The following is a 72,089-nucleotide window of genomic DNA, read 5'->3' as shown; positions in this document are numbered from 1 at the left end:
CTTTTATGTGTCTCCTTATATTGACAGGAACAAAAACACTGCACAGATTTTTTGTGGCAGTAAATTGTGGGGTAATGTCACTGCTGATTTGCAGTTCTGTGTAACCACCTCACTTTCGAACTTCATCCAGCTTCAGTCTTTTCACTCTGTTACAATTTCATTTTTTTCCCCAGTGCAATACTTGCACAAATGTTCATATATTAGGAGTGTGTGGCGGACCCTCGAATAACAAACAAGTCGGTGAATTTAAAAATTCATGGACAGATGACTAAGCAGACCAGTGCGGATGCAGCCTCTCAGAGACTGTGGCTCAGTCCTGCAGCTGGCAGAAGTTTCCGTTCTTGTTCAGACATCAAGTTTCTTTACAAACACAAATGTGGAATTGGTTTGTATCCCTTCCAGCATTTTGTGTGCTGCATAAATAGAGCACATGCCTTGCATTCCATTTCACTAATATATTCATGAAGAAATAAATATTGGGGCACTGGCTCAATGCAGATACTTTAAATGTAATATGCCGTAAATGCCAGAGCCCTCTATCGAACAGAGAAAAGCTACAGAAGATAAATATACATTAATTTTACATTCATGTCCTCTTATTATACTCTTTGAAAGGTCCAGAACAAACCATTGCAATGTCAGAGCAGTTCTGGCCAATTGAATTATCCTTATAAATATTAAACTGCTCCACTGTAAACAACATTCGTAGCATCCAATATGTAAATATTTATATTGTAGTTCAATAATTTTATAAAGAAACGATTATTTTTCAAATTATATTTCGACATAGCAGTGTTTTACTCGATAGCTAATGAAACCATCCATCAAGTGGAAACATACTGGTTTGTGTTCTGTACTAGACAGGAATCTGGACCTGACCCTCAGCATCGGGGTCGTGGTGGCTTGTCGATATCACTCTTGAAAATGCACTTAATTACTGTTCTTGGCCAGTAATGAACTTTGCATGAATCTTCAACCATTGTGGACAAACACTGCCACAGTCCAGCCCAGTCACCACGACGAAGACATAAGAAGCAAGTCATGCACCCAGACGATTCGCTGAAAATAAAGACAGTGAAGAGCGAACAGAGCATCATCTGGAAACTTATATTGCATTTGGGTGTGGAGAAGAGGGGAGATGACGGAGCAATGCTCATATCATTATCTAAACATACATGTGAAGCACACCAGTGATGTGGGAAACACAGCAGTGTCATACAGTGTCATACATGTAAAGCACCCCAGTGATGTGTGAAACACGCCAGTGTCATACAGTTCCATACTGTACATGTAAAGCACCCCAGTGATATGTGAAACAAAGCAGTGTCATACATGTAGAGCACCCCAGTGATGTGTGAAATACACTAGTGTCATGCAGTGTCATACATGTAGAGCACCCCAGTGATGTGTGAAATACACTAGTTTCATGCAGTGTCATACATGTAACGCACACCAGTGTCATACATGTAAAGCACCCCAGTGATGTGTGAAACACACCAGGTTTAATCTGTCGAAGGCACTTTACATAAATGATTAATTAAAAAAATACTGTTATACTGTATATGTAATTTTGGGGGAAAGTCGTAGAGGAACAAAGAAAAAGTTTCATGGGGGGGGGGGGGGGGGGGGCTTATGCAGGACAGTCCTTAGTGTCCTATTAACATACATACCATTAGCAGCCAGTGACCTATGACCCGACCAGAGCAGGACCAATATGGTGAACCACGGACATATTAATCAGTCAATAATGCTTTGGGAAGAAAGCCACTCGTCATCTAGGTCAGGAAGACAAAATAAATCTGGGACACATTTTTTGGAAGGATAATTTGAGAGATACAGCAGAGGAAGACGTGTGTGGAGCCCCACTCAGAGGCAGCCAGCAGACAGGCTTCCCGTCGCCTTCACTGAGTTCTGTCTTCCTCTGTGATCCCTCTCTGCATTCAGAGCAGCTCGTCTTATATCGCGGTGTCTCTGCTCCTGGTGAATGCTGGGATACCTCGGGGGCACGCTAATTCTGTCACACTCTTCACTTTGTGTAAATGTGTCCTCGGTGCATTTACCATTCTGCTTCATTTGGTCGAAACCGTTTCATCCCACCTATATAACTGACTGCACAAAGACTCATTGGTATAGCGCCCTCCCCTGGTACCCCAACACAATGCATTCCCTCCATTGTTAATGTTCACTTAACATGCTTTAATGTCTAATTTTGTATCTTTTCCCCATCATCCTTTTCTTTATCACTTTTAAAAATTGTTGCTAAAACTTCGCCTTAAGTAATGCCTCTGGTTGCGGTAACCAGATTATTAAAAATGACCCAGAAATCTCCTTATATAGTGGCAGCCTCTGGTTTGGTATCCAGTGTATATGCCCCAAAATGGTGGCTCATGGACAATCCCTTTGCATTATGATTCTCTATTTTGACAAAGAGTTTTTGGTTGTTGACCTAAATCAAAGCACTATTGCTGCATGTGTCTTATGACATTTGGGGGCGTGAGACAGATCTCCGCTGAACACAAAGCAGACATAGGTGCTGCTGCAGGGTGTGTTTCGATCCTGCTTTGTTTCACTTTCCAGAATTTCATCTGGAAAATCTCCACTCCTGCTAGGAGGATCCTCTCGACGTCCGATGTGCAGTTCAGGTAGACGGCTAAAACCCTTCCAGTTATGGAAGATGGACACCAGCCAGGGGGCTCTGGCATAAGCTGCGTTCGGCAGATGGTCCTGCCACACTGACAGTAGCGTGCGCTGGGCTTTACCTTAATACCTGAGGCTCCCTGCAGATGCGTCCGCATTCCTGTCCATATTTATATAAACTGTACTGTGCAAAAGTTGTAAGCAGTAAGAATAAAAAACAAACAGGAGTTTCTTCTCTTCTCCAAAAGGTCACTCATACTTTGTCAGATGTCTGGATAAACACTGCTTGGGTTCCTAAACCTCCCCTCAGGGGCACTTCAGCCATTCCATGGATTCGCTAAATTTCACACCAGTTCTTTTATTTAATTAAATTAATCCATTTAAGAAGTCAATGAGGTATTGATTAGTTCTAGAGGTGTGGGCGGTGAGTGGCTCAGTGGGTTGAGTCTCTGCCCCTTTGATCAGAAGGTTGCTGGTTCAGACCTTGGCAAAAAAAAATAGCCACATGTCCATCGGCCTTTGAGCAAGGACCTTAGCCCCCACCGCCGGGGGCATCCTGTTGGCTGACCTTGCGCTGTGACTCCCCCCCCCCCCCCCCCAAAGCTATGAAGAGCAAGGTGGGGTAGATGAAGAGATGAACCTGTACAACATAAAGGTCATCTAAACATCATTTTCTTTGACTGCTTAAGACTTTTGCACAGTCCGTGTATCTGGGAAAATGATGTGTGGTGAGTGATTGATACGATACAGCAGGTCTTGTAGGCTTTCAGCTTCTTATGGTTGACAAATTTAATGCCAACTAACAAAACTAATGCTGTTTGGCAAAACTCTCGTTGCAGATGAGCTCAGCGTGAACAAGCAGGGAGTCCAAGCAAAAATAGGCTAGAATCACTGACTACACATCCTTGTTTACACATCTTTGTTTACACATCTCCCTTCATTTAATTTCCTTGTGTATAAAAAGAACTTTAAATGAGGAAAGTTTGTTAATATTAATTTAAAATAAATAACTGACATGTTGGGTTCCCGTGCAAATTTATGGTAGAGACTATGCTATTACGGCTTGCTAATTCATAATTCATATCTTTGCAAGACAATGAAGAGCTTCATAATAATGTGTCATTCATAAAAAAACACTGCTGCAAGATAATATGGTACGGAATTCAAATGACTATTCATACTTTTATTAGTCAAAATATCACGTAAAAGACGGCAGCTTCATATGCTTCTCGGTACTGTCACTGTTTTTGACACAACAGATATAACGTCTGGATTCAGAATCAGATGAAAGTCGTGCTGGGAACCTTTGAATCTGTACAGGCGTAGGGATATCAGATCGGCTCGACTTTGGGTTAGAATGGAAGAGGACAAAGCTACATTTTGGCCAGAAAAACAGCGGCGGTCTGCTTCTCGTCAGAAAGGACCCGGCTGGCCCTGGGGATCTGCACTGCCCCCTATCGTCTTTCAAAGTTCACTGCAGCCTGGTTCCTGGGGACAGCGTAGAAGCTCCCCAAGCACTGAGCCACGGCAAGTTGGTTTACATGGATACAGATGCATTAGCTGTGCTTATGTGCGACTTGCATGACTGTACTCTGACCTGGCAGGATGAGGTGGCCGCACAGAGTAGGAGTGTAAATTGCAGATTTTTTCCTGTCGGGCCCTTTGGCATCGGGAAGGTACGGTACATTTATCAAGAAATTTACAATCAATAAAGCACATCTGTATCTATATAGCTGCACTGGTCACCTTGAGTGTGGAGAGTGCGAGCAGCGAGGTCATCCTCACGCTAAGGATGGAAACAGCAGGGGGGGGGTCCTGTTGGGATCCGGAGCTCTAATGCTGACCTGGGGAGTGTCACCTCCCCCCCCCCAGCTCTGTGTGTGTGCAGTTTGTATGCTGTCCCCATGTCACACGGCGGTCTCACTACAGTGTACAGAGTGAACCCCAGCTCTGTGTGTGTGCAGTTTGTATGCTGTCCCCATGTCACATGGCGTATGCTGTCCCCATGTCACACGGCGGTCTCACTACTATGTACAGAGTGAACCCCAGCTCTGTGTGTGTGCAGTTTGTATGCTGTCCCCATGTCACACGGCGGTCTCACTACAGTGTACAGAGTGAACCCCGGCTCTGTGCGTGTGCAGTTTGTATGCTGTCCCCATGTCACACGGCGGTCTCACTACAGTTTACAGAGTGAACCCCGGCTCTGTGTGTGTGCAGTTTGTATGCTGTCCCCATGTCACACGGCGGTCTCACTACTATGTACAGAGTGAACCCCAGCTCTGTGTGTGTGCAGTTTGTATGCTGTCCCCATGTCACACGGCGGTCTCACTACAGTGTACAGAGTGTACCCCAGCTCTGTGTGTGTGCAGTTTGTATGCTGTCCCCATGTCACACGGCGTATGCTGTCCCCATGTCACACGGCGGTCTCACTACAGTGTACAGAGTGAACCCCAGCTCTGTGGGTGTGCAGTTTGTATGCTGTCCCCATGTCACACGGCGGTCTCACTACAGTGTACAGAGTGAACCCCAGCTCTGTGCGTGTGCAGTTTGTATGCTGTCCCCATGTCACACGGCGGTCTCACTAAAGTGTACAGAGTGAACCCCAGCACTGTGGCACCCAGGATAGGCTCCAGGCCCCTTGTGTCCCTGATTGGGATTAATGGTTAAACATGTGTGTTTTTTATTTATTTATTTGCTTTTTAATGTGAATATACAATTTTATGTGTTTGGCCAAGCAAACAGGATGGTTTCTTGTGGAATTATATCAAATTATTTTGACTTTTTCCGATGCCAATTTCACAGAAGTGCTTCCCCCATAGAATATCATGGCAGTAATGATTTCATGAGTTTAACTCGAACTGCTACAAATGCATTTCGCCGTTTCGGAGCATCCCTGTGGTGGACTTAACTTTCAAAGGTTATCTTTTCCTTGCAAGCAACACATTACCCTTCATATAAACAGACCACAGATTTAATTGGATGACATTTTTGTGTTTTTTTTCTCTGTTACTTTCTGGAAGAAAACCAGTAAGTGTGTGAAAGGGGACATTCTATTTAAAGTGTTAATTTAATGCTACCATGTACTGTGTTCAAGCATATTGATAAATGGTCCATCCCTCAACACTGTCTTATTCAACTAGCCTCCTGATAAATCAGCAGATGTTCCTTACACCTTTGCACAGAACGTATGTTTTATTACATATGCACAAATTTGGTTATTCATTCATTTAAAGCGTGTCATGAATTCATTTCAGCTCTTTATATCTTCATACCTTCCTCCATTTCATATTTATCTTTTGGTCAGTGATTTTACCTGTGATGTGCTATTGGTTCTTTAGAGCTAGGGTTAGAGTTTGGGTTAAGATTGGGATCAGACTAGGGTTAGGCTTTCGCTTAGGCTTTCGGTTTATGGCTAGCTTTAAGGTTTGCTTTATATGTGCATTTTACACACAAAAGTAATTTACGCACAATTTACTGTTGTAAAGGGAATAATCCTGAATTCCATAAAGAATAGGTGTAAAGCATGAGTCTCCAGCTGTATGTGTGAACGTACTTGGCAATAAACTCGATTCTGATTCTAATAATCATGTTGCAACCTGTAATTTTGGGAATTTAAAGTCTTAAATGGGAGATGGAACAATAGGTAAGGCTTTGTGTAACGGAAAAAGGTGCCATATTGAGGTTGCTGGGCGAACTGCCCATTGTCTTTAAGCAGACATTTGTTTGGCCTGAAGCTGCAGCAGACGACTTGGACAGTGATGTGTGTCCATGGGAACCTGAGCATCCGCAGGAAACACAGGGGCCCAGCGAGGCATCTGGCAGCGTGTGGCATGGGGTCCTCTGTCTGCCGCAGGTCCCGCTAACCGCTAACCGCTAAACGCTCCCTGAGTGGCTGCACAGAAATAGGCAGATTAAGCAGCTGTACAGCAGTGTCATGGAAAGGAGCGATGAAACAACCATTTGCCTTTCAAAGTGGGAGCGAAAAGTAACAATTACTGATCTTAAAATTACCACCTGATCTGATGAGGAAACAGAAATGATTTACAAAAATGAAAAATTAAAGATACTTAATATTTTACTGCTCCACTACTGATACATGCACATACTCACCCCATACTCAAAGTTATAATGACTCATTGTAGTCTAACTTCACTTACAATGTTGCCCGTATCAATCTTGTTTTAAAACATGACAGTTATGTAAGTGAATAAATAGGCAATTTTAGTGAATTAAGAATAGACTGTTATTTCTTTTTTCCTGTTTCATTGTCACATGAGAATCTTTTTTTGTCTTAAAAAACCCCATTCGATCAGTAATATTCTATTTCCTTTATAATCAAAAGCTTAACCGAGATTTATGAATCACTGCATTTCACATTATTCCCAATGTATACTTTGAGAATGTGATTGAAGGTAACTGTTGTGATTGAAGGCCCTTGGCTGCTAGCTGGGGTCTCATCGGGCGTGTTGGGGTGGGTCTCTTCCAGTCAGCGCCGGGGGGGTTCCCTGCTGCCGGGCTGCCTGTGGCGCCCCTGAACACCTCGGTTGGCCGTCCCTGCCGGCTGTTCGGGGTCGGGAATGGGGACTAATCGGGGCCAGTCGGGGATCTGGCCCCGGTGCCGGGGGGGGCCCCACTTCTGGCACGTCCTTATTGCTCCCCTGGGCCCAACACCACATTTCACACAACACTAGGGCCTTGAGGGGCAGTGGGGAGGTGCGCCGAGGAGTAGGTAACTGTTGCTTGTGGTTTTGGACAGAATGGAAGGCATTGAACATTTAAATAAATTCTGTCACAGGAGCTTATGATCGTGTCCATCGTGTGAGAAAATGCGTATAACTTTCCTCGAAAGTCAATCCAAAGATCTGCAGATTCCTCCTGTGCATTTTCACATTCACACAGGAGATATTCCTCGCAGTGTTAGCCATCCAGTCTCAGCCCTGGAAGATGGGGTTTTAAATGGAAAGAAGTCACTCAAGGGGAACTTCTGGGAGTCGTGCCTGCAGCAGAGCAACGTGGTGAGTTATCAAGTGCAGCAGAGCGGATTGGGAGCGATGCGAGAGACGGAAGAGCCCTTCGGCGAGTGCCATCCCTTTGTGGATCAGCAGGGCGATCGTGCATTCCTCTGCGGGACAACAATGATTCAATTCAGATACGAAAAAGGAAGGGAGAAACACGTCTGAGGACAGAAATATCAAAGAGAAAGGCTTTTATTTCTCTTAGCAAAAACATAAATATTAACAATGAAATATATGCTTGTACTTTGTGTTTAATTTCCATAAGAACATAAGAACATAAGAAATTTACAAACGAGAGGAGGCCATTCGGCCCATCAAGCTCATTTGGGGAGAACTTAACTAATAGCTCATAGTTGTTAAAATCTTATCTAGCTTTGATTTAAAGGAACCCAGGGTTTTAGCTTCCGCTACACTAGCAGGAAGACTATTCCATACTCTAACTACACGCTGTGTAAAGAAGTGCTTCCTCAAATTTGTTTTAAAATGTTCTCCCGCTAATTTCCACTTATGGCCACGAGTTCTAGTATTTAGACTAATATTGAAGTAGTGATTTGGCCATATCTGGATGACCCTGCTCTGGACAAGCAGATGGCAGATGCATCAACGGGTGTATGACGTTTTATTTTATAATGAAATTAATTTGCACATGAATAGTATTGTGTTTATAATAATTTTTGGATGTAGCCATTCCCCTATTCAATTATGTGCAGGATCACACCATACAGAAGCGGGCCTTGCATTGTGAATGTATGTTATCTGTTTTCTAGCATTCAACATGGTAGAACAGGAGCAATTTTCGTTCATTTTCCCCATTAAATGCAAAAGTGGAGATTAGAAATAATAACAGATTTTAAAAAGGTTTAATAAAAATATGTAAAGAATAATAATTGCCCCTGAAGGTTGCTGCCATGGAATGCAGTGACGGTGTTTGGGTCATGGAAGGTCCAGTGAGGATTGGTGTCAGAGTGACGGAGCCTTTGTGTCTACATCTAACCTTCCTAAGCGGTGACTGAAGAACTTTGCAGAAACAAGCCGAACGTTTAGTGCACGCTGTGATTCATTAGATTCAGGCTACAATCGCTGATTGTTACGATTCCGAAATACTCATGATATGATACTTGAGTCAGTGGTGGCCTGGCATGTATGAGAGGAGGAGAAAGAATTTAGAAAGAGATGGTTCCGGAAGACAAAATATCAGTTTAACGCAGTTGGATCCAGGACACCCCAGCAACAGCAGAGATTACAAAATTGTTGTTTCAATATTATATTCATGGTAACACTTTACCTGAGGGGTCACAAAATCTTAGTAGCTACTCGGTAACTAATGAAATAAAAAAACACGAACAAAGATACCCATACAAAGAATGCGTGGTTGCTATAAGGCTGTATATAAAGTTTTCTATATGTTCACTACAAGTCAGTGTTTTTTCTTGTATGATTATGGCCATATTCATACCAAAAAACACGCTTGACATGTTAGGCATTGAAGGGAAAAGCCTGCAGGAAAAATATAAAACTTTTATTTGAACTTTACGTTTTACCATATGTGATAACATAGGGCTTCAGTGGGAAATGCGTGATTTTTCCTTGGTGTTTCTTAATAAAAATGTATATTGCTTTTATATTTTTCTAATAAAAGAAATGTATGCCTCCACATTCAGTTGGTTTAATTAGACAAAGAGAAAGAGAAAATTCATGCTATATTCTCAGAACACAAACTGAATCGATCAAGTGAAAAATTAATATTTTGAAAAGGAAAAACCTTTCTAGGTATATCTAGGTGTGTGGAACCACTGTCCATGATTCTGTTCATTCAAAAAATTATGCATAAAAACTAATAATAACAAGACATTCATTTAGTATGCATTGTACATCAATGTAGAACTTATTTGTTTGACAAAACATTAATATGCATTTTACATAAATAAAGGATATATGACTAATAACAGATACATTTATTATGGATTGTACAAGACTATAGGACTTTTGTTATGTTTGACGGTACATTAATTTCATGTATATTTTACATCAATATAGGATATACATGTCTAATGGAAGATTAAGTTAATACTGGCTGTGTATGTATTTTGGGTGTCATATAAAAAGCTTATATGATTTGTAAAACACATAAGAATCAAATGTTATTTTAAAAAAACTTTTCCATATGGGTAATCGCTACATGAGATAAAAGATGCATCATTATTCATTAATGATGAACAAACTTGAGATCAGCGTGTAACTTGTGTTATTCATGAATTGTTCCTTCAGTGGCTCACAAAGGTTTACAGAATTAACAGATACAGCAACAAGTACAGTAACTGCTTCAGATAGATGTATCACGATGCATTAATGATGCACGAAGATGAGATCAGTGTGTAACTATGACTTAGTTTGTCGTTAATTAGTACATAAGCAATAGCATAATACTATGTTATTTGTGCCTGTCAAGTAAAGTGTTACTATATATGTTTATTAGTTGTGGGTCATTGCAAGTCTCATGAGAAAAAAAAATCATGAACATCTTGTCCTTGAAGTTGTTCCTCGTTTCAGTGGGAGCAGAGCCGGTCACAGTATCGGTTACATCAGGGTTCAGGCTCACGAGGTGCCATCAGTGATCTCACACTATGACTCAAGAGTTTCAGCGTCAGGTCACACGTAAACGGGCAACAGAGGCAGGAGAATGCTGCTTCACCTGATGAACTGCATATCATATTACTCTTTAATTTCATGGTTGACAAAGGCATGAAATCAGTAAGAAACTGCCCTGAACTTGTCAGGCATGGCTGCAGTGTAATGTCTAGCAAGCCCTTGTACATGCAACCGCACTACGTCACCCTACGGGCTGTGGCAGTTTGGAAAAGTCAGTCGTCATTAAACCCAAAAAAAAAAAAAATATATATATATATATATATACACTGTATATATATATATACACACATACACACACACACACACACACATAATGATCGGGGCATCAAGGAAAGCTGAGATAAGACAAGAATGTGGAGGGTCAAACAGTTTCAGTTCATTTATAATAATCTAACAAGCCTGGTTATAGAATGACATGTGACATGGGCTCCTTTGATAACTTCAAACCGTAGCTAAATACAGCAGGATGTGAATCGAATCTATTTTGTTGAGTGTGAACTCCATCTGCCGGGCCTTTCAGTCAAATCAAATCAAATAGGCTTTTATTGTCAATTCCCTACAGTATATGTTCATAACATACAAGGGAATCGAAATGCTGTTCCTCTCTGATCTTTGTAATACAGTATAATTTTTTTTTTAAAGTATAAACATATAAGACATAAGATAAATACGATAAAACTAAAATAAGTAAACCTCTATACAGTCACTGCGGCAACATTGAGCCGTTCGTCCACATCCGTGCTGTGTGTTTGCAAATGTTTCTCATTCACATGCCGCCATTTTAATGCGATTGACTTGGCCGTAGAGATCATCCCAGGGCCGCTGCGGCAGATCATCCCAGGGCCACTGCGTTTTGCCAGGTAAGCTCTCGTTCTGCATGCTTGGGTGCTTGCAGGGAGGGGCTCTTTTTGCATCTAAGAGAATCTTCAACTAAAAGCATTGATGGCTAAATGGTAAACTAAAGTTGTATGAAACATAATTTAAAGCTAAAAGTGGACTCAGACAATGCACATCACCACAGCATCGTCTGGGTTATTGACATAGTGATTCGCCTATTAATCAGCTCTCCGTTCTGCCTGTGCAGGTACCAGACTACGAGAGACAGAGCTGGGGGTGGCTGTTTGCAGCTAGTGCTGGCCATTCATCCAGTGTTGCTTATACAGACACATAAAAAAGCATGATGATAACACACGCTTCATGCATGCGTGTGACCCTCAATAACAGAAAGAGATGAGACTGAGTCGTCCCGTTCGGACTTCCTCTAATGGACCTTGACCCCAGCTGTGATGTCTATAAGCATGAAGGTTCTAATTAGGCTTGATAGATGGGGGTCATTGAAGGTTGGGGTCAACCTATCACACCTTCATGTTCGCTTCAATAAATACAATAGCAAGCATGCCCATATATATCTCATTACTATATACAGCAAGCTGACAGCAGACCTTAAAAAATAAATATAAAAAGTGCCTTGTGTGCTTGCAGTAAACTGCATTGAGAGGGCAGTGGATATTTACTCCAGAATGATGGAAAGGGCAGCGATTATCCAAAATCAGCAGTGAAGCCAAAGAACCAAACTGAGCCGTCCATCCGGCTGTGTAGCGTTTGGAATGTGAGATTTTTGAACAATAGTGTTGAACTGAGAATGATGGTTAGCTCAGAATACGCCCCCTGCAGGTCATCCGTGACCCTGACTTATGTACGGTCACACTGAGGATAACTTCAGCTCTACCTGTATGTCATGAATGTTATAGCACCACATTGAAGTATCTTGTGTTTTTACATCTGTTATTATTTTGTATTTAGATAGATTGTAGAAACAGTATTTATATAGGAGCAGCAATTTGGATGAAAACTGACATTAATTACAGCAGGAATCAGAACAGGCTAGGGTCAGAGCATCAACATGGTGGTGTCTCATGGCGTCTGCTTAAACACTGATAAAGGCCGGTCCCCATTATATCACACTGCCACACTGTTTGATGTACTTATTTCAATTTATGTTTAAATATTGCCAGTAAACAATGTAATGAATGAAATAGGCTGACAGTTTTGGAAACGGGAGCCACTTTGTCAAGGTTTTCATTGGAGCCGTTAAAGATGGTGCTAAACAATAACTGCATGAGATCCATCCATCTTCCAAGGACTTATGCTGGAGGGGGTCGTGGGTCGGGGGGCCACACCCAGGGTGCCATGCCACTGTACATGAGATCCATCCATCTTACAAGCACTTATCCTGGAGGGGGTCGTGGGTCGGGGGGCGACACCCAGGGTGCCATGCCACTGTACATGAGATCCATCCATCTTCCAAGCACTTATCCTGGAGGAGGTCGTGGGTCGGGGGGCCACACCCAGGGTGCCATGCCACTGTACATGAGATCCATCCATCTTACAAGAACTTATGCTGGAGGGGGTCGTGGGTCGGGGGGCCACACCCACCGTACTACTCCAAATACTGTAGCTCATAAAATGACACCTTAGTCCTAATGGAGAGTATTTCATTTGACACTTTGTCATGTTACTTTTTGTGAATTACCCTGGTTAGGATTGCCTTTCCAAAATATACATCGACTGAATCTTTAACTTCAGACGTTATTAGATGTGAGTCCGCTTGGGACACACTCGGCAGTTCTTCCACACTCTGATGATGCTCATGGCTTGACTTCCCTTCTCTTTCCTTACGGCTCTTATTCAGTTCCATGCGTCAGTTCTGTGCTACAAGCACTGATACATTGTGTAAACGTCCCAAAGGACTCTGCATGACAAATCATTTAATACCATGTGAGAAATGTTTACACAAGTCCAGGTGTCTTAATATACATAACATGCATTTAAAACCTCTCAGAAGAGCAAAATAAATAAATCAATAAGTCTTCAAGCTGTGCGTGTACTGTATCCTGTGTGTCCTGTATCCCATGGCACTGGATCTCGTGTGTCCTGTATCCCATGACACTGGATCCCGTGTGTCCTGTATCCCATGGCACTGGATCTCGTGTGTCCTGGATCCCATGGCACTGGATCCCGTGTGTCCTGTATCCCATGGCACTGGATCCCGTGTGTCCTGTATCCCATGGCACTGGATCCTATGTGTCCTGTATAACATGGCACTGGATCCTGTGTGCCTTGTATCCCATGGCACTGGATCCCGTGTGCCCTGCATCCCATGGCACTGGATCCCGTGTGTCCTGTATCCCATGGCACTGGATCCCGTGTGTCCTGTATCCCATGGCACTGGATCCCGTGTGTCCTGTATCCCATGGCACTGGATCCCGTGTGCCCTGCATCCCATGGCACTGGATCCCGTGTGCCCTGCATCCCATGGCACTGGATCCCGTGTGTCCTGTATCCCATGGCACTGGATCCCGTGTGTCCTGTATCCCATGGCACTGCATCCCGTGTGTCCTGTATCCCATGGCACTGGATCCCGTGTGTCCTGTATCCCATGGCACTGCATCCCGTGTGTCCTGTATCCCATGGCACTGGATCCCGTGTGTCCTGTATCCCATGGCACTGGATCCCGTGTGTCCTGTATCCCATGGCACTGGATCCCGTGTGTCCTGTATCCCATGGCACTGGATCCTGTGTGTCCTGTATCCCAGCACAGCAACCTCACAGGCTTTAAAAAGAGTGATAATCATGCCTATTTCCTTAAGCAGGCACCACTTCACTCAGCCACTGTCAGTGGAAATGTTTTTACACTAAAATGCAGATTTAGCTCAGATGACAGGTGCTTGTCAGAAAGACAGTGACGCCTAATCTGTCAGGAGCGACACTATCAGCTACTTCAGGCTTTACAAACTGCTTTAAACCTGAAAGGTTCCTGTGTTTGGCTAATTAGTTCAGTTCTTGTTGTGCTTTGACTGGTCTGTTTCCTTGATTGAAAGACTCATCCAGCTGTTTCACGTTAATTAAAATTTGTGACACATGCATGATTATAGGAGACTGACCAATCAGCACACAGCAAGAACTCAGTGCTTAAGTGAAATCCGGGTTCTTTTAATTGAAATGGTAGTTTGCAAATCCTGTCGTATCTCAACACATCCCCCCCTAACATGGATTAGTTGTTCAGACCAGATAGAAACCAATAACTCGAGACGCTCATCATGCCGGTCGGTCGTGTTGTATATTGTCTGTGCATTACTGTTAATTCATCTCACATAATATTTACAGTAGAGATATGTACATAGCAGGGATGTGATCCTGTGTTATATCATTGTGGGATGATGATGTGGCGGCTGCCATCTTTAATTCACATGAGATGCTCCCTGATTCCATGACGCACTCGTCTCTGGATGGAGCTTACATCCATCTCCAGCTCACTCCTCCTTATCTAAGTTACCTGCTTGCCAGTATGCCACTGTGCCAGTGAACACGTACCGTCTGTTGATCTCAGGATGCTGTATTTTGGGGGTAAACTCCCTCCTGTTACTTTGCTATCAAGATCTTCTATGTTCAGGCAGCATTTGCATGATGTGAGGCAGGATGAATGAAGAGGTACGAGCCAGAATGGGCCAGAGCGCAGCGTTCACCCCCTCCAGTGTGACGTCCCAGAGTGCCCTGCAAAACGCTGACAGGGTCACCTTGACGCACAAAAGCTGCATTCAAAAAGGCTTTCAAAGTGACAAGCATATTTCCATAGAGCGCGAGCTTTGGTGTCTCCAAACTTTTGTGTGTGACGGTAACGAGGCAATTTAAGCTGCCAGAGCAGCGTCAGCTCAGTGTCAGAGATGATACGAGGAGGTGGGGGGGCGCTGAGAAAGATGGTCATTACCCCCGCCCCCCCCCTGATATGCCATTTACTGCTGCATGTTCATTCAATCCATGGCTGTCATACGTTGGTTAAGAAACTACAAAATTATCATTGGTTGAAGCTTGACATTCTTTATTAAATTCCGTTTCATCCACTTAAAGTTGGAACAGGCATCCATACCTAATATTTAATAATTACTATCATAATATTGGGAGAAGGAGCGACGTCCCTCCAACTCGGGGGGAAGGTCAGGGGCCTGGGCTTCCCTGTTACAGTAGGTCACCTCTGTCACCTGGGGTCAGGGGCCAGGGCTTCCCTGTTAGGTCACCTCTGTCACCTGGGGTCAGGGGCCTGGGCTTCCCTGTTAGGTCACCTCTGTCACCTGGGGACAGGGGCCTGGGCTTCCCTCTTAGGTCACCTCTGTCACCTGGGGACAGGGGCCTGGGCTTCCCTCTTAGGTCACCTCTGTCACCTGTGGTCAGGGGCCTGGGCTTCCCTCTTAGGTCACCTCTGTCACCTGGGGACAGGGGCCTGGGCTTCCCTGTTAGGTCACCTCTGTCACCTGGGGTCAGGGGCCTGTGCTTCCCTCTTAGGTCACCTCTGTCACCTGGGGACAGGGGCCTGGGCTTCCCTGTTAGGTCACCTCTGTCACCTGGGGTCAGGGGCCTGGGCTTCCCTGTTAGGTCACCTCTGTCACCTGGGGTCAGGAGCCTGGGCTTCCCTCTTAGGTCACCTCTGTCACCTGTGGTCAGGGGCCTGGGCTTCCCTCTTAGGTCACCTCTGTCACCTGGGGTCAGGAGCCTGGGTTTCCCTCTTAGGTCACTTCTGTCACCTGTGGTCAGGGGCCTGGGCTTCCCTCTTAGGTCACCTCTGTCACCTGGGGTCAGGGGCCTGGGCTTCCCTCTTAGGTCACCTCTGTCACCTGGGGTCAGGGGCCTGGGCTTCCCTCTTAGGTCACCTCTGTCACCTGGGGTCAGGGGCCTGGGCTTCCCTCTTAGGTCACCTCCTTCAGGTTAATTAAACGAGGTTCAGACTTTTCAAAAGCCTAAAAACTATCTGCTGCATTCATGAATTTTCAAACAAACAAGTCATTAGATTTTATGAAGTAGAATACAGAAGAAAAGTTGCCCAGGACCACAGAACAAACTTGACCCGTCGGTTTGTCAAACAGCAGATGGTGTCGGGACTTGCTGCTGTCAGTCACCACATGTTTGTGTTACTCTTTGTCATTAAATATATGTATAGCTGTATATTCCAGATGAGTGAATGTACCAGGCATGACATGTATCTGCAAACCCAAGGGCAGTCACATGCACAGCTTGACTGTTGAAGTTTAAACATAAAAAATCTTTGTCTACAGGACTTAAGAGGCAGAGCAGATTCAATCCAAGGAGGTTGAATTTGACAGCATAATGAAACATGAAAGGAGAGACAAGAGTGGGAGCCATTGTTCTTGTGGTCCCTTTGGAAATACATTTTTGGTGTGTGATGTACGGACAGCCTTGATCTTGTCTTCAAAGTATGCATGCAGGTGTGTTTCACGGATCAGCCCTGACCCTGCATCAGCAGCTGGTGGCCTGGAGAATTACCTTTCATTACTGGGCCCTTTTCCCAGCACACCTCTGTGTGTATGATATGCAGCACAAAAATACAAATTCAAAAAGGATCGCAGTTTATGAATAATTTAATTTGGAGAGCAGTGTTTTGCTATTTTTTGAAGCAAAACAGCGGATTTATATAATAACATCCAACAATGCGAAGGAGGAAGACTGTTTGATGTTTATTATGATCTAAATTTGCTAAATATGTTTACCATTTTCCCCAAGCAAATGGCAAATAAAGAAGAGAAGAGAAACACAGTCCAAGCATGAGTCAATGGATGCGTGAAAGAAGACAAATGGAAGGAATATGAAGAAATGAAAAGAGTGCAGATAAGGGGATGAGGCTTTGGTCATGTGGCGTTTGGGGCAACAGGGGTGTAATCTGCTCTCTGCACATATTTGACTTGATGCCAGAAATCAAAACCACAGAATTTAATAGTTAGTCATCCATCCATTTTCTATACCTGCAGGTCTTATGTGGGGTCATGGGGCTGCGGAGCCTATCCAGGAAATCAACAAACGCAATGCAGCAGATGGCCCAGGATGACCCAGGATGGCTCAGGATGACCCAGGATGGCCCAGGATGACCCAGGATGACCCAGGATAACCCAGGATGGCCCAGGATAACCCAGGATGACCCAGGATGGCTCAGGATGGCCCAGGATAACCCAGGATGACCTAGGATGACCCAGGAAGAAGTGGGGTTTATATATTAATTGCTTAAATTTGGGGGGGATCAGCTGCAATGTGTAAACTAATTTTTAAGCTAGAGGTCCAAGATTCATTTATGTAAATTTTATTTACATCCACACATCCATCAATCTCCCCACTGCTTATCCTGATCGGGGTTGCAAGGCTTAATGATAATTACGGCCATAATTGCTGTAACAGTATAATTATTTATATCACATGATTTTATGCTGAAATATTTCTACAGCTTTTGTAATTTCGTATTAACTACAGTTGAACCCTATGAGTAAAGCCAGTTGAAAAGAGAAAGCAGATACGGCGCATCAGTTAAATGAGTTTTTCTTTATAGAGTCTAGATTTCCAGTTGCCTACTGAGCTTTTTAAATTAGTATTTTAAGCGAAAATATTAGCACCAGTTGATCCGTCGGTTTGGGTTACTCATAATATCGGTATTGTACCAGCAGCTGATTAACTCACTGCTGGTACAATACCGATATTACGAGTATCACATTTTCCGTAAAATGTGGTTTTTCGCAGTTGCCATACAGAATCATGGGACATGTTCGGTCCTCCAGAACGCCAACCGAACGCCATGTATAGCATCGTTTTCCTCGCGTTCGTCGGGATTTTGACACCAAGAAAACGTTGCATGCAGCGTTTATTTGACGCCACCTGAATGTGTAGCCGGTCGAACACCGGTGCTGAACGCCCGTGTGGATGCTTTGATTTGCTCTAACGAGCAGAAAAACGGTTGCCGTTCAGTCGGCGCTCACCTGGCGCCACAAACACCAGAAAAACGCCTGGTACAGACGTCCGTGTGAACGAGGCCTTACTCTTCAGGTTTAGGTTGGAGGATTGTGGGGGCCTGGTCATCTGTCACAGCACAGTGCTTACATAACCTCAATGTGTGTGTAGGGTCATAATCTTGTTGAAAAACAAATGATTTTCAGTAAGTGTGTCCAGACTTTTGACTGGTATTGTACAGCTGTCAGGATCGGCCACAGTCCAGCCTCTTTTGTTATGTCAGTTCCCCTAGTGACCAGCAGATGTTGCTGGTCATCCCAGTGTCTTTAGCTCATACTGTGTTCTCCTGTTCCTGCTGTTTACATTTCCCTTTTATAGTTGTGGGTTCGAGTGTGGCCAGAGGCTAGACTGAACTACGTTACAATTATCTGTTTAATTCTCATTTTACTTATGTTTGTTATTTCTTAGTGGTTGTCTCCCAGTCTTGCTTTAAGTTTGGCTTTGTTCCCTGATTGTGTTCAGTTGTGTTACTTTGTGGTTGTTGCTGTGTGTTCTTTGCAAAGTCTCCACGTCTATTTCTTCATTGTAACTTTAGTGTTAGTTTACCTTTTGTTTAAGTATAGTTTAGTTCTTTCTCCTGCCTACTTAAACCCTTGAGGTCCCTTTGTTTTCTGACTCTCCATTTCTGTTCTGTATTATTAATAAAACTCTCCTTCGCCATGCTATTCCTCCTTCGCCATGCTATTCCTCCTTCATCATGCCGTCCTTCCTGCGCCATACTATTGCTCCTTCGTCATGCCGTCCTTCCTGCGCCATGCTATTCCTCCTTCGTAACCCATACTCCACATGTGCATCGAGGATCAGGTCTGCCAGAAACATATTCGGTCAGCATGTTTATCATACTATTCTTACTCAGGCTAATACTAAAACATGATACTGATACTAAAGCCAAGACATTAAGATGGGAATTAAGGGCCAGTCCTAAGAACAGTGGGGATCAGTCCTTAAAGGGCCAGCGATGTGCAGAAGGTCAGTCCTAAGAATAGTGAGGATCAGTCATTAAAGGGCCGGCGATGTGCAGAGGGTCAGCCCTAAGAACAGTGGGGATCAGTCATTAAAGGGCCGGCGATGGGCAGAGGGTCAGTCCTAAGAACAGTGGGGATCAGTCATTAAAGGGCCGGCGATGTGCAGAGGGTCCGTCCTAAGAACAGTGGGGATCAGTCATTAAAGGGCTGGCGATGGGCAGAGGGTCAGTCCTAAGAACAGTGGGGATCAGTCATTACAGGGCCGGCGATGTGCAGAGGGTCGGCCCTAAGAACAGTGGGGATCAGTCATTAAAGACCTGGCGATGGGCAGAGGGTCAGCCCTAAGAACAGTGGGGATCAGTCATTAAAGGGCCGGCGATGTGCAGAGGGTCAGTCCTAAGAACAGTGGGGATCAGTCATTAAAGGGCCGGCGATGTGCAGAGGGTCCATCCTAAGAACAGTGGTGATCAGTCATTAAAGGGCCGGCGATGTGCAGAGGGTCAGTCCTAAGAATAGTGGGGATCAGTCATTAAAGGGCCGGCGATGTGCAGAGGGTCAATTCAGTCAGAATGAAAATGCCCCTGGGTGGCAGACTGTTCATCACACTAACCTGGCAACATGCAGGGAGCAGGGAAACACACGGCTGTACCACGGTTATTCTGCACGCCAACCACGGGGAACTCATGAGTGTGTGTTTACTTTTTCATTACTACGGTTACTGTCATGTGACTAAGAACAGCTGCTCATTCCAAAGAACCTTTAAAAAAATCGGTTTTGGTGGAACTTCTTACTCTCCAAAAATAAAATAAATAATGTTAATAATAATCATTATCATTTCATCACTACTATCTCATCTCTATCGTGGCATTATAAAACCGATGACCATCTCAGGTAAGCTTCGTTAATCAAGCCCTGGATTATTATTATTATTATTATTATTATTATTATTATTATTAATTAATCGGGACCAAAAAGCCGAACTTTGGGTTCTTCCGGAAGAGGGTCACAGCACCTGGCTGGAGCCTGAATATTCAAATCACCATCCATGCCAGGAAGGTCCGTCTGGCCTACTGCACATTCTCTGCCTTGTGATCCCTGACTTCCATGGCTATTCATATGCATCTGGCCCCAAAAAGCTTTTGTTTCACATTGTCTGTAAAGATGGATTCACTCTTTTCTGTTTGGTTATATAATTCACCCCCCACTTTCTCCCTTCCCTGTGGAAGGAAAAATACCAAAAATAAAGTTTAGCTTCACTTTCCCAAACCCCCCGTGTCACAAGGTTCTCACACCGAGCTGCTTTTCCCACGTCTACGGCCGCGGCGTCTGTGACTTATCATGTAGGTTCTCCAGTGCTGGTAAATGCTGAAAACAGGGTTGCCAAGACTACCGTGTCTCCTGATCACATGACATGGTTTGTTTTGTCAGCCACGCCAACCCTGATCAGCTCTGAAATCTCACTAAATCAGTTGCTGCTGCAGCTATAATGATTGAAGATGAGAAGCTCTTCCTGAAATTCATTATCCCACGCTGTGTAAAGGCAATTAATCATCACTTCGCGTGTCATGTCATTGATCCCCAGGAGCCAAGGACCAATGACAGAGAGGCTGTACCCGGACACGTTGAGAGGATGGCAGGGCGTGCTTGCGGTTGGAGGCCCAGAGTGATTCCGCCCTCTCCCTCCCCAGTAGAGCGCCCGGGGTCATATCTTCCTCAAGCCAACAGAAATGTGAGAGCACCTAGTCAGGGTGAAATAAACTGAACTACATCGCTTTTTTCCCCAGAAACATTTCCTGGGGGCTTTACTGACGCGGTTCATTTTGGCTGAGCAGATGCTACAATGACCTGGAAGGGGGCCTTCTCACGGAAAAGCGGCCCTCCTTTCAGATTGGCATTCCTGTGAAGAAACAAGTGTCTGTATGGCTTTTTCCTTTGTATTCCCTTTATTCCCAGCCGCTGCGGCTCTCACAGAGGCCGGTCCCAAGGACATTCCGAGGTCTAGCACTTTCTATTTCCTAATGGTCCACTTGACTTTGCTCCAAGGGACATTTTGTGCCCTTGAGATGTTTTATACCCCAGCCGTGATCCTGGTAAATTTTCCTAACCTAATCCTAGAGTTGATTACAAAAGACGTCTTCTTGGCCTTCAGAGATTATTCGTGTACCTTATAATGCTTTAGTACCGTAAACCAGATTACTGCATCCAGCCATATTTAATAAATGAGTAAATACATGTGCATTGATTACGTTCCGTGCTTCGGCTTTCGGTGACTGGGTGTCTTCTTTGCAGAAAGAGAGACAAGCACAGGGAATCATTGTTATTGGGGTCAGGAGACACTGGCAGGAAGACACTGACATAAACAGAGGACCCCCACCCTCGGAAGCCCCATAAACCCAGCATCTTCCAAATTAGGACAGAAACCGTTTCACTTCAGCATGGGAACGTGGGATTAGCTCTGGAAACGTCCATGAAGAGACAGAAACCAACAACAGAGCAGCGTAGAAATCCCTGAAGCTACAGCCGGCCCTCCCCACTTCGGGCCTCACTCCTCCTGGCCTGTTTACAGCCGCCACTCTTCACACGACTGGGGAAAAAAATTGATCTGTGTTCCGCCCAGCAGGGAACCTGCAACAAGAAAGGAAGCTTCCCAGAGGCCTCGGGCTGGGCTCTGCCCGGCCTTTTTGGAGGAGGGTTTCTACCCGACGGCCATGAGAAGCATGTCACCGGAGTTAGGGCCACTTTCCTCCGGGAGCCATGAGATTATGGCTTTAATTATATCTCGATGTAAAATGTGCATGCAAAAAGAAAAAATGATAAATGTGTGCTCAATTCCAGTGAGAAGAAGGTCAGCAAAGCTTTATCAAATCAGGAAAATTCCTGCTGATTCCATAGTCGAAAGAGACTAAAGATTAGTCTACCCCTTTTAAAACAGAATAATAATAATTTTATAAAAAGATCAACAGAGAGACCGCCCAGTATCCAGACCTTAACCCCCTTTATCAATTTGCTTGATTAAGATAATCTAGCAGTCCGCTCACTGGAAATAAGTTGAGACGACAAGCTGTGAGTCACATGCTAGGAAATTAGACACAAAAAATGCAAACTTACTTCTTAATTCATGTTTTTGGTGTGGATCCCAACAGCAGTAAAAACAGGCATGACAGACGTGGAATTATTAAATCTGGGCAGAGAGATGTGACATTTTAAGTTGCTTGTAGTGAATAGAAAATGTTAAATGAAGATCAAATTAGAGTAGCATTAATTATGCAGAAATTGAATCTATCAGTGCAGACTTTGGAAAGTTATCAGAATTGGAATATGATTCCTGGAAAACACAGATCTGATTCTGCGGCCGGCTGGTGATCAGGTTTGAAAGAGGGGGCACCGGATTCCTTAAAATCACATTATATCTTTTTTCCATGCAAGTAGAAATGAATTTAATGTTGCAGCAAGCACTCAGCGTGATGAAAAGGCAGGACGGGGCACTGGGGAGGGATTACCTCACCGGAGGAGTGTTTACCTTCCGTCGGGGTCTGTCATCTGTCCCACGCTGTGAAACGTCGGCCCCGACCACTGAGGGGTGTCGGGCTGAAGGTATTTTCAAAGTAGCAAAACAAGAATAAAACATTGTTGCAGTATCTATAAATGGGCACTGCGACCGGCACCATAGGTGGCCGTGTGAAAGTCCAGGGACGCAGGTCAGAAAACGCGCGCTACTTAACGTGCTACTGCTGCTTTTAAAACTGCACAACTGGAATAAATACACACATATATAGTTATGAACACCCCCCCAAGTTCAGTGTGTCTTTTCTGCAGTGGCTGAGAGGCACACAGATCCTGCATGGTCACACTGCCTGTGTGCCACTCAGCCCCACCTGACTGTGCATGATTACATCATAAGCTTTTCTCTCTGACTGGGAAGTTGGCAGTGGGGGGGGGGGGGGGATCAGACCGGGTGAGAAAGCGTCATGCGGCTCATGGCACACGGGTATCTGATTCCATTGTTATGTGTCTCTGCTTGGCCATTTGCCGACTGTGAGGAATCCCTGCTCTCTCGCCCTCTCCCTCACAGACGTGTCACCCTCACACCTGCTACGCTTATCACTGCATCTCACTGCATGCAGCCGCGTGCATTTCCCAGACTTCCTGAGCAACATTACGGGCTGTCCTTGCTCTGCTTGGCGGGAGCTTGCCGGAAATGTGCCCCACAGGATGACTGATTTTCATTATGGAGAGATGTCAGAATTCTGGGACAAGAGAGACCAGAGACTGCGGCCCTCAGCTCCCCCCAGCGGCCCCCAGTGGCTCCAAGCTCTCTCCAGTGGCCCCCAGTATTCCCCATTTTCACGGGGTTATCAAAGGTCACTCTGGGTCCACTAATGTGATTTATCCCGATCTGGTCATGTGACATTACCTTGTTCCAATGAATTACCAATCAGGTGTCATGTCTGCTTATCAGGCTAATATTTGGATAAGTAATACTTCTGTTAGTAGTGCAGGATGCTGTTGTCTCCCATGTTGCTTGCTTTCCCCCCCTGCCACGGATTTCCCATTTTTTGGGGGGTAGTGTCAGCTGATGGCAGCTGCCCCCTCCACATTCAGATCCAGCTCCCTGAAATGTTTACACATCCATCTTCCTCGATTGCAGTGGCACAGAGCACTGTAATGGAAAGAGAGGCGAGTTGGCCAGCGCCGCTCTGGAGACGCTCAGCGCTCATGCCCAAATCGGGCCGCATTCAGGCACGGTGTCCTAACTTTTCACATGAGTGTATGGTTATAGGTTACTTTGATTGAGCCATCGATGTTCAAATTTCTCAGACATTTTAGTACGATATATATTTTTGCTCTTGCTTAACAGCAACAGTGCTGTTTAACATTCTTCTCTCCAGCTGTGCATGCTGCCCTTCCCCAGCTGCCCGACTCCCTGACAATCCCCTGGCAGAAGTGAGGTCCCTGTCAACGCATCTTTCCTTGCAGTCTGCTCTGGCTTCTTAAAGGCCATCTCCAAGCCCCTAGAGCAGCGATCACCAGCTGGCATCCCCCAAGGGCAGACCTTATTGTCAGGGGACACGTCAGACTTTGCCTTTAGCCCATATGCTCCGAACAGAAGCACACATGGACTAACGAGGCTCAGAAGAACCGTCCCAATGAGATTCAGCTGGCCAGACGTGCAGCTCTTCAGTCACCTTCTTCCAAACATGCCACTTTGCCTCCGCATGACCTTCCCTGCTCCTGAGAGGAGGTTCAGTCACGAAGCACAAGATGATTATCTATGACATTTGTGAAGAGGGGGCATGTTCACAGAGTACGCTGGAAGCTGACACACCCTTCCTCTCTCTTCCTGTGAATATGGTTTCACCACTGGCCACGCCATGCACCCCCCTTCCATCGAGCAGCCATCACTATATCTGGGGGGGAGAAATCTTATCCGCAAAGGGCTGGTGTGTATACAGGTTTTTGGGGTAACCTTTAGGTCAGCTGGTCAAACCCAGGTGTGAGGACTGTTCAGCCAATCATTAGTAGTCTAATTAGGGAGTTGCAGTGAAAACTTGCATTCATAGCGACCCTTTTATGGATAAGATTGCCTGCTCCTACTCTATATCCACTTTAACATGGTAAAAGTAACACTGATCTTTGTAATTGTCACGTTTGGTCAGGAAGAGAGACAGGGATCCAGGAATGCGGTGAGAACAGGAGTTTAATGAGTTGTCACAGGACAGACTTAAAGCAGCAACAGCTGGGTACACTGTATCTTCAGTCCCGGTGCCCGGATCGCGAGCGAGGGACTGGGGCCAGTGCCCCATCCGAGGAGTTTGACAGGTAAGCCGGGGAGAGGCGTGCAGTACTCGTAGTCGCAGTCCAGAAGCAGAGGCACAAGACTGGAACACACAGGGAGGGATGAACAGGAGAAGCTGGGCTCGGCGGGACAGGTGGGTCAGGTACGGGATCTGGACTGAGGAAGGAAGGCAAAGAGGTAAGGAACGAACACGGGGCAGGCAGGTAAGGCGAGGGCAGGCAGGTAAGGCGAGGGCAGGCAGGTAAGGCGAGGGCAGGCAGGTAAGGCGAGGGCAGGCAGGTAAACGGAAGACAGGAGAATTGCTCAGTAAGGCTTCGTGACATAAGCGCAATACTTCGCCAGTGCTTCTTGGGCTTGTTCTTCTTTTAAAGGGGTTAACTGTTCACTAATGCAATACACCTGTCTGGCCCCGCCCCTGTGGGAGTTACAATAATGGATTTTATGTGTTTAAAAATACCCTTTTAAGAATAACATTTCGCCATGCTCAGTCAATGATGCCTTTTTCATATATATCTACTCACCCATTTATCCATCCATCCATCCATCCATCCATCCAATCCCTTATCCAGAGCAGGGTGGCAGTGCGCCTGGAGCCCTCCCCAGAGGCACACATTAGGGGGTGCTTTGGACAGAAGTGCAGGCCGTCACAGATGTACTTACGTTATGGAGAAGCCACTCCCCTCCACTTCTGCCTTTAAGCTCTGCGTTTCCGCTCATGTATATTCCAGCTCTGTTTGCTTGTTATGACATGTGCCGTTGACCATTCGCTATAAATATCGGATGTTTATTTTCCAAAATCCACCTTCAGTGGTCTTTCATTCTCTCTAGTGGGACGGGTAATGCATCCCAGCTGCATATTAACCAGCTGGCCCAAGCTTCCCAGCTCTCACCGGCACTGGGGAAACGCTCTCCCATTGTTCTCCAGCCGCTCTGGCTTAGGATGCCCTTGTTTTCCCACATAAACACTGAGGCCCTCACGCTAACGTGCTAACGTGCTAATGCAACATCCTAAGGGGGAGCCCATTTTCCTGGCAGCCCACTTAGCATGTGGGCATGATGTATAAAAGGGGACTTGGGGGTCATGGGAAAAAGAGGGATCCTGCATAATTCCCAAGATTTATTACCCAGAATAAATAGCGCAGAGCCAAAATATGGGTCCAAGTGAATCCATTTTCGCGTAGCATCTTCTGTAAGATGTACTCTTAGCCATTGTGCAATATGCAAGTATCTGTAATAACCTATCATTGTCGCTGCTGCACTTTATGTTACATTATTGTTACATAGTCTGTCTCTTTTTCATTTGTGTCTTTAATAGTTTGAGTGGCCTGAAATATGTTCACTTTTATGTACAGTTTAGTTTGCATATTTGTATTCATTTGGCTTTGGGAGTGAGTAACGTAACACCACAATAAAATCTCGAATCCTTTGAATCTCTTCTATTGAATATATAATCTTCATGTATAGATTCAAATAAAGCACCTGAAAAACAGCTTTTAGTGCCACTGTAAAGGGGAAGGTTGGGACGGTGGTAACCTTTTATTTTTAATTGTAACATCAGAAAAAATATGTATGTGACTTTGAATCTGGTTTTGACTAAAAAAACTATGGAGCTGCAATGAAATGTGATTATTTGCTATTATATACTATATATATGTCTAAGTGGCAATAATATCAAAGCAACAGACCTGTATCACTAATAGGCCAGTAATGAGCAGTCATTTGTCATCAGGACGCCCAATGGCAGGTCACTCTTGGCTTGAGAGACATCCCCATTGGCTGCATGCCTCAGCTGACTGAAGCAGCACTTGCTGGGAGAAAGGAAGCCATCAAATGACCCCTAGGCAGATGTGAGCAACGTCACGACCTGCGCTGAGGACGGATTTAAAAGCGATCCTGGTGACAGTCCGTGACGACCGTGTCCGCAGTTCGCTTATCGCACGACGTCCTTGGCTAGTTATTTTGAAATCCCTGCTGGATATGTAATCAAGATTTATGCAGCTATTTACCACAGCGTGGGGTTAAGTGCTACCAGTGTCGGGGGTATCCTGCGGAAGCCTCAGGCTGTCGGGCTGTGCATACGTTACACTGGGAAGCGCTTAGGCCATATAGCAAGGTTATTCAAATCACGGTCCTCGAGGTCCGAGCACTCCTGATTTTCCAGCCTTCCTTTACCTGTCAGTCAGGTGTGAAGCTTCTGACCAATCAGAATCAGTACTTATTAAACTAACTACCTGGGAGAACTGAAAACAAGGCCTGGATTTGGAATCGAGGTCCAGATTTGAAGAACCCTGCCATATAGCCAAAATGGTTGTTGCTGGGTCATTATTGCAGACAGTGGCCATTCTACACCATTCCAGCTGGGGGGGCAGGCAGAGGCCAGTTGTTCTGATAAGGGCAGAGACGCATTTGACCTTAATGTCCTCCAGAATTGCAATGCTTTGCAGTTACATATTTATAAGATCTGTAAACGTAGCTCACCCTGATTTCTGGTTTACACTGTCTTGCTTCCATGAGCTTGAATATTTTCATTCTGTCGTTAACTTTGCTTTTCACCAACTGAAGCGACTTGACCACCCGGTGCTCCCGCATTATGAGTCCATCAAGACAATATGCTTGTGTTTATGTGTTGCCTGTTCGCATCGCACAAAAATACTGCCCACATATATAAATGTAAATAATATTAATCATAATAATACATTTATTTCAGACCGAAGCAGCATAAGTGTTTAGGAGGGCCACGGGGAGTGGGCATGCATGTTGTCATGGGAACACTGCCCCCCCCCCCCAGACCTGTCTCTGATTGCAGGATGTTAACACTGGAAAAGAAAGAAGCCGATGTTTTGAAAAGCTGCACCTGGAAAAGGCCTGGCTGCCATCATACGTGTCTGAAGAACAACTAATTCCAGTTGGTTTTTGATGCTTTCTGGCGAAATAACTCCAGGTCACTTCTAAAGAAACGTTATAAAAACACAAAGATATGCCAAGTGGGTCACGGCCCTCGCAGGCAGTCTGCCGTTGTTGGGTGGAAGTGGTTCTAAAGTAACTGGTCTGTTGAAGGTACGGAGATCCTTCCCGGCTCAAGCGCCTTTATGGATTTTCTCTGTCATCTCCTGATTTATATTAATTACTGTGTTGGCACTAAAGTCCAGTCGGCTTATGTGTGCTACCCAAAAGGCCCAGAGGTAAGCATTTTTTTCAATTGCTTTCAAACAGCCATCAATAAGATTTACATTCATCTTCTTCCAGACTGATACAATCATGTCAAATTGGTTTTGCTGTAGCATTTTTCAATACACAGTCCTTTGTACCCAACCTGAGCAAGAAACTAAAGACTGAGGCTCACAGAGGTGGGGGGTCACGCCTCAGATGGTCCTTTGCTGGTAAAGTGATCAATGTAGAGAAAAGAGCAAACTGACAAGGATGGTTCCACTGGGCCGTCCCTTATTAGCTGGGTTTTATGACACATTTATGGTGCTCTGGCAATGCATACATATCAATATTAATCCACAGAAAACTGGAAAACATCCAATATTCTGGTGTCAAAAACATAAGGCACACATTCAAAATGAAATACCAGTCAGCAGTAAACAATGGAAATGTCTCCCATTTTAAAAAATATAACCAAGTAAAAATAAATCCGTAAAAAACACAAGTACGCCTTTAGAAGACTTTCCCCTCTGATTGAAGCTCAGCAGCCTTTTGTAATCAGTTCAGAGCCGCTAGCACAAAGCTTCTTAAATGAGGCTGACAAATCGAACTTTTCATGAGTGACCATGTAAGAATGAGAAATAATGGATGGCTACAGTCCACTGGAGATACCGACAAGATTAACGTGAGCAGTGGCCGTCGATCAGAATGCAGATCGATTGGCTATAAGCAGGACAGACTGCTCGGATTATCCTAACTACCACTGGCAGCAGACAAAAACCACATATATCCATTTAGCTGCGAACCAGAAAGGACGCAATAGGCTTTTTACACAGAATGGATCATAACGATTATCATCTGAATGAGTTTGACATTGGGGGGACGAATTTACCCTGGGTGGGGGTGGATGTATATATGTTGTGACATCAATGGGGACATAAGCACATAATAGTCACATTATGGAAAGATGCGACGTAAGAATGATTTTTAAATAAGTAAAAAAATATTTTATCATTTAAAGTAAGATTAGCATTATTTAGGGGATAGTTTCATGACAAAGCATACTCAGTACTGTGCGGATTCAGCATTAGCATTAGGGTTAAACCAATAGGATTAAAAGCATTAGGGCTAAAACTATTATGGTTAAAAGGGGTCAGCAGTGAGTCCCCCCCCCATGACTTTGGGGAAACAAAATGGCTGGATGAACACCGTTTCAGTCCCCAAACGTCCTTTCATGTGCACCTCAGCCATTCCATGGATTCACTGAAGTACTCCACTAGGTCATTAATTAATTGATTAAATTCAATCCAATGAGCTTTGATCAAAAAAAAAAAAAGAGTGTGAGTGCTTGAGTGAAAAAATACATGCTGGAAATAATGGGGTGATGAAATGGCTAAACGAGCAGTTTGACAGACATAAAATCTTTAATTTTGCGGCATCATGAAGGTCACTCAAGCATAACTTTCCCTGACTGCCTGAGACTTTCGCACAGAGCTGTAGTCATTCAATTAAGTGTAAACAAACATCTTTTACAAACCAAACTACAGCTGCTATTGGTGATTCAAACACACTATTAAAACCCGTCTGTTATAAATGCCAGAGCTGCTGTATGTCACGTTATTCTGTGCTTGACAGGACTCTCCTGACAGGCCATTAACATCACGCGGATTTACCCATTAGCATGAAGGATCACGCAGGACCTGCTATATTCCCACACTGGAGGGAAGACGCTCAAGTTGGAATCAATGTTGGATTAGATCCCACCTTCAGAAGAAGACATGATGCATTCCACCCCCCGCCGGCAGTGTCAGTCCTTATATAGACATCAGAGGCCGACTTGGATGTCAGGACGGCTTTTGGGCTGTTCACCCCTAAAGGCAGGATTTCACCACTGAAGAAGTAGAACGTAACTTGACAGGCGTCAGTGCTCACCTGTGTGTACATTGAGATTTATAAGGAATAAGGCCATCAATGAAATCAGTATAACATAATGTAATGAGGATATAGGGCATCATAGTAACCCTGCCTTGCTGGAGGCTTTGCCCCTCCGTGAACGAAAGCCCCTAACGACCCGTCGTTTGGGGTCCTGACTGTCCAATTACGTATTACAATACCTTAGAGCAGGGGTGTCAAACCCTAACCCTAACCCTAACCATAGCCCTGCACATTTTTGGGTTTCACCTGATTCACCTCGTTGTGCGAATTACCAAACAGTGCTTGAGCTGAATCATTTGTGGTGGAACATGGAAAGAAACAAGCTACACTGGGCTCTAGCCCCCCAGGACTGGAGTTTGAGACCCTTGCCTTAGAAGATATTACAAACTAATAGCTCTAAGCCCTGTGGTGGACTGGCGACCTGCCCTGGATGGACCCCGCCTCTCACCCGAAGATGCTGTGATTGGCTCCAGCTTCCCCGCGACCCAGACGGATTAAGCGGTATGGATAATGGTTGGATGGATGGAATAGTTAGTAAAACACTAACCACAGCATCTGGTTAGCGATTGGTGTATTGCGATATTTGAAGAAAACCCTTTGCTTGGTTTGGAACTTAATGAGGGCTTCACAATACAGATGGAGGACATTCTGTAGCCAGAGCTCAGATACTCACCCTGTGTCGTCTTTCCTGATTAGACACTCTGTAATCAGAGCTCCCACACTGTGATTAGCACCCACAGCCAGATCTGTACCACGGCCACTGCGCATCTTCTGCTGGGGTGCGTCGCTTTGTCTCTGGGCTGCCTTGTATGTGTATGATGTAGTTATGTTACCGAGTGGCTAGATTTATGGTGGTGCCTGTGCCATTTTTCTCACTGGTTATTGAAATGTCATTTTACTGCGAGTAAATTTAGTTTTGATCACTTCTTTGTTGTATAAACTTGCTAACTCTGGTAAATCCTAAACGGTGGCGATGCTGTAATTCCTGGTTAGAACTGAGACTCAGGCTTCCTAGCTGGCTGATCAGGAGAGCAGCTGCACTATACTGCACAATGAAAGATGCTATCTGGCCACTGAGTCGAGTCTTTCAGACATATGACTGTTGAACCAGTCCCTGAACTAACTAATCAACCATGCTGATTCTTATCTGCAGCCTCCGAGTTGGGCTAGCTTGATGTACTGTGCTCAGAAGGACCTAAGCGCATTCCAAACCTTCTCCTCTCCAGTCGCATTCCAAACCTTCTCCTCTCCAGTCGCATTCCAAACCTTCTCCTCTCCAGTCGCATTCCAAACCTTCTCCTCTCCAGTCGCATTCCAAACCTTCTCCTCTCCAGTCGGATTCCAAACCTTCTCCTCTCCAGTCGGATTCCAAACCTTCTCCTCTCCAGTTGGATTCCATCGCTGGACCAGTGGGTGGCTCAATACGCTGCAGAAACTGCTTCAATCACAATTTACATTTACATTTACATTCTTTTACAAATGTATCCTGGTACGAAGCAGGCCAAGAGTGTCCTATTAGTCAGAGTAGACTGTTACTGACCCAGAAATATGGAGAAATTACAGCTACCTTCTTTATTTGGCCAAAAATGACTTCTGTCAATTTAACTTACTACAAATAAGCTGTTTAGCTTGCTAGTACAGTAATTGCTACTGTTAAAACTGTATTGTTTTAAATATAGCTTTATATTTCATAACACAGGTAGTAGCTAAAATAGTATTTTAGTTTCACCCCCTCCAGCAGAGGGCAGCAGAACTGCTGTGCATCTATGGCTTGAGTGTCACCTCCTTGAGGGAAGCTGTGACATGAAGCGTCATGCTTTGGATTGTGGGGGTTGAGACCCCTCTGTGACCTCCTGTCACGGCAGGCTGGAATCCGCTCTGCACTCAGTCAGGAAACAAGCTACCCATGTTGGCACGGCCCTTGGGACTGGTTTCAAATTAATTCTTAAAATGCTGTATCAGTAAAGCTACAAATGTCACACAAATGTCACAGTGGCAAAGATGTCACTTCGAAGCCGTTATGATTCTTCAGAGCAGAAGGGGTTTGGATGGTACTATACACTATAGAAAAGCTGAAAGCGAAAGTGATGATAAAAAAAACAACAATAATAATAACTAATAATAATAATAAATAATAATAATAATAATAGTAATAAATGTTGTAAGCTGTTGGTCCAGCATGTGACGTGGGAGAGGCATCATGCCTGAAATCACAGAGGAGACGTCATTAATCTGGTGGATATTAAACAGGTACTGAAGTGGCCCTGATAGGGGGCGCTGTAGCCCCAGTGTCCAGCTGTACAGTTAGCGTTAGCTAGCTCTCAGGCATCCCTAGGCCCTCGCGGTAAACGTGCTCCTGATCGCAGCCGCGCTCTTTATTTCCTCCCCAGTGACGCGGCTGACATCCCAGAACAATGACACGCTCGGAGCCGGTTCCTCCCAGGTGTAAATGGGACGGCGCGTCCCCCCCCCCCCGCCCATGTATTTGCAGTTAGAAGCTGTATGGTAACAAACCTGAATAGACAGGGGCGCCTGCAATTAGCTGCCTGCTCTGACGGTGGACAGGACAGGGGGACAGTATTAGGTACGATATTTCATTCGGCTGCAGTGTCACACTTATTATTAAGTGTTGTTTTTGGACCTTCATGGATAAATATCTGGCAGAATTCCCCAGCCATCCTTGCTTCCTTTCAGATGTAGGTTGGGTGGGATGGAGACAGCTGGGGCTTCCAGCTTCCGCTCTGGGCAGAGAAGCCCCAGTAATCTGCACTCTGTAATCAGCAAGCTACCAGGAGAACGTGGACCTGTCCCTGTGTGTGTGTGTGTGTGTCTGTGTGTGTGTGTGCGCGTGCCCATCTGTGTGTGTGTGTCTCTGTGTGCATGCCCATCTGTGTATGTGTGTTTATGTGTGTGTCTGTGTGTGTGCGTGTGCCCATCTATGTGTGTGTGTGCACGTGTACCCGTCTGTGTATTTGTGTGTGTGTGCATGCGTGTACCTATCTGTGTATGTGTGTTAGCGCGTGTGCCTGTGTGTGTACCCGTCTGTGTCTGTGTGTGTCTGTATGTGTCTGTGTATGTTTCTATGGGCAAAACTCTAATCCCAACAATGACGACCTTAACGCCTACCCATCCATAATCTTAACTATAAGTGACCAAACAAAATATGAGACTTTTGGATTTTTTACTTTTTTGATTGTATTGTTGGTGGGGGGCCCAGGGAGCTCAAGGACCCGCAGATGTGCTGAGTCTGGGTTTGAGAAGGCTCTCTTTTGATTACAGGCACACAGGCTTCACCCACGAGCCTAACACTGCCCCCCGCAATGATGGTGAGGAAAACATTGTGGAGAACATGAACTGAAATACTTGGTTTAGGACTGTAGGAGGACGCGGCGAACCTGCTTATTTTACCATACCATTGATACTACTGATCTATAGCACTATAGCACTGGTGAGGCCATCCCCGGGCGCAGTGTGGGGAACACGGTCTGAGATCAGCAGCAGGAAGATGGATGGATGGATCTTTTGAGTATAATTCCTGTCATGCCACACCTCGGCTCCTGCTCTCCCTCATGCAGCAGCGACACTACAGGAAGCCGACTTGACACACACCTGTTCTCTGTCTCTAACATACCAGATAATCTGGCTAAGACTCCAGCACGTATCAGCAGGACATCAGCCACTCAGAGAGCTGAGCAGCTTCAAAGGATGAGGAGGGTGGCAGGGAGACAGGACTGTATCTTACAGTTACAGGGCAGGGAGACGGGAGACAGAACTGTCTTACGGTTACAGGGCAGGGAGACGCGAGACAGAACTGTGTCTTACGGTTACAGGGCAAGGAGACAGGACTGTCTTACAGTTACAGGACACGGAGACGGGAGACAGAACTGTCTTACAGTTACAGGGCTGGGAGACGGGAGACAGAACTGTGTCTTACAGTTGCAGGGCAGGGAGACAGGAGACAGAATTGTGTCTTACGGTAACAGGGCAGGGAGACGGGAGACAGAACTGTCTTACAGTTACAGGACAGGGAGACGGGAGACAGGACTGTCTTACAGTTACAGGACAGGGAGACGGGAGACAGGACTGTCTTACAGTTACAGGACAGGGAGACGGGAGACAGGACTGTCTTACAGTTACAGGGCAGTACAACAAGAACTATAACAGGGAGTGGGGTTATCAAAGTATGTAACTTAGATATGTGTAGTTGCATGTTTTTAATGAGATGACAAATTGACAAAAAGGGTCAAATGAATTATTAAGTATATAAAAGGAACAATGGCAGCTTGATAAATGGACTACAAACAAACTGAGTCTTGTGTATATTATGCTAATAAAATAAATTTACAATGAATAATAATCACTGAATTGGGGGGGGGGGGGGGCAGCAAATGCAGCAGAGGACAGTAGGCGGGGGCTTACCCAGGAGAGGATGCTAATCCATCACTGGATTGCAACACATTTCAGGTGATTCAGAGATGCCAATTAGTGTAACTGTGGGAGGAAGCTTGTGGAATGCGTGCCGGCTCCACACACACAGAGCGGGAGGCGGGGGATTCGGACCCCAAACCCTGTAGGTGTGAGGGACAATGCCGCCCACTCAGGCACTCTGAGTATGTAGAGGGCAAAATGACACCAATCGCTGAATACAGAAATAAACATTAAAATAAAATGAGCAAACAAGCTTAAGGAAGGCAGACAATTTCCCTACGGGGATGCATCAAGGATGACTATTCTATTCTACGGAATTGAGCACAAACTGCAGCTGTGGAGGATGGGCAGACGCGAAGCATGGGGAGGGAGAGGATGACACTTCGGCGGGTATGAGGCTTAGAGGCAGAGGATGACACTTTGGCGGGTATGAGGCTTAGAGGGAGAGGATGACACTTCGGCGGGTATGAGGCTTAGAGGGAGAGGATGACACTTCGGCGGGTATGAGGCTTAGAGGCAGAGGATGACACTTCGGCGGGTATGAGGCTTAGAGGCAGAGGATGACACTTCGGCGGGTATGAGGCTTAGAGGGAGAGGATGACACTTCGGCGGGTATGAGGCTTAGAGGGAGAGGATGACACTTCGGTGGGTATGAGGCTTAGAGGGAGAGGATGACACTTTGGCGGGTATGAGGCTTAGAGGGAGAGGATGACACTTCGGCGGGTATGAGGCTTAGAGGGAGAGGATGACACTTCGGCGGGTATGAGGCTTAGAGGCAGAGGATGACACTTCGGCGGGTATGAGGCTTAGAGGCAGAGGATGACACTTCGGCGGGTATGAGGCTTAGAGGGAGAGGATGACACTTCGGCGGGTATGAGGCTTAGAGGGAGAGGATGACACTTCGGCGGGTATGAGGCTTAGAGGGAGAGGATGACACTTCGGCGGGTATGAGGCTTAGAGGCAGAGGATGACACTTCGGCGGGTATGAGGCTTAGAGGCAGAGGATGACACTTCGGCGGGTATGAGGCTTAGAGGGAGAGGATGACACTTCGGCGGGTATGAGGCTTAGAGGGAGAGGATGACACTTCGGCGGGTATGAGGCTTAGAGGGAGAGGATGACACTTCGGCGGGTATGAGGCTTAGAGGGAGAGGATGACACTTCGGCGGGTATGAGGCTGGGCATTACGGCTGTGGGATTAGCACAGACCGCCCCAAAGACTGAAAAGCTGAAGAAAACCCCTCGCCTCCACTCAGTGTCGTCATGCCGACGAGGGAGTATCTTCAGGGGTGACTACGGGAAATAGTTTATTCATAATTCTAATTCAATCCATCCATCCGTCTTCTGCCACTTATCCGGGGGCAGCAGTCTAAGCAGAGAAATCATTTTAATTATCACTTATATATAAATATAAACTTAATAAATCAATTTACAACTTTTCCAATGCTGTGCAAAAACCCTCCAACAACCAAGTGACCTCCAAGTAATTTAATCTCTCAGATGCTGCTTCTAAAAGTGACTGATAAGGAGGACTAGTATTCATTCGGAGAGAAACATTCAGACGGCTATTAACAACCACCAATAGCTCCCTTATGTTTATACTGGGGCCTGTGGAGGCAGATAAGAGCAATGGGCATTCTTCATCACCTCTGAGGTGCAGATCAATATAATCATGGGCCAGGAGCTGAATGAGCCCCCCCCCCCCGCCCCCCAGTCAGTTGGCGTCAAACAGCTCGCTCTGTCTCAGTCACAAACTTGGTCGCTTGACTCCTCTGCTACACCACCTGTACTCCACCCGGATTCCTCCAGTACTCAACCTGGACTCCTCTGATACACCACCTGAACTCAACCCGGACTCCTCCTGTACACCATCTGTACTCCACCCGGACGCCACCCGTAAACTACCTGTACTGCCTCTCTAAACAATAGCTGACTGCATCCCTCTCATTCCCTACGAGAATCTTGTGTTTTGACAGATTTATGAAACCGTTTCAGTGTTTGGTGTTCTGGTGTATATATGAACCTACAGTATCACGAGACCAAACCTTCACACAGGTCGTGTTCAGGCAAAAAACAAGAATTTACTGAGAACCAAGCATCATAAGGTAACATGCTATGTGACACACCACTCAAACCACTCAGTCAGAGGACAGAGACACGGTATGTTTTTACTTGGAGTATCATGAAAGGAGACGTGGGATAATGGGGTTAAGTTGGGGTTAGAATGTTAGAATGTGACATGACTGAGCTGCATTACTCTTCACAGTTTGCTGAAATGAGCCCAGCTTGTAACATTTTCTATGAATAGATGGAGCTGTCAGGTATTTTCAACTTAATTAAACTATGAATCAAGTAACCCTGCAATAACTCATTACTAAAATTTTATCGAGATTTAAAAACATTGTCTTTTCATTGGAAAAATTAGTTTTGATCTTCATCATCCCCCCCAGCCCCCCAGCCCCCCATCTCCCACAGCAGGACATGCAGAGGATCACGCATGCCGCCTGTATTTATTCAGTCCTGTGGCATTTCAGCAGACTGATGAACACGCAGAATACAACTGCTGTCTGCAGCTCTCCATCTCCCATCATTATTTAAACAAGCTGTAAATTGTCAGCTCTTAAGCATCATTTTATGAAACACAAACAAAAGCAGCAGCGTGAGATGGGCTGAGTCACGCTGATGCGGTTTTCACGCTCGCATTCCAGCAGCTAAGAAGCTCGCATCTCCTTATTCACCCAGTTAATTGACCCCATCCCAGTAGCATAGAAACAAAACATGCATTTCCGTTGCAGAGATACATGCATCTCAGCTACTTGTGTTACCGCATAACTTATTTATGGAAGCACTTGTTTGTGTTTACAGCTGGTCATTCAAAGAATAAACTTTGTTCTGGACAAACCACACAGTGTGCAGACCTGAGTCATGTGACGAGTCTGAGTTATGTGACGAGTCTGAGTTATGTGACGAGTCTGAGTCATGTGACGAGTCTGCCACAGACGAATGGGCGCTCAGCTCACGAAGCAACTGAAACACGGCGACAGCTTTACTGTCCTGAATGATACACGGGCAGCGCCATAAGACAGAAGACAAAGATTGTATTGGCCAATATATACAGGCAGAATCCATCCATCTTCTGTAACTGCTTGTCCTATTCAGGACCACGGCAGGTCTGGAGCCTTTCCTATAGGGAACAAAGCAGGGAACAACCCAGGATGGGGTGCCAACCCATCGCAGGGCACACTTACACGCCAATCACTCACACACACACACACACACACACACGGGCAATTTGGTAACTCCAGTCAGCCTCAGCATGTTTTCAGATTGGGGGGGGGGGCCAGAGTACCTGGTGGAAACCCCACAATGACACGGGGAGAACATGCAAACTCCAGACACATGGAGCCATGGCAGAGACTCGAACCCTGGTCCCAGAGGTGTGAGGCGAAAGTGCAAATCCCTGCACCACCGTGCATGAAAAAAATCAATGCAGTGTGAGAAGACAGATGTTGAGCGATGTAAGCATTTACAGGGGTGAATATTATGCAGTTCAATACACAAAGTGAATGGCTTGAATTACAGGAAGAAATATCTGTAACCACTGGTTACATGTATCATATTATAATGAGATAATCCACTATAACTGGCAACAAGTGCAATTGTATTTTTTAAATATCACATAATACTGCAGGTTTTTGAGTTCTCATCTAATTATTCACAGAATTTATGTTCATCTGCATAAAGCCATATATCACGCAGTGTGCAGTTACTCCATGATAACTGCCTGGTACAGGCCTTCAGTGTTTAACGCTGTACAGAAAGGGAAACCTGCCCCCCCCCGGGGTCATGATAACCCGGCCTGGGTACACAGCGCGAATGGCTCTCTTTGCCCAAGCCAGCGGGAGCGTCATGATAACCCGGTCTGCTCACTCAGGCTGCATCGGCTTGTTTAGATACACCCTCTCTCTCTCTCTCTGCCTTTTTCTCTCTCTCGTTCTCTTGTCATGGACTTGTTTGTCTGTGTATGGACAGTGTGATGATCCCTGTTCAGATTAAATACGTGGTCAAGCCAAAATTTTCTCCCTTTTGAATCTTCTTTTGTGGTGCGATCATTTAAAACTATATTAAGAAACTTAAGCGATAAATATGTAGCGCCACACTAATACTGGCTCCCAGTGCGTCTCTCCAAGGCTGCTTTTCTTTCTCTGTTAAACGTCCCTGCGTTATATTGCCATTCCCCATTTATCAGAAAAACCAAACAGATTTCTCCCGTGGTCTTACGTCGTCCGGAATGATCCGAAGCAGATCGTTGCCTGCATTGGTGAGACTCATACTCACAGCAGTGGCTGCATCCCCTCCCCCAGCGTCAGGGTGGGGGTCTGAAGTCGCTCAGACTTCAGCAGGAATGAAGACAGCCGCTCCACTGAAGCTGGACAATGAACACCCAGACACTAACAAGCTGTCTCCTTAAATTACAGCCACGGAGCAGGTCAGCCCCTCAGGATTACAGAGCACTTCCAAGGGGAGAAGGACCTGTAGCCCGTGTGTTTGCTTTAGAGCAATGAGAGAGCAATGCGAGATATTTTTGCATAAGTGTTATATTAATATACACGTCCCTGAAGCAAGCTGCGGGTGTAAAGACTGCTTCAAAACACAAGGTTCTACTGGCAGATCGCAGGCAGTGTAGCCAGTGCCGCAATTCTGGGGCCACATTCTTTTAAATGGAAACATTTCATTATGAGGCTCTCCATTTAGACCTGCAAAAAGTGGCCTCCATTTTGCAAAATGTGCCTGATTAGTGTGGCTGCCTGTTTACACTTAATTAGGTTCTATTACTGTCACGCTAACACTTCTGAGAACGTCCGGCCTTGTGTGAGATTCCTTTGCTTGTTCCCTCATACAGATTTCACACAACACAAATATTTATGTTCCTGAAATTGCTGTCCCCAGTGGAAATTATGAGCACTGCCAAAAAAAAAAAAAAAAAAAAAAAAAAAACTGAAAAAAATCAATTTCTGCATGAAAACAGAAAGGAGAGCTGCATGGTAAATAAGAGCAGGGACTAGGGAGACACTGACAAAGCCTTGCTGTTATTAAGCATGCTGAGGCTGGCTGTCACCCCTCTACTCCCCCTTTGTACTGTGCTCTCCCTGCTCCGGGTGCTGGGAAGCCATGCCGTCTGTTCGGCATCCTCCTGGATCCTCTGGAATAGTGATGATGCCGCCCCACAGACATGCTGTGGCAGATGCGACCCCCTCGCCGCCCCGTCCCGAGGCCCGCAGGTGTCCAGCACGCTTGGCAGACAGCAGACGTCCACCAGAATCAGGCTTTCCCACGGGCTAATGACACAACCACACTTCCTGTTTGGCTCGTTCCGTGCCCACCGTCCCTATTGTTCTGTGGCACTGTTTCCTAAACCAGCCCTCGCAGATACTCAATGTTTTGCTCCCTCCGAGCTCCCTACTGGGTTCTGGGAAGGAGCAAAAATGTGGATCGTCTGTGGGTCCCTGAGGGCCGGCCTGGGAAACCCTGCTCTCTGGAGATACCCCTACATTTAAATGATGTCCCTGACCTTGGGGAGTCCCCTGGAGTCCCCTCCCCATCCACACCATGATGCCCCCCCTGTCAGGCAGCATAAAGCTCTCCAGTGTCACAGGCTTCCTTTTGTGGTGCAATTTTGCATGAAAAAACATGAACAAATGACTTTGAAATGTCCTCAATACATTGTGCTCATCTGAAGACACCGGAACTGGCAGAAATGATCAGGCCTGAAGTTCTGATTTGTCTCTTACTGCTGTGAGTGATGGATGATCTCAGGATCTAAGATGACTACCCAACAGGTTTTTAGTCTCATAATTTCATCTCAGAATTCTGCACCAGGCAACATGAATTCATGGGCAATTGGATTATTTTCAACGCAGGAATATGGGGAGGCTTTAATATGATCATAGATGCTTCAGGTATGTGATATAATTGAAAGACGGCAGGAGAAGCAGACCAAGGTGCCTCTGACAGATACAGAATCACGCCACAGATCACAGAATCAAACACAGACCAGGCCTCCCCTCGCATCAGATTTCACAACCAAGATGCCATTTATAATTTTAAGCAATGTTCATGGCACTTAGCAATTAGCAAAAAATGCTTTACTAATTATTTGTGTTGAAAACTGCCTTCCAACACCCATATAGGTATGAAATTCTCATACCACCTTTGAGTTCCCACATCATCATCATGGCAGATACCCTTGGGATCAATAAAGTTTATCTTATTTTATCAGGATGAACTAGACCCCTCATCCGCCTGAGCTGACGTCTCACCTCCTGATCTATCAGAAATGTGGGATTTTAACTCTGACTTGCAGTTTCCTGTGGAAGAATGCAGAGGCTGCGAGTGCAGTGCTGTGCGAGTGCAGTGCTGCGCGAGTGCAGTGCTGCGCGAGTGCAGTGCTGTAGCAGTCAGGATGCAGCCAGGTGTGGGCAGCTGTGCTGTATGTTACAGAAACAACTGTGTTGGGCGGTGGGCAGGTCGGGCCTCGACATTTTATGGGGAGGGCGAAGTAAATACTGTGCTACAGGCTTTAGGTGACAGTGTGCAAGAAGATCACTATTGTCAAGACATAAAAAGAAAAAGTAAATGTGAAACTGGGGAAATGCAACAACGCTTTTCAGTGAGGCATATATCCATCCATCCATCCATCCATCCATGGTCTGGGAAGCACTGAGGGTCCTGTTACACATACATGATACTTTTTAAATTTCAGACGACACAATATAACCATAAGAATTGTACAGACAAAATTAGATCTTGAGAGATTGTCAATGATGGATTGGCATCGCATCCAGATTGTGGTCTGGCTCGCATCTCCTGCTTCCTGCAATAGGCTTCTAGTAACTGGGAGCCTGTTGAGACCGATTAAATGAGATTCCCTTTGTTTTGTTCAGCATGATGATTGCGTGCTCTGCGTTTTGATACTTTCAGATTCAAAGACGCAGACCTCTCAAGCTGTCACATTAAGGCAAATAAATGTTGCCGATCATGACCACAGTTAAATGCAGACGATCGGGAGAAATCATTTCCTCAATGAGGACATTGTGTCCCAAATGGCATTTCTATGAATGTAAATTAAAATATTAGGGTGTTGCTCATTGTATATGAAATATCTTTGCCTTCAGCTTCAGATGTGCAAAATGCCTGCAAACAGGATCTTCGTTTTGCTCTTTTGGTGACTTGTGTCAATATGTTTTCTTCCCTTTTGTCATCTTATTGAGCTTAAAGACATGGTGCCACCTTTGGTTACAATTGTAACTAAAAGTATGTTAAACAAGTTGGGTGTTGAACCTATGCTGGGTCTTGAACCTATGCTATTCTGCGGTGCAAGATGTGAAGGTAGCAGCATTTAGCATGGTCCCAATGGCTGCAAACTCCCTGCACTGACTGTGGGTGCTGGCTTTGTATCCTACTGCCCTTTCAATCAGCCTGGATTTAACAGTTCGTTGAATGAATCTGCAAATGACACTTATGAGAAACCAGGCCATTAACTGAAGCCCCATTTTGATTTACAGCCATGTGTCAATCTTATTGCATCGAGCAAATTAGTAATTTAAGGGCTGATTAATCTCCATGTAGTTTGATGCCACGCGAATCTGTATACTGGCTTCATATATAATCAAATGCATATTGTTTTTTGCACTGCTTATTTGCTATATCTTTAACGGCATACAATGATGTAATCAACAATCAAGCCACTAAACAAACCAAATCAGTCCTCTTAAATATCATTTTGCTCAAGAGAGCTGACCTGAGTGTGACCCTCATGATTGGCTTAATGATGCTCATCAGCACCTTTGTCCGAGCAAATAAAGCAGGCTCTCATTTCAGGACGCGCCCCCCCCCCCTCCCCCCCCCATGGGGCCTGTGGCCAGTCACTGAAACACCGACGCCTCTGAGAGGGAGAGTCCAATTACAGCATCCCCCCCCCCCTCCCCACCGGGAGGCAGCCTCCTGCTACTGTATTGTGACTATTTTTAGTCTTTTGCTCGCATTCAGCTAAAAACAGAATTTGTGGGACAAAAAAAGTATATTTAAATGGAAAAGCTGAGCATGTCTTTAACACACTCCTACAGTACACGTCCAAAAAAAGGGCATCTCCACTGTTTGTGACTCTTTGTCTAGAACCTTTAACACAGAACAAAATAATTTTTTCATATATTTGTTTATGGCTGCATGTTTATTAGGTTTTGATACATTACAGAATAATATAAAGGATAGAACACAGTAAGTCTGAAGTGCTGCTTGATCCAGCAGCAAGTGGGCAGCACAGTGACTGGGCTGCATATAAACACTAAAGAGGCCTTTTATAGATTATTGGACGTTTATGAGATGGCATGATATCCGCTCTCATCCATTTTCATTTATCTCTGCCATTAATACATTTGTATTCCATTTCAGGACGTCTCTGTCCTGCTTAAATGTGACTCTATAAATCTGTTTGCTCATCACACAAATACCGTATCTGGGCACGGGGCCAAACAGGTGCACTGTAATAATAGAAAACTGCATCTTCTACAGTAAACCCACATCACTGTGTACAGATGGTTAAAACAGGGGGCCTGCTGTGAAGCCCTGTGAGGATCAGAAGCTCTTCAGGGTCAAAAACAGGAGTAAAATGCTGTGATTTTGTTTTTGCAGCAATCCTGCCACATCCCCCACTGCACATCCCCCACTGCACATCCCCCACTGCACGTTTCTGTCTTGAAAGCACTGAAGACGTCGCTGACACTCTATCACAGGAGCACGGCTTTGAGATGAGCACACAGGTGTTTCAGGAGATCCAGGAACATCCTGCAAGCGTCCCTGCAGGCACAGGGCTATCTGAGGTCAGTCCTTAATCTGCACTTTGAGTAATATTCACTAACAATTTACATTAAGTGCACCTTCATCATGCATTCATAAGACATTAATAAGCAGTATACATTAACATGATGTTAAGCATCGCATTCATAACACTTTCAATGAACAAGACATGACAGCTGTAACATACATTAATAAGAAACAATTACATAATAATCATATAACGCTTGTTATTAATGTACAGCTGGTGAGAGTTTCACCTTTCGTTAATGAGGAAACACACAGTAACCGCGATGCTCCGGACCTCCAGGTCGGCATGGAGCAGCGTCCCCAGTCCTGCACTGTCTGAGTGAGCTGATGGGGCCACTGCAGGTCTGCAGCCTCCCACAGGAGACTTCAGGCCAGATGAATAGAGAGAACGGCAAGTAACAGCCACCTTCATGGTGCCCCCCCCCCCCCACTGAATAAATAACACTGGATCATTTTCCAACATTTCCCCAAACAGGTACTTATACGTTTCATTCCAAAATGATTATTTTCTATATGAGTATTTTCAATGTCCCCGGATGATGAGGTTCCTTGTCATTTCTTTGTGTAACTGTGCATAGTCATTGTTACCCAGAATGCAATGCAGATGCCTTCAGAGCACAGGATCCATGTGTGGCAGCACGCGTGTCACCTCGGGCAGTCCGTGATGTGTTTGGGAATTCCCTGGGTCAGGCGATGACAAAATATTAACCAGTCTGAGAACAGTTATGTCGGTTATAATTATATCAAACTTTAAAAGGGAACCACTTTACAATAAGGCTAGTAATGGTAGTAACTCATTAATAAAACGAAAACTGTGTTACAGCTTGTTTATAATTGTTTATTAATGATTTACAAAGTGTTACAACCTAATTAATAACCAGATTATAAACCATTCATAAACCCTTCATAGGGGTAGTCTTATTGAGGAGCTGAACCCATATGCTGAAAAATGATTTTTGCCACAATAGTAACAGAAGAACCATGGATGCAATTAGGAAAAATCTGGATGGTTTTATTACACAAACAGGGCACAATTCTACACCTTTAGATTAGATATTGTTACAGTTCAAATAACATCTGTCCCAGTTGGCTTTTCTGTGCCCTTTATTGCAAACAGGGCTGTAAACAAACCCACAATTAAGAAACACCAAGTCCTGCACACTGTGTTTATTTAAGGAGGACCAGACACTAACCACTTGTCTGCACATCTACACTTTATACGTAAATAACAGCAGTAATTAAATGATACTTTGGAAGTTGAGGTCATACAAGATGCCCGACCTACGACGTGTTACATTTCTAAAGTACAGCTGTAGCAATTATAACCCTAGAAGGTGTAAAACAGGCATTGCAGAATCTAGCCTTAATATGCCACAGAAGATAGTCCCCTGTAGTCCAGAATGGCGACAATGTTACTGGAAATCATAATTAATTTGCCTTCCCTGAAAACTCCAGGCATGGACGCCCCAGAGAACAGCAGAGCAGACAGAATACTTTATCAGAAGTACAGTAACTATCATGATGACGCTTGTTTCAGAATCAAGAGTCGCAAAAACTGTAGCCTTGGTCTCGAAAAAAAGGGCAAGAAAGCGAGACTGAAGAAGCTGAAGCGTCGACAGCGCTAATGAACTCCTAGACAGCCTAGAAAGATGAATTCTCAGAAAGTTTGATATTTTAAGGAGTACAATCAATTTATCTGAAAGTAATAAATACATGGAATATGTGCCTTTTTGAATCCATGTTCTTCCCCATATGAACAAGTATTGGATTATTTTTCCCAGTATATTATTAATATGAAAAAAGTGAAACGATACACAATAATGCACTAGGACAGTCTGGTTACCTTCTGCAAACAATCCCGGCATCCTGTAGTTGTGGTAACCTTTCATGGTTTGATGAATGTTCTTTTGCATACACATGCTTCTGTTTCTGACAACAAGGGACCTCATAAGCCTTATACAAGTTAAGACAATGCAGAGAAGCTCTGATATTTAGGTCTCTTCCTCACACCTGTATCATAACTTAGGTTGATATTTCTGAGTTAAAATTTGCAGTGGGCAAAATAAGAAAGACCACACAACGTGTTAATATAAGGGATCTGAAGAGGAGAAGGGCCACGCTTTGCCTTCAGAAGGGCCTCCCTCCTTCAGGAAAGTGCCAATCCCAGGACAGTATCGGGATTCCCACAGAACAGCCGCCCACGCCAGTAGGCTTTGTGGGCAGGGAGTATCCTTCAGCTGAGCACAAAGGAAAACCCGTTCAGATGCTAGAAATGTGAAAAATTACTCAGACCACATTAGTGGTTCAGGGGTCCACATATGTGCTCTGTGCCCCAGATTAAATGTCTTGGTCCTCTGGCCTTGGAAACAGGAAGCTCACAGCTTTGTGAAGCTCCTGACATGCAGATTTCATAGAGACGAGGTCACAGAGGTGCTGATGCCTTTGTGTGGTGACTTTCCATGTCGTACTTTTATGGTGTTCAGTCTGTCATTTTAAGTATCTGTCTCTCGCTGTCGGCGAGTTTCGACTCATTTTCAGACGGTTCACCAGGCCATCGCTAATAATTAAGGAGTTTCTGTGACAGAGCAACCTGCGGTTTGGAGTCTGACTCTTTGGGTCTCTGTTAGCCGCCTTGTGTTGCTTTGGAAACTCACATCAGATCGTTTGACCTCTTTTGGAACCGGCACACATGCTGCTAATTGGCACTCGGCCTAATGAGACTGACCTTTGACGCTGTGTCTGTAATGGCGATTTCATTAAAGCTCTCTTTCATCTGGTGCTTTCTTTATTTGACTGCTAATTCTATAATATCACATATAACATCCCAAATTCACAGTGTTGGGGGGAGGGGGGGGGCGTAACATTTATAGATTCTCAGTATTCCCCCTGACACCCAGATCCATAAATAAGAATATTTAAGTCACATTTTTCTTCTCTTAAAAATGCCTTTACGTGGAAGGAAGGGTCTGGAACTTCTAAACGCTTCCATGTCATCACCTTTGTAGTAACATGGGACATGGGGGGCTCTTGTGCTACACACTGCATTGGCTAAATCACAGAGCACATCCACCCTAAGCCATTGTGGGTCCCCACATTAAAGCACTATAAAGCTTCAGTGGTGAAAGATATGAAAAAGCAATCATTTAAAAATGAAGTCAGCATCATTCTATATGATTGCCTCGTGTTTATGTCACACATACAGTAATTATTCATTTCGGAGATTTATTCCTCGTCACAGTACTGATACTGAACATGTGACCAAATGACATCAGGATTTCTGGTAGAAAGCCTATCAAAACGTCATATCCACAAAGCTGTTCAGTCCCCTTTTTCATTTAATTATCTGTTTAGGGTATGTGTATCTCTTTATGGAATATTTCTTAAAGGTTTTAAGGAGATTCTCATTTTCAGCATGCAAGCCAGGTCACAAACAAAAATGTAATTTAATCATAAATAAATTGTTTCAATGTATTGCCACAGTTCCACAAGGCCGAATCCTGGGTCAAATGTGCTGATTTATGACCTCGTTAAAAGTATATTTTACAAAGAGCTGCATGGCTTTGAAAAAAACTGCAATAATTGAAACATCTGTAACAGTGACTTTATGCCCAAATAACTGGCAAATAATTTAAACAGAATTCTGAAGTATATAAATAAAGCAAATAACCATAGTGCACAGAAACATTACAAATCATCCAGCCTTAAGGCTGGTATATTAGCATGAAAAGTGAACTGTAGAATATATATCAGCATAAAGTATTAATTTCCCTACAACAGCTTAAGTAATTTGCTACATTGTTATAAAGTTACCCAATAATAAATGGGTTATAAATGTTTTAGAAATGTAACTTTAAACATGCACTGTTATTTTTCAAGTTACATTTGACTTTGTCACTTATTCAAATAGATACACTAAATATTAATGCATTTATTTGAAGTTATTCAAAGTGTTTTGCAGATACAGGATAAAGTGCTTTTCATAACATTCTACATTTCATAGTTTGCAATACAACATGGAGTTTAAGGTCTTTGATGAGGATCAGTTATTTTTTCTGGTAAATTGAACTCCCTCTCAAACCACACGTACATTAACTGATTTTAGTCCCTTCATTTAGCATTTTTTCAGATAAGGTTGTGTTTCTTACTTGACACAACCTTCCTTATGTAGTCTGCTGTCCATTCTGAGTTATGGGGTTAATCTTTTCCAAAGAAACTTCAGCTTCACTATCCAAGTTGCCCGACACGGCTGGGGACAGTTTCTGCAGAGCTCTGACGGCAAACTCGTCGGTCTTCCTCGGCGGCTCCTCGTCCTGACAGAGGATGCTGTGAGGAATCACATACATGACGCTGCCCGCTTTGGGAACGTACCCCTTGGGCTGATAGTGATAAGACGACCCAGGGCCTTCATTATTGTTGATGCTCACGATCTCTATGGCACTGCTGACGGGACAGAGTCTATGGCAGCTCAGCAGGACAGAGAACGCTTTGCGGAAGTCCGCGTTGAAGGCATATATGATGGGGTTCAGGGACGAGTTGGCCCAGCCAAACCAGACGAAGACGTCGAAGGTTGTGGAGCTGATGCAGGGAAGGTCCGCTCTTACGCTGGGCAGGTGCTGATCACAGAAGGGCACCATACAGTTTAGGATGAAAAAGGGCAACCAGCAGCATACGAACACCCCCATTATCACCGACAAGGTCTTCAGCACTTTGGTTTCTCTTTTGAAGGACATCTTAAAGGAGCTCTCCGGCTCCACATTGGAGCTGTCCCCCATGCTGTTGTGCCGCTTCTTGGCACACTCCGCTGCTCTTTCCAGGGCTGAGATCCTCCTGATCTGCTTCTGGGCGATTCTGTATATCCGGGTGTAGGTGACTATCATGATGGCGACAGGAATGTAGAAGCTGATGAGAGAGGATGAAATGGCGTACGTCCTGTTCAGGCTGGAGTCACAGTTGTCTGTGAAAAGAGCCCCGTAGGAATAGTTGAGCTCTGAATAGCTGCCGGCTGGAGCCTTGTGCCAATTCAGCTGGACAGGAATGAAGGAGATGAGGACTGACAGGGTCCAAGCAACACTGATCATCACATAAGCTACCCTAGGCGTCATCTTTCGCTCATAGCGGAACGGGCTGGATATCGCCCAATACCTATCGACACTGATGATGCACAAGTTCAATATAGAGGCAGTGGAGCACATGATGTCGAACGCGACCCAGATATTGCAGAAGGAACCAAATGGCCAAAAGCCTGCTATTTCACTGATGGCTTTCCAAGGCATAACGAGAATGGCCACCAGCAGGTCCGAGACGGCCAGCGAGATGACGAAAAAGTTGGTGACTTTGGAGCGGAGGTGGCGGAACTTGGTGACAGCTGCGCAGACTAAGGTGTTGCCCAACAGCGTGGACAGTATGAGCAGAGCCAGGAAGCATCCAGTCAGAACACGAGCTGGGGAGTCTCTCTCTGCCGCACCACCGTCAAGGACCGTCGTGTGGTTACTATCCATCCTTTCACGTCTTGGCAGCATGAATCACCTCATATTTTCACCCAGGATTTCTGAACACAGTCTAATTATAAGGAGGATGATTACGGAGGGTTAGGCAACAGACTGGACTGCAAGCCACGGGGACTATCATCCTTAGTAGCAAAAGAAGAAAACGAAAAAAAATTAAATTAATTATTTTAATAATTATTTTAATTCCAATACACCACATACTCCAAATAGAAGGTTGTGTGTTTTTTTTCTCCATATAATGACGACATCGGGGCTGCGTTTCCCGATCCGCCGCTTCTAATGACCATCAAGCAGGGGCCTCTACCACCGCTCGATATCCATTTCAGCTTTTGCAAAACACACATATTTCAGCTTTACGTCTTTGGCCCGCAAAACAAGTTTAGATACCGTGTAATCCAAGCTAGTTTTTAACCTTAAAATTCAAATAAATGTCATATAGACCTAAACTTAACATTTTTTAATGACACATTGCTCGTTGTTTTTACCTGCATCGAAGCAGGTCAGTATTTACATTATCTTTCCGGTAATTTGGAATAAGTTGGTTAATTAAAAACACTGACAGGATGACTTATAGGTCAACCCGGACACGTTCACTCATTACGGTGTTTACTTGCTGATTTACACGCGTAAACTAAACGCATATAGGCTACCTCGACATAAAGATTGACATTGTAGATTTCTTAATAAATATTAGCGATTAAATTGTGGATCGGCGATATTTTTATAAAAAGGCAAAGTCAAACCCATTCTCAGACACCAATTCACAAAGCAGTTTCATACATACCTGTCAGCTTTTGAAACACGGAGGAAAACGGCCAATTAGTCCTCTCAGAATTATAGTATTCCTGGGGGAGGGATGACTGCCCCTTTCTGTTCTTAAAATGATTTAGCCTTCATTCTTCATTTGTTATTTTCTCTTCATTAATTCCGAAAAAGCATACCGGCATAAGTCTTAGAAAGACCGATCATCCCGCATGCAAACTCATTATTTATATATATTTTAAATCACTTCTAAGCAGGATCGTTTTGTCCTCAAAGTTATATGCGACCCCATTTGCGGAGAAGGAATCCGACTCTTCGGTGTGAAAAGGGAGGCGGAGTGCCCGGATCGCTTTCCCTCGGGGTCGGGTTTTATTTTAAGCAGCAGACTCCGATATGATTTCTGCTAGAATTAATTAAATCAAGAAGACAGCATTAGTCCAACGTGGTGCGCCCCAGTGCCCCGCATGCGCCCGAAGCGGTCTTCCCCGACACCCAGCATCTGAGCTGCACAGTGACGGACTCCAGAGAGGCACCGTGGGGATAACTATTAAACGAGCCGCTATTCTTCCATCGTCAGATGCGGTCTTTCCCGTTGTCTTTTCCTGAGCACATATGAGCTGCACTCGTCTGAACTGATCCTTTCGTATACTGACGGGCACAAAAAGTAAAACGATTTGTTTTTCTCGGAGAAGTAAAATTTCCACACATGCATGTCCTCAACAGGTAAGGAAAGACACCAGAACATTACTGCAAATACTTTAAAGTGTTTTACACTGTGCAGTTACGTTTGTTAATTTAGCCAAATGTCAAGTGATTACATTTCGATGAAAATCACACGCCTCTCCTGTTGGACAACGACCCATAATTTAAGCTTAGAAGAGGATGTGCATTATTTTTTACAGCTCTAGTGAAATCCTACATTGGCCCCGAAATTATTTACATAGTGGGTCAATGAGGCCACCTAACGGTGAAAGTGCTAATTATTCAACAATAATACGTTTCAAATTTCTTCGCGTATACAGACATGCAGCTATTTTAATATTATTTAATAATATTTTTAAAATATAATTTCTATTAAGTCATGGGTTTAAATGACGATAGGCCTACTGCTCCACAAAGTATTTAAGAAATTTGGTTAAAAAACAAAACCAAAAACTTTGCATCTATACAGAGCAATAAACTATAAACGGCTGATAGACAACATATCGGGTGGTCTTTGTATCGCTTTCTTTTTTTTCTGTCACATCGCTCGTTGTAAGGCGGAGTCGATATTAAAGCAGTGTAGCCTAAACGTTATTACTCTCAAAGTGGAAAGACTAACGTTATTTGGCATTTTAGTAATTAAGATATGAGTATGTGATAAATTACCTTAACGAATGGGTTAGTCTGCAGTGTAATTAACTAGTGACAATGATACCTTATTTTAAATAATTCAACAGGCGATGGAATCAGTGCTGAAACTCAGTTATTGTCACTCTGAATGTAGAAAACGCAACTCAAAATGGCAAATGCGGTACAAACGCCCTTGTAAGGGGCATTTTTTATAAATTAGCACTGGTACAAAGGCACAAACCGTTAACAATGACCAGACTAGGGAACTCAAGACTGAGAAGCACTTAAATACAGGACTAATGAAGGAGCAGACAAGAGGCAGCTGTGAATGCTTAACTTGAGGGCAGGCATAGGAGGCAGGACACACGAATTACTGGTGTAATTACATTTTGAGTAATTGTATTTACATATGTTTTGTGGATACTTTTATTCTAAGCTACTTTTATTCGTGCACAGGCACGGTACAAAGTTTAAGCTTTAAGGCTAACAATGGCAGGGGAATACACGGGTGAGACATACAAGTTATACAATGAGGGGTAATTAGCAGCACACACGACACATCGACATTTCAACACCTGCAGAATATACAAAGACCAGCAGAGGAACAGGACACGGGCAGGCGCATACGTATTACACTAGTAACCAAGGCTGGATGAGATACAGGTCATTACCGCTTGAACACTAGAGCAAGGAGTCACATGAGAAATCAACTAATAGCTCAAGGTTATTAAAATCTTAACTATAGCTCTGATATAAAGGAGCCCAAGGTTTTAGCTTGCGCTACACCAGGGGTGGCCAATCCGCAAAGGGCTGGTGTGTATGCAGGTTTTCGCTGCAACTCCCTAATTAGGTCACGAATTAGAGGACTGATTAGCTGAAGAGTCCTCACACCTGGGTTTGAACAGCTGACCTACAGGTTATCCCAAAAACCTGCATACACATCGGCCCTTTGCGGATAAGATTGGCCACCCCTGCGCTACACTAACAGGAAAACTATTCTATACTCTAACCACATGCTGTGTAAAGCAGTGCTTTCTCAAATCCAGTTTAAAATGTTCTCCCACTAATTTACACCTATGGCCACAAGTTCTTCTATTTGAATTAATATTGAAGTAACTATTTGGTTAAACAGACCTGTTAGAATCATATATACCTGGATCATGTCCCTCCTTAGTCTCCTTTTGCTTAGAGGCTGAACACAAGCTCAGCTAATCTCTCCTAATAAGACAATCCTCTAAGACCAGGAATCGTTGTAGCCCCACGTTGAACCCATTCTAAGGCAGCAATGTACTTTTTAAGGAAAGGTGACCAAACCATCCATCCATCCATCCATCATCTGCCGCTTGTCCGGGGTTCGGGTCGTGGGGGCAGCAGCTTCAGGAGAGGCACCCAGACCTCCCTCTCCCCAGCTACCTCCACCAGCTCCTCGGGGGGACACCGAGGCATTCCCAGGCCAGCCGAGAGATATAATCCCTCCAGCGAGTCCTGGGCCTGCCCCGGGGCCTCCTCCCTGTAGGACATGCACGGAAAACCTCTCCGGGTAGCCGCCCAGGAGGCATCCGCACCAGATGTCCAAACCACCTCAACTGACTCCTTTCGACGTGAAGAAGCAGCGGTTCTACTCTGAGGCCCTCCCGGATATCCGAACTTCTCACCCTATCCCTAAGGGAGAGCCCAGACACCCTGCGGAGAAACCTCATTTCAGCCGCCTGTATTCGTGATCTCATTCTTTCGGTCATTACCCATAGCTCATGACCATAGGTGAGGGTAGGGACAAAGATGGACCAATAGATCGAGAGCTTTGCTTTTTGGCTCAGTTCTTTCTTAGCCACGACGGACCGGTTAAGCGCCTGCAAAACTGTAGACGACGCTCCGATTCGTCTATCCTGCTCCCGATCTCGCCTACCCTCACTCGTGAACAAGACCCCGAGATACTTAAACTCCTCCACTTGAGGCAGTATGTCTTCCCCGACCCGAAGAGGGCAAACCACCCGTTTCCGGCTGAGAACCATGGTCTCGGACTTGGAGGTGCTAATCCTCATCTCCGCTGCTTCGCACTCGGCTGCGAACCGCCCCAGTGCATGCTGGAGATCCCCAGCAGATGAAGCCAACAGGACGACATCGTCTGCAAAAAGCAGCGAGACAATCCTGAGGCCACCAAACTGGACACCCTCAACACCCTGGCTGCGCCTAGAAATCCTGTCCATAAATATTATAAACAGGACCGATGACAAAGGGCAGCCCTGGCGGAGCCCAACACGCACCGGGAACACGTTCGACTTATTACCGGCAATGCGGACCAAGCTTCTGCTCCGTTCGTACAGCGACCGAATCGCCCACAACAGCGGACCCCGGACCCCATACTCTCGAAGCAACCCCCACAGAGCACCTCGGGGAACCTGGTCGTAAGCCTTTTCCAAATCCACAAAACACATGTAGACTGGATAGGCAAACTCCCAGGCCCCCTCCAGTACCCTTGCAAGGGTATAAAGCTGGTCCAGTGTTCCACGGCCAGGACGGGCTCTGTGCCCTCAGATGTCTCAAAGGCAGTGCGCGTAGATGTATCTGAGGCAGGGTTGAGGAGGTCCTCAAAGTACTCCTTCCACCTCCGGGTGATGTCCCCAGGTGAGGTCAACAGCACCCCCCCCCCCCCCACTATAAATAGTAGGAACCAGGAGCTGCTTCCCCCTCCTGATACTCCGGATGGTTTGCCAGAACCTTTTTGAGGCCGACCGAAAGTCACTTTCCATGGCCTCACCGAACTCCTCCCACGCCCGGGTTTTTGCATCTGCGACCGCCCGAGCTGCGTCCCGCCTGGCCCGCCGGTACCCGTCAGCTGCCTCCGGAGACCCCTGGGCTAATAATTCCCGGTAAGCCTCCTTCTTCAGCTTCACGACCCCCCTCACCTCTGGTGTCCACCATCGGGTACGGGGGTTACCGCCACGACTGGCACCGACCACCCTGCAGCCACAGCTCCGTACGGCCGCTTCCACAATGGAGGTCCGGAACAGTGTCCATTCAGGCTCAATGTCCCCAACCTCCCCCGGCATGCAGTTGGAATTCTGCCGGAGGCACGAGTTAAAGCTCCAGCAAACAGGAGCCTCTGCCAGACGTTCCCAGCATACCCTCACTATGCGCTTGGGTCTACCAGGTCTGACCGGCTTCCTCCCCCGCCACCTGAGCCAACTCATCACCAGGTGGTGATCAGTTGACAGCTCTGCCCCTCTCTTTACCCGAGTGTCCAAGATGGAAGGCCGCAGATCAGATGATACGATTATAAAATCGATCATCGACCTGTAGCCCCGGGCATGTTCGTACCATGTCCACTTATGGACACCCTTATGCTCGAACATGGTGTTCGTTATGGACAAACCATGCATTGTACAGAAGTCCAATAATAGAACACCACTCGGGTTCAGATCAGGGAGGCCGTTCCTCCCAATCACCCCCTTCCAGGTCACACTGTCATTGCCATCTCGATATCACCCCGGTGCTTTCCATTAGCCCAATATCAGATTAACCAGACCATCTCGATATCACCCCAGTCCTTTCTATGAGGGCACTGACAGGTTCACCAGTTACCATCTCGATATCACCCCGCCTCTTTGCATGAGGGCACTGTAAGATTCAGCAGACAATCTCGATATCACCTCAGCCCTTTGCATCACGGCACTGTCAGATTCAGCAGACCATCTCGATATCACCCCAGTCCTTTCCATGAGGGCACTGTCAGATTCAGCAGACCATCTCGATATCACCCCAGTCCTTTCCATGAGGGCACTGTCAGATTCAGCAGACCATCTTGATATCACTTGGGCCCTTTGCATGAGGGCACTGACAGGTTCACCAGTTACCATCTCGATAACACCATGCCCCTTTCTATGAGGGCACTGTCAGATTCAGCAGACCATCTCGATATCACCTCAGCCCTTTGCATCACGGCACTGTCAGATTCAGCAGACCATCTCGATATCACCCCAGTCCTTTCCATGAGGGCACTGTCAGATTCAGCAGACCATCTCGATATCACCCCAGTCCTTTCCATGAGGGCACTGTCAGATTCAGCAGACCATCTTGATATCACTTGGGCCCTTTGCATGAGGGCACTGACAGGTTCACCAGTTACCATCTCGATAACACCATGCCCCTTTCTATGAGGGCACTGTCAGATTCAGCAGACCATCTCGATATCACCCCGCCCCATTTCTCCTTTGCATAAGGGCACTGTCAGATTCAGTAGACCATCTCGATATCACCCCGGTGCTTTCCATTAGCCCAATATCAGATTAACCAGACCATCTCGATATCACCCCAGTCCTTTCTATGAGGGCACTGACAGGTTCACCAGTTACCATCTCGATATCACCCCGCCTCTTTCCATGAGGGCATTGTCAGATTCAGCAGACCATCTAGATATCATCTCGGCCATTTGCATCACGGCACTGTCAGATTCACCAGACCATCTCGATAACACCATGTCCCTTTCCATGAGGGCACTGACACATTCAGCAGACGATCTCGATATCACCCCGGTCCTTTGCATGAGGGCACTGTCAGATTCAGCAGACCATCTCGATATCACCTCGGCCCTTTGCATGAGGGCACTGACAGGTTCACCAGTTACCATCTCGATATCACCCCAGTCCTTTCTATGAGGGCACTGTCAGATTCAGCAGACCATCTCGATATCACCCCGCCCCATTTCTCCTTTGCATAAGGGCACTGTCAGATTCAGTAGACCATCTCGATATCACCTCGGCCCTTTGCATGAGGGCACTGACAGGTTCACCAGTTAACATCTGGATATCACCCCAGTCCTTTGCATGAGGGCACTGTCAGATTCAGCAGACCATCTCGATATCACCTCGGCCCTTTGCATGAGGGCACTGACAGGTTCACCAGTTAACATCTGGATATCACCTCGGCCCTTTGCATGAGGGCACTGACAGGTTCACCAGTTAACATCTGGATATCACCTCGGCCCTTTGCATGAGGGCACTGTAAGATTCAGCAGACCATCTTGATATCACCTCGGCCCTTTGCATGAGGGCACTGTAAGATTCAGCAGACCATCTTGATATCACTTGGGCCCTTTGCATGAGGGCACTGTCAGATTCAGCAGACCATCTCGATATCACTTGGGCCCTTTGCATGAGCGCACTGTAAGATTCAGCAGACCATCTCGATATCACCCCGGTCCTTTGCATGAGGGCACTGACAGGTTCACCAGTTAACATCTGGATATCACCTCGGCCCTTTGCATGAGGGCACTGTAAGATTCAGCAGACCATCTCGATATCACCTCGGCCCTTTGCATGAGGGCACTGTCAGATTCAGCAGACCATCTCGATATCACCCCGGTCCTTTGCATGAGGGCACTGACAGGTTCAGCAGACCATCTCGATATCACGTGATAACATAGCATAGTAGTGCAGTACTTTCAGATGTAGGTCTAGCTTTTTAGAGAATTTTAGACATTTGCTTATTTGTGTTTCAGTTCATTGCAGTCAGACATGAAGGTATATAATTAATGACAATTAAGACTGAGTATTTTCGATACATGTGAACCTTTCAACAAAGGCTAATTGTCCCCATTTAAGACATAAACAAACAAAAATGTGGATGCTTTTAACTTCATGTTTGTCCTGTTGCAGTGCAGCAGGATAATAATATAATTTAAAAACTTTAATAATTTTGAATGAACAGCTTATTAATGATGGTTCTGTGCTGAAGATTTCGGTCTGATACAGGGATACTGAACTTGCCCTATCACCATGCTTTGGCAAATGCAGTCCAGGATGTCTCCTGTCAGGGAGAAGGACACCTGTGACATGTCTTCAGTGAAATCATGGCCAGGAAATAAACAGACATGGGTTCCTGCAAGTGGACTGTATAGTAGTACATTCCATAAGCAACCTTTCAATAAAGCTGACAGGTATTTGTAACCCATGAATGATGTTAATCTTATCTGGAGATGTTTGGAAGGTCTTTTGAATTCAGAAATACGAGTCATCCTTTTCTTTAGATCACCCATTGGTGGAATTTGCTCGCAGATTGCAGATATTGCTTTAGAAATAAATCCCACAAGACAGTCACACAAATGGACGAGGCTTTACAGCTGGGACAAGAAAATGTTCCTTTTGATTTACAAATTGATCTCTGGAGGAGAGCAGTGAGGTCAGAAAGGGAATAACAAAGATTTCTGGTTGGAAAGAAAATATTTAACATACTGGACAAATAAATCTGGCTCTCTGGAACAGGAAGGCAAAAATGCATCTTCTTTCCAGGCTACAACAGTCCATTACCAACCACAGCAGGACTTCTGATTAGCTAAAGAATAATATCAATGAATTGGTGAACATCAAATTCCGCATGAATATGTAGGACGTCTTTGGGCACTGCTGCCGTTGATCCACTTGCCACGGCACTGGGACAGCAGCATTTTAAGCATCGAAACACGGTTGTGCTGCTCTTACACATGTGCATTCAGCTCATGTCTACAGTATGAGCGAGATCTGAGTTTACATTCAAGGTTCATATTTATGATTGAATTTTTTTGGTACATGAACAAAGTGGAAATGATTAATGAATGTTATGGGTTTACAGAAACATTGCCAGGTCAGAAACAAATGCAGGTATATTGCCATTTCTACAGATGGGACAACATCTGTTGAATGTTTTGTGAAGATGACCAATGGGGAAGTGACATATGACACACACATTTTTCTGATTAGTTTGAGGCATAAGGGTGGGGGGGGGTCAAAGGGCAAACGGTCAAGAATGAGGGTATGTAGGTCATTCCACGAGGGACCATGATTCTGTGGATGTTTAGAGTAAAATGTGCATAACATTGTTCCTGCTGTCCATCCCACCTGCTACCTCGAGTGGTTTTGGGGGGAAACGTGTATCTATTGCTGCTAATAAGAAGTTTCTAACTGAAGCGGTTTCCTGAAGGCTCGCTGTGCATGAGTTTTCTTATACAATGAACTGAAACTAGATCATATGTGGCTTAAATTCAATGAAAAATTACATCCCATAATCCCTGGCATTACAAATGCACTACAGTACAAAGAAGCTTTTGCATAGTACAATTGTTCTGAGGGGTCAGACGGGGTCAGAGAAGCCAAAATGACACTGCACAGTAATCAGGTGAACATGCCTTTAATGAGAGATCCCACCTAGCTGGCAGAGAGCCAAGGCACTGCATTCAGTGGGATATCCATCACTGCAAAGGGAGGGAGGGAAGGTGTCATCAAAGCTGTGCCCTAAGCACAGGCTGTTAGAACTAATGTCACCGTAGGTCCCATCAATCTATAAAAAAAACATTTAATCACAGCTTTGTAGGTCAGTCAATGTGAAGTGGTCACAGTTACATCTGTAAAATATGTTAGAGAGCTTAAGTCTTACAAGGATACAATAAGAGCAATATCCTGAAGCCCCCTCCTTATGAGCAGAATGTACCCAAAGGGAGCCCACTGCCCCCCCAGATTCACACCCATCTGCAGAACTGTCATCCGCTCAGTCACACAAGGAGCTCCGGGGGGGGTTCTGCTTACGTGTCAATGTTGCTGGTGATGGGGGATGGCAGATTGAAGAGTGTATAAATATGTACCACGGAGCTGAAGACACCTCACATAAAAAGTTAATAAAAAATATATATAAACTTGTACCTTGATAACCACCAGGCTCAGCTCAGGCTATAGTATAGACTGATTATATGTGCATTATATGAGATCAACAACAGAGAGCTATATACAAAAGCTTTAATTTAATAAATTCCAATCATCTGAAGTCACACAGCAAAATCAACACATTAAGGTCTAGTTTCAGTTCAAACCAGAGCAAAGGAAACATGGGCTGAATTATTTCAGGCAGAATGCTGAACGGAGATAGATGACAGAGGGATAAGACAGGTAGGTGCGGCAGAGGGATCAGATGGGGAAGTGACCAGAAGTGGAAAGTTCCAATACAGAAAGTTCAAGTCCACACCAAGGTTTTATTCCAGTCAACCAGTGGAGTATGAAGAGTTACAGTCACAGTGTCACGCCCTGCTCCGTCCGCTCCCGATGTGTGCCACGCCCCCTCATTATCCACGTGTGCTTCCCCGATTGTGCCCAGCTGTTCCTTGTTATTTTGGCTTGTGGCCTTTGGGTACGGGGTGACGGAGAAGCGGCTCCAGCCGCTCACCCTCTCTGTGGCAACCCCGCCTCAACCGACTGGCCCCGGCCGGAGAAAAAAGAAGAGGCGCAAGGGGAAAGCACTAGAGGAGACCCCGACCATTTCCCTGGGGGCTTGCTTTCTCCATTCTGCCTCTCTCCCCGCTGACTGTCGGGTGGAGTCCCTCCCAACACAGAAGCCAGCGGGGATCTCTGCAGCCGCGCAGCCGGCGTCACCAGCAGCCTCCATATTCCAGGGTGGCCCCCTGGAATATGCGGGGATTCGGGCCGTCTGGGATGCGATTCCCCGGATCCCCAAGGCCCTTAAAGGGGCAGCGCCTGTACGCCCGGCGCCGATCCTGGCGCCTATAGCGGACCTGCCTGCTCCGGACGTGCCCGCGGCACCAGCTGCTGCTGCCGCCGCTCTGCCCGAGGTGCCTACTGCGGTGCCCCCTGCTGGCCACGGGAAGGAGGCGCCCCCCTGAAACGCCTGCGGAGGCGTCCCCTGTTGGCCATACGTCCTCTCTGCTCGCGGCCCTGCCCGAGGCCGCCGTTCCTGTCCTGCCCGCGGCCCTGCCCGAGGCCGCCGCTCCTGTCCTGCCCGCAGCCCTGCCCGAGGCCGCCGCGCCTGTCCTGCCCGCGGCCCTGCCCGAGGCCGCCGCTCCTGTCCTGCCCGCGGCCCTGCCCGAGGCCGCCTCTCTGCCCGCGGCCCTGCCCGAGGCCGCCTCTCTGCCCGCGGCCCTGCCCGAGGCCCCCTCTCTGCCCGTCCAGCCCTGCTTGTCGGTCCAGCCTGCTCCGGACCCGCCTGTTCCTGACCCGCCTGTTCTCGTCCTGCCCGTAGCTCCAGCTGCACCGCTTCCTGCAGCTGCCACCGCTTTGCCTGCGGCACTGCCCGAGGTGGCCGCAGCGCCCCCTGCTGGCCGCGTGATGGCAGCACCCGCCGCGGCGCCCCCTGCTGGCCGCGTTATGGCGGCGCCCGCCGGGGCGCCCCCTATTGGCCAGGAACTGAGGGTGCCCGCTGCAGCTCTGCCCGAGGGCCTGGCTTCACCTCCGCCTGCAGCGGAGGAAGCCGCTCTGCCCGTGGCGCCCCCTACTGGCCACACGGCCAAGGCGCCTGCCGAGGCGCCCCCTCTGGATCTGCCTGTCTCTCCCGTCCTGCCCGTCCAGCCCGGCTTTCCCGTCCAGCCTGGCTCGCCCGTCCTGACTACGGCCACGCCCGCGGCTCTGGCTGCCCCGCCTGCGGCCACGCCCGCGGCTCTGGCTGCCCCGCCTGCGGCCACGCCCGAGGCTCCGGCTGCCCCGCCTGTTGCCTCTGTAGAGACCCTGACTCTGTAGAGACCCAGCACCGACCTCCCTCATGACCCTTGCCTCAGCGAGGTTGACACCCCCCAGGACCCCGCCTGTCAGTTTCCCGTAAGGGACGGGGACACAGGCGTCGGGCCCGGGTCCTGCCCGCCCTGCCCCCTGGCTCGCCCGTTCGGCCCCTGGCTGTGGCTCGGTGGCTGCCTGCGGGTCCTCCGGCTCAGGGTCGGCGGTCGCCTCCGAATCCCCCCCTGGTTCCTCGGTGCCGGTCCTCGGTCCCGCCTCCGGCTCCGTGTCGGCCGCCTCCGGGCCCCCCTGCTCCGGCTTGGCGTCGGACGGCACCTTCCCCGGCTCCGGCTGCGCCTCCGCCTGCCGCGGCTTCCCCCTCCTGCCTGCCTTCCCTGGGGTTCCCTCCTGCTCCCTCCATGTCCCCTCCGTCACTCCCTCGTCCCGTTCCCTTGGTCCCTGGGTGGTCCCCTCCTGCTCCCTCCTTCCTCTCGCCTGCGGCCCCTCCGGCCGCTGCCCGTCGCCCGCCTGGGTTCCCTTGGGCTCCCCTGCTTCCTCCTCCCTTTCCCTCCGTCCCACCTGTTTCTGCTCCTCGTCCCTCTGTGCCTCCTCCGTTCCCTTCTGGTCCCTTTGTCCGTCCTGTCTTTGCTCCTCGTCCCTCGGTGTCTCCTGTGTTCACTCCTTGCCCTGTTGTTCCTCCGTTGTCTGTTCCTTCTGTGTCTCCTTTCTCGGTCTGTCTGTCTGCCTTCCCGGTTCTTTGTCATGTCCTGTCTTTTGTTTCGTCCTTGTTCTGTGTTTCGGTCCTGTTCCCTGTTCTCCGTTGATGGTTTTGGTTTTGTCTTTTAGGTCCTGTTTCCCCGGTCCCGTCCGTCGCCTCCCCTTGGTGCGCGCCCGGTGTGCGCGCCTTTGGGGGGGGGGTCCTGTCACGCCCTGCTCCGTCCGCTCCCGATGTGTGCCACGCCCCCTCATTATCCACGTGTGCTTCCCCGATCGTGTCCAGCTGTTCCTTGTTATTTTGGCTTGTCTTCTGTATTTAGTCCGCGTCTGAGTACGTTACCCCAGATCTGTCATTGATGTTTGTTGGTGTCTCTGTCCTGTTGTCCGGAATAAACCCCGTTTGCCTGCATTCTCGGCTTGCTTCGCCTGCTTCCCGGTTCGCTCGCTCACCGTTCACAACACACAGAGTACTCAACTGGTCGGTTGAAACAAAACCTTGGTCTGGACTTGAACTTTCTGGACCTGAACTTTCTACCACTGGAGGTGACATTTATTAAGGCCGGCTTGGAAACATAAAGACTGTGTGAGCCACTGATAGAGAAAAAGCACCATCAAAGGAAGCATATAAACCTGCATTGAGGGTTACTGGCCCCACATTGCGCCAAGTAAGTTAGAGATATGGGACTGGAGGACAAGGGATAGGTGCAACAAATTCATGGGTCACCTGGATATGAAGAGCAGGAGAAGCTGCAGGCCAGAGGAGTCTAAGGCTATTACCACATTTCAAGCAGAAATCGGAGAGCGGTCAAAGCATCAGAACTGCAAAAATCACTGCAAAATGGGATCACAAATTTCAAGAACAGAAGATCATTTTGCATACTAAGCAGAATTAGATTTATCCAGTTTTGGTTTCCATCCAAAAACCAGTCTTATTTCCCTAGAGGGTGTTTGCCCATTTCTGAGTTGACATAAGTTGTACCACTTCACTTCATGACAGTGTATGAGCAGAGGTCCTGTCATTGTGCAGATGGCTGTTGGAGGTCAGCTTTGTTGAAAGTGTCAAGTCTTTCGGTAATGGAATCCCAGTAAGTCAGCCAACCATCCACCTCATCAAAGCCCTCTACCAACTATCTACAGGTCCCATGAATGGTGTGAGCAGCTCAGATAACCAGCCATGGAATGAATCTGGTACAATACTGTGAGTTTAGGGGCACCCCACCCATACTTAGATATGCTAAAGTAAGCCATGATTGAAGAAAGGTTTCTGCAAGAACCTTCACGGAAGCATCTGGTCTGAGGTGGCTGAGCAGCACTAATAACAGCTTGTAGCTGCATCATGGGCACAGCCAAACTGCTGGTTAAAGTGACAGGCTTATAACCTCAAGGAAACAAAGCAGAGAACATCCAAGGCTTCTTTGGTGGATGCTTCTCAGTATAGTTTGCAAAAAGATAAAGACAACTAAGTGTGAAGATGTGTATCAAAACGTGCATACTGTAGATACTAAATTAGGTAGACAGAAAGATGCAGTTCAGATATGGCACATTGGAAGAAACCACAAGGGACCTCCCCAGTGACTAGTCAGCTTCCCGTCTGATGTTCCTTTGAGGTGGAGGTCAACTTAGGTACCCTGTTTCTTGTGGGATGTCAGCAGAGGAGGTGTATAGCTCAGTAGGCTGAGCTCCTGTGCCTGTGACTGGAAGGTTGCTGATTTGCACCCCAGCCTCTGCTGAACAGTTGCATGAGCAAGGCCCTTAACCCCCAGCTCCCTGGGCACTGCAAGGCGGCTGCCCATGTACTGTGCTCATAGGCAAACTATTATGATCTATTCTCAGCTACAGTGTCCCACACAGAGATCAATGTGGCACACAGTTAGTTGATGAAAGCAGGAAATCCCAGTCTGCAGGGTAAGAAGATTAATCAGGTCTGGAACAGTATTTATTATAATTGGTGATGCATCGGGCTGTGCAAATATCTTTTGTGGATAGGCACCAAAGACACAATTGTTACACCAAGGACAATTCTGCATGCAGTGCAAGAGTGGAAACTGAATTAAAAGTCGACAAGTACAGGCACCCATCATTCCAGAACATTCCAGAACATGCAAATAACAATATAACTGACAGCAAAGCCATTTCAACCAGTTCACACGCTCACATGCCACACCTTGTATTTCTCACATTGTAAAGAAAAGGATAACTCCCCCCAGGGTGACCTGTTACATAGAATTAATGGACGAGGCCCAGGCACATTGTCATGCCCCACTCGTCCGCTTCTCCCGTGTGCCACACCTACTCATCCACCTCGTGTGGAATCCCCATGTTTACCAGCTGTTTCTTGTTGTTGCTGATTAGCTTAACGTATTTAAGTCTGCGTTAGGTATGTTTTCCCCAGTCCGGTCATTAACGTTGTGACTTACTTTTCTTTGATGCTCATGTTTCATCTCCTTTCTAATAAACCCTCATCTACCTGATTCCTCAGCTCTGGCTGCTGCTTCCCCACTCCATGCCTGAGCGAACCAAGACACATTGGAGTTAATAGCTGTCCCGAGTTAATAGTCACCTACCAGCTAATCAGAGAATAGCTTTTTTTTCCTGGATAAATTCCAAAATAAGTTACAGACTAGGTGGAAGTGGCAGAGCACACATGCGATTCCGCCGAAAGCACGTTATTACATGGATGCGCGCACACACGGAGTGCAGACTAGGTGGGAGTGTGGTCATGAGTGTGGTCATGAGTGTGTCTATTTGAAGTTTGGAAGCACATATTGTCATCAGCACACTGAAAAAGGCATTACGCCAATAAGCTTCTGTACGGAGATGTTTAACAAAATAAATACAATCTGATTATGCATAGTGCAACCTTTCTCCATTTTTTTACTAAATGATGCCTGAACTCTGAAAGCTGAAAGAAGATTGAGAGTAAAGTCTGATCAGCACAATAACCAAAGTCACATGAGAGGAGGATGGTGTCGTGGCAAATTCCACACAAGGCCACTCAAGAAACATCAATGCCAGACATTTTGGCATATGACTGGTGACATAGAGAGCTAGAGTGAACTCAGCTGTGCTTCATTTAAACACACAATTAATCTCAATATAGAAGCTGTTACCTGGTAGGACTATCCACAAAGTATCTCCATCCATCAATTTTCTATAGCCAACTGTCCTATGCAGGGTCACAGGATTCTGGAGCCTGTCCTGGAAGCTACGGGTGTTTGACCGGGAATAACCCATGCACCATTTACACACACATTCACACTTATGGACAATGTGGCAACTCCAATTTACCATGTTTATTAACTGTAGTGGGAAATTGGAGGAAACCCCACGATGACACAGGGCACATTTGATAATATCCATGGATGGATGGATGGGTAGGAATTAAGGTGATGTGGTAAAAGGTATTATAAAGAACAGACTACAGGCCTGGGGGAGGGGCCTGTTGGCGAGCGCCTGGTGGCCGGGCCTTGGCCCATAGGGCCCGGCCGGGCATAGCCCAAAAGAGGCATGTGGGACTGTCCCCAGGTGGGCCCACCACCCACAAGGGGAATGTCAGGGGTTCGGTGCACTGTGGATCGGGTGGCGGCCAAGGGAGGCCATGGCGGTCTGATCCCCGGCTTGCAAAACTGGCTTTCGGGACATGCAATGTCACCTCTCTGGTGAGGACGGAGCCTGAGCTTGTGCGTGAGGTTGAGAGATATCGACTAGATGTAGTCGGGCTCATCTCAACGCATAGCGTGGGTTCTGGAACCAATCTCATGGAGAGGGGCTGGATGCTCTTTTCTTCTGGAGTTGCGGCAGGTGAGCGACGCCAAGCTGGGGTGGGTGGGGAGTTTACCCCGGTGAACGAGAGGGCTGTCTCCCTGCGCCTTTGGGATAGGTCTCTGACTGTCATCTGCGCTTATGTGCCGAATGATGGTTCAGAGTACCCGGCCTTCTTGGATTCCCTTAGTGGTATGCTGGTTAGCGCACCACGAGGGGATTCCATCGTTTTGCTGGGGGACTTCAACGCTCACGTGGACAATGACAGTGTGACCTGATCTGAACCCGAGTGGTGTTCTGTTATTGGACTTTTGTGCAATGCATGGCTTGTCCATAACGAACACCATGTTCGAGCATAAGGGTGTCCATAAGTGGACATGGTACGAACATGCCCGGGGCTACAGGTTGATGATCGATTTCATAATCGTATCATCTGATCTGCGGCCTTCTGTCTTGAACACCCGAGTAAAGAGAAGGGCAGAGCTGTCAACTGATCACCACCTGGTGGAGAGTTGGCTCAGGTGGCGGGGGAGGAAGCCGGTCAGACCTGGTAGGTCTAAGTGCATAGTGAGGGTTTGCTGGGAACATCTGGCAGAGGCTCCTGTTCGCCGGAGCTTTAACTCGCACCTCCGGCAGAATTCCAACTGCATGCTGGGGGAGGTTGGGGACATTGAGCCTGAATGGACACTGTTCCGGACCTCCATTGTGGAAGCGGCCATGCAGAGCAGTGGCTGTAGGGTGGTCAGTGCCAGTCGTGGCGGTAACCCTCGTATCCGATGGTGGACACCAGAAGAAGCTGAAGAAGGAGGCTTGCAGGTAATTATTAGCCCAGGGGTCTCCGGAGGCAGCTGACGGGTACCGGCAGGCCAGGCGGAACGCAGCTCGGGCGGTCGCAGAAGCAAAAACCCGGGCGTGGGAGGAGTTCGGTGAGGCCATGGAAAGTGACTTTCGGTCGGCCTCAAAAAGGTTCTGGCAAACCATCCGGAATATCAGGAGGGGGAAGCAGCTCCTGGTCCCTACTATTTATAGTGGGAAGGGGGTGCTATTGACCTCACCTGGGGACATCACCCAGAGGTGGAAGGAATACTTTGAGGACCTCCTCAACCCTGTCTCAGATACATCTACGCACACTGCCTTTGAGACATCTGCACACATGTACTCTGTGTGTAGATATCAGCCAGTAAACACGCCATGAGCAGCGTGAGGAAGGAGAGATTATCAGTGCTGCACACATGTACTCTGTGTGTAGATATCAGCCAGTAAACACGCCATGAGCAGCAGAAGGAAGTTTGACATGTTCAGTATTTTAAAACATTTGTTGTCACAAATTAATTTGGCAGTACACTAAGACAAAAGCACATACCCCAGGAATCAGCGGTCACCTTGGATGGGATGCCAGTCCATTGGCGAGCCCAGAAATATTATGGTCAACACAGAGATGCCAAGTCACTTAATTTACCACATTAATGCCCACATTAGTTTACATGACCCCATTTAAAGCAGCAGTGCTCGCTCTGATATAATCCCTTCAGAATAAAGGCACTAACTGTCCTACGTTGCTGTACTAAACATTAATGGCTTATTTAATATCGAATCAGTTCACACAGACAACAGGCCCCGGGCACCTCAGGCGTGCGGCCAACAGGGGGGCCTCGGTGGGCGCTGCCGTCACGCAGCCAGCAGGGGGCGCCTCGGCGGGCACCTCGGGCGTGCAGCCAGCAGGGGGCGCCTCTGCGAGCACCTCGGGCGGTGCCGCAGGCAGAGCGGCGGCAGCTGCAGGGACCGCAGGCAGGACAGGCGGGTCAGGCAGGACAGCGGGACAGGCGGTGCCGCGGGCAGTGCGGCGGCAGCAGCAGTAGGCGGTGCTGGCAGGTCCGGAGCAGGCAGATCCGGAACTGCCCCTTTAATAGTTTTGAAGATCCGGGGCAGGTCGGTGGAGGCGGGGTTGCCTCCGAGACGGTAAGCGTTTGGAGCTGCCTCTCCATGAATCCTTCGACCAGTAACCAACCAGTAGGTTGTCGCGCACGTCGGCAATTACGTGCGCGCCTGTTAGTGGAGTCATCCCCTGAAGGAGGCGACCGCTCTTGCTGGCTAGCTGCCATAGCCCAGGGTCCTCACGGACCTCGGGTTGAGACAGCCAGTAAAGCACCTCGTCCAGCAGCTTGAGGCGGCTGTCCTCAAGCTGCGGAGGTGCGCTCAGGAGATCCGTCATTATGTCACGTTGCGGCAAGAAGGTGAGCAGGGAAGCAGGAGAGCAAGCCGTACTCACGGGTAATCAGGGGTTTAATAGGCAAAAGACAAACAAGCAGAGACATTCACGGACACTACAATGACGGATCTGGGGAAACTAACTGAGGCACGGACTAAATACAAAAGACAAGCTAAGGGTAACGAGCAACAGGTAGGAACAATCAGGCAGAAACAGGAGGTAACGAGGTGGGCGTGGCACACATTAGCATCGGATGGAGCGGGGCGTGACATAACCCCCCCCCAAAGGCGCGCACACCGGGTGCGCCCGAGAGGAGGCAACAGACGAGACGAGACCGGGGAACAGGACCTGGAAGACAAAAAACCAAGACATCAACGGGGAACAGGAAACAGGACGGAGACACAGAACAGGAACAGGGACCAGAAAAACGACAAGACCTGACAGAGGACGGGGAACGCAGACAGGCAGACAGAAAAGGGCGACACGGAGGGAACACCCACAGGCGACACGAAGGGGCCAGGAGTGAACAGAGGAGGAACAGAGGGACGAGGAACAGACACAGGCGGGACGAAGGGAGGAGGAGCAGACAGGGGAGACCAGACCAGAACGGAAGGGGGACAAAGGGGAGCCCGAGGGAGCCCAGGCAGGCGACGGGCAGCGGCCGGAGGGGCTGCAGGCAAGAGGGAGGAGGGAGCTGAAGGGAACCACACAGGGGCCAAGGGGACGGGTCGAGGGAGTGAAGGAGGAGACACGGAGGGAGCAGGAGGGGACACCGGTGCAGGCAGGCAGGAGGGGGAAGCCGCGGCAGGAGAAGGCGCAGCCGGAGCAGAGCGGCGTCATCAGCTGCAGGCGGAGGCGAAGCCAGGACCTCGGGCAGAGCTGCAGCGGGCACCACCAATTCCTGGCCAGCAGGGGGCGCCTCTGCGGGCACCTCGGGCGTGCGGCCAGCAGGGGGGCGCCTCGGCGGGCACCGCCGTCACGCGGCCAGCAGGGGGTGCCTCGGTGGGCACCTCGGGCGTGCGGCCAGCAGGGGGTGCCTCCGCGGGCGCCGCCGTCACGCGGCCAGCAGGGGGCGCCTCCGCGGGCACCTCGGGCGGTGCCGCAGGCAGAGCGGCGGCAGCTGCAGGGACCGCAGGCAGAGCGGTGGCAGCTGCAGGGACCGCAGGCAGGACAGGCGGGTCAGGCAGGAGAGGCAGGACAGGCGGGTCAGGCAGGAGAGGCGGGTCAGGCAGGACAGGCGGTGCCGCTGGCAAAGCGGCGGCAGCAGCAGTAGGCGGTTTTGAAGACCCGGGGAATAGCGTCCCTCACTGCGCGTATCACCCCTTAGCCCAGGTGCGCTGCCCGGAAACTATACGCCTCCAAAGGCGGCTGCTGTATCAGGAGGGGTCCCTCCTGACATTCCGCGGGGAGAGCGGCTGCGGAGAGACTGCAGGCCCCCACGAAGATCGTCGGGACGGCGTCTTCTTTTCCCCTATTCTTCTTTTCGCGGCTGGGGCAGGTCGGTGGAGGCGGGGTTGCCTCCGAGACGGTAAGCGTTTGGAGCTGCCTCTCCATGAATCCTTCGACCAGTAGCCGTAGGTTGTCGCGCACGTCGGCAATTATGTGCGCGCCTGTTAGTGGAGTCATCCCCTGAAGGAGGCGACCGCTCTTGCTGGCTAGAGACCTCGGGCTGTGACAGCCAATACAGCCGCCTCAAGCTGCGGAGGTGCGCTCGGGAGATCCGTCATTCTGTCACGTTGTGGCAAGAAGGTGAGCAGGGAAGCAGGAGAGCAAGCCGTACTCACGGATAATCAGGGGTTTAATAGGCAAAAGACAAACACAACGGACTAAATACAAAAGACAAGCTAAGGGTAACGAGCAACAGGTGGGAACAATTAGGCAGAAACAGGAGGTAACGAGGTGGGCGTGGCACACATTAGGATCGGACGGAGCGGGGCGTGACAATAACTCTGTGTATTCATGTTCAAGATATTTGCTTTTTTTGATTTTGGTGAGTAAAATATATTATAGTGAGTGTTTGAAATCATAAACGCATTAACAAACTGTATCTCCCAGAACCAGCAGGAGAGTTTCTTTCAGAGGAAGTGATTTCAATGGAATGTCATTTTTGATCATTATATGAGACCCTCCTACAGATCGAGAGTACAGGGGCGGGCAGATAACCACCTAGTACAATTACCAGTTTGAAACCCACCCACCCCATTGAAATTTGTTTGCTCCCAACCTGCCATGTAAACAAGTAATAAAATTAAATGTTTCATGCCCCACAAAATTCCCCAGACCCCCAACCCCCCACCCTCCCCAAATGTATTTCTGCCTACTGGTATACAAAGGGGGGGTGAAACAAGGCTTTATCAAAAATGCTTATTTAAATTTTAAATAATGTACAATACATTGGTAAAAAATTTGCCATTTTCAATTCAGCAAACACAAAACAAAAATAATTTTAAAATAAGTTAGACAAATATAAATAATAAATAAAACAAAAAGTAGTATAAGAGAATATTCCTTAAAATAATTTAAGAAACCAACAAGCAATTTGCTCTTCAGAAATATTTCCCATCTCAGACTGCATCCAATGGACACTCATTCCAGGTTTGGATGTACTGTATGGTGTCGTTAATAAACTTAAGGCTCAGTTCTCTTTTCCATTTCAACTTGGTTGGATGGCAGCTCTCCTGTTTCTGTCAAAAGAGCAAAGAAACATTTCAGTGACTAGGCACACTGATCGACCAATTAATGATTCATTAATCAACCTGGCAGCTCATCATGTAAAATCTGAAAGTGCTGTATAGGAAGGAGATGATTTCACTTGTCAATGAATTTGTCATATAGCCACGTACCTGTTTATTTTTCTCCAGGAGCTCCTTAATATTATTAATATTACTATTTAGGTTTATTAAAGTTTCAGCAGTCTTATTGTCCCTAGGGAATCTGTCGAGCATGGACATCGTATTATTGAGAAAGTGTTGTAGGCAGTTGCACTGGAGAAGAGAGCAGGTGAAGGACATGAGAAGTGCTGAGAAAATACAGAAATGATGCAGAAACAGTGAGAAAATGCCAGAGAGATTAACACTTACTGGATTTGTCCTCATCATTCTCCTGATGGATAAACTGACACGGGACGTCTATGAAGAAGAACAAAGCCGATTAGCCTCTGAACTGATTTATAACACACATAAACACACCGTACTTGTGTGTACACTCTCAGAAAAAACAGTGTAAAAACGTGTACCTTTGCTTGTCACTGGGGCTGTACCCTTGAAAATGTACCTTTTAAGGTATAGAAATTGACTCTGAGCAACATCCCAAAGGTACAGCATTAAAGTACCATCAATGGTACAAATATGAGTCCATTTCTGTACCTTAAAAGGTACACTTACCTGCAGCTATAGGGTACAACTGGACAACTGGCAGACCCTGTACAGAGTACAGCCCCAGTGGCAAGCAAAGGTACAAATTTTTATTTATTTTTTATTATTTTTCAGAGAGGGAAGTGAAATGCTGCAAAGGAGAGATGTAATACAAAGAAAAATAATGAGAAAAGATCATTGGAGTTAATTAAGATTAAAATGACAATAAAAATAAAACTGTAAAACAAGAATAAAAATAAAAGCAATCCAGAGCACAGATCCTCAGATTCACAGCAGTCAGACAAAGGCGTCCATTTTGATCTCCACCTCTACTGGAGTATCTTTCAGTACATTGTTCTGCTATTAAAATCCAAGGCTATCAGTTATTATACATTTTAAATGTGTTTTCCTTTGGTTTACTGCCCATAATGAGTTTTAAATAGCTTTTAAACAGCTTTCACATTTTGCTGTTTTATGCTGTTCCACAGTTGTCTTACACTTCTGTTGTTTGCAAACCAATAGCCGTCTCCCCAACATGATATAAATACCATAGGAGTCAACAAACGCAAACTCGCAAAAAGCCACATACTTACAAGATTAAATGGCTTGTGCTTAGTGTGGAGCTCACGGAGGTCTTTTCGGATCTCCTCGACGAGATCTCCAACCGAGCAGTAAGTCGAAGGAGGAATCACCAGAAGGACAATTAGGTAGATGGTGTATTTCAGCATGTTGAGTCCTTGAGTGTCTTTGTGAGAGCCATAGGCACACACAACGCTACGTGCCGTATATATACACATGTCAGCACAGGAAGTTTGGGTGAGTGGGGTGTTACCTTTACCATGAGGTCATAGGAATAAGTATGCATATTCCTGTAGCTTTGTCATATTAATTAGCATATTTAACAATCTGTGTCTAATCTCCCTTTAAATAAAACACAGTCCAGTAATCACAGGTGGCAGTTTCAAGAAAGACTAGAAATTTACGACTGTAAGCAAACCTTTGCTCTTGAAAGGTGAATCTTTGCATGACATCAGTTTACGGCACCTTCAGACCAGAAGGTTGCCGAATACAGACCCAAGCAGAGCTGTGCCGCCGTGTCCCTGCGCATGACACTTCGTCTTTACTGTTAGACTAAAACATCTGTTCTTATGTTACAGTCCTGCTCCAGGTTTCTTGGTTGGTGGTTCTTGTTTCAGGTTCTCCAGTCCTCTGCACCTGAATCTCGCCTTTGGGCAGCACATCTGGAAGCTGCCCTCCCAGTCAGCAGCAATCCCACTGCTTCCCATTTCCTGTAGTGGCCTGTCCAGTGACCTCAGGGACCAGTATGCAGAGAACCTGGCGTTGCTCTGCTTTGGACTCTGGTACTGAAAGCCAATAAGTCTGTTTTTACCAAATACGAGTCCTTCTTGCAACACTTGTGTGGTCCATTACACTAAAAAGCTAATACTGTAAAAGAATGTAAAACCTCCAGTTTTCTCAATGTGGTATATTGTAAAGGCCATTTGGTCCATTAATTGCTTATGGACATATTTTACTTGCACAACTGAAGAAAAAATTACCAACGATACTATAACATTGACCAAAGCTGTCAAAATGGAAACATGCAGCGTGACTAGCTGTGGTTTCACACAGGACATCATGCATATGCTGACGATGAAGATTCACATGAAGTTACACTCTAACTCAC

General features: G+C 46.6%; 1 protein-coding gene across 1 annotated transcript; it reads right to left on the bottom strand.

Moving 5' to 3' along the window:
- Positions 1-44,287: 44,287 nt before the first annotated feature.
- drd1a (dopamine receptor D1a) lies at positions 44,288-50,566 on the bottom strand. The gene is made up of 2 exons (XM_023842404.2): positions 49,588-50,566; positions 44,288-48,925 (listed from the first exon to the last, which is right to left on the bottom strand). The coding sequence occupies exon 2, from the start codon at positions 48,813-48,815 to the stop codon at positions 47,457-47,459; it is 1,359 nt and encodes a 452-aa protein (XP_023698172.1). The 5' UTR covers positions 48,816-48,925; positions 49,588-50,566; the 3' UTR covers positions 44,288-47,456.
- Positions 50,567-72,089: the final 21,523 nt, after the last annotated feature.

Source organism: Paramormyrops kingsleyae, chromosome 10 (assembly GCF_048594095.1).
Source record: "Paramormyrops kingsleyae isolate MSU_618 chromosome 10, PKINGS_0.4, whole genome shotgun sequence".
Taxonomy (NCBI): Eukaryota; Metazoa; Chordata; class Actinopteri; order Osteoglossiformes; family Mormyridae; genus Paramormyrops; species Paramormyrops kingsleyae.
This window is presented reverse-complemented; position numbering and strand designations above follow the sequence as displayed.

What these genes read in the sequence shown, in the direction of transcription:
- drd1a (XM_023842404.2), bottom strand. Translation starts at nt 48,815, where the DNA reads ATGCTGCCAAGACGTGAAAGGATGGATAGTAACCACACGACGGTCCTT.